Source organism: Ornithodoros turicata, chromosome 4, assembly GCF_037126465.1.
Source record: "Ornithodoros turicata isolate Travis chromosome 4, ASM3712646v1, whole genome shotgun sequence".
Classification (NCBI taxonomy): domain Eukaryota; kingdom Metazoa; phylum Arthropoda; class Arachnida; order Ixodida; family Argasidae; genus Ornithodoros; species Ornithodoros turicata.
The window spans coordinates 54,755,171-54,811,448 of record NC_088204.1 but is presented as its reverse complement, the minus strand read 5'-3'; the positions used below and the strand labels follow the sequence as shown (position 1 = coordinate 54,811,448).

The 56,278-nt window shown below is 43.6% G+C and overlaps 2 protein-coding genes across 2 annotated transcripts; both read right to left on the bottom strand.

The window, feature by feature from the left end:
• Positions 1-3,678: 3,678 nt before the first annotated feature.
• LOC135391570 (cytochrome c oxidase assembly protein COX11, mitochondrial-like) lies at positions 3,679-8,482 on the bottom strand. Its single transcript, XM_064621864.1, has 5 exons — positions 8,141-8,482; positions 5,460-5,615; positions 4,817-4,942; positions 4,711-4,752; positions 3,679-3,949 (listed from the first exon to the last, which is right to left on the bottom strand). The coding sequence occupies exons 1-5, from the start codon at positions 8,327-8,329 to the stop codon at positions 3,809-3,811; spliced, it is 654 nt and encodes a 217-aa protein (XP_064477934.1). The 5' UTR covers positions 8,330-8,482; the 3' UTR covers positions 3,679-3,808.
• Positions 8,483-9,785: 1,303 nt separating this feature from the next.
• LOC135391567 (DNA topoisomerase 3-alpha-like) lies at positions 9,786-50,748 on the bottom strand. The gene is made up of 19 exons (XM_064621862.1): positions 50,360-50,748; positions 50,231-50,306; positions 49,888-49,996; positions 49,691-49,834; positions 48,150-48,320; positions 43,310-43,416; positions 42,126-42,200; positions 41,885-42,065; positions 38,746-38,852; positions 38,580-38,690; positions 38,448-38,522; positions 34,092-34,142; positions 30,690-30,768; positions 30,451-30,634; positions 30,361-30,389; positions 27,928-27,986; positions 19,964-20,030; positions 15,524-15,646; positions 9,786-10,304 (listed from the first exon to the last, which is right to left on the bottom strand). Exons 1-19 carry the CDS (start codon positions 50,641-50,643, stop codon positions 10,264-10,266), a joined length of 2,073 nt encoding a protein of 690 aa, XP_064477932.1. The 5' UTR covers positions 50,644-50,748; the 3' UTR covers positions 9,786-10,263.
• Positions 50,749-56,278: the final 5,530 nt, after the last annotated feature.

Below are 56,278 nucleotides of genomic sequence, written 5' to 3'. Positions count from 1 at the left end.
GATGCTGCGCGTTCCACGGCATGGAGCCGTCCCGGTGAAAAACATAGTGCACGTTGCGAAGCGAACTGGCATCATTGTTCAAAGGACGTGAACATAAATGTTGTCAGTGGAACATTTGCGAGGACTGTTGTGGGCTACAATTAGTGAATTGGTATCAAAAAATGCAGCAGTGCGCATCATGCCACGCATATATGGAACACAACGATCGGACCTGTTCCAAATCGACACGCCCACGATAGCCATGCGCGCGCTTCTCCCGCTGTCTCATTGATCATGATTGTTGCATGGATGCCGCCAATGATTGCCTCCTGAGGATCTCATTTGTTGCCGCCAAACACTGCTCTGTTTTCATTACGTTTTTCTTCTACACGGTAGCGCCGTGTGAACTAATTTTGCTTGCATTATACTAATTAAAACATGGACTTGACAGCAAGTTATTTTTGCGTTTTAGTGCCCCTTTAAGGAGAAAACACACACACACATGGTGGAAGTGGCGTCGTGTGAATTGTGAATTTATTGTCACGTAGAAAATTAAGAATACAGGGGGAAACAACTGCCTGATAAAGGGTCCTCCTGTATTACCATGATGCTACACAGACATACCGCCAAGCAGCGTAGCCAGAAAAATATCCTGGGAGGGGTTCTACAGGAACTGTGCATGTGGGAGAGGATTTCACCTCATTTTCCCTCTCTCAAATGCACTACCAAAAGTATGATTTTGTCGGGATGGGGGGCATCCCTGAAACCCCCCTGGCCGTGCCACTGATGTCAGTGCATTTACGAAAGTATGCTAGCAGAAACTGAAAGAAAAACATTCAGTGACTCAATGTAACATGAGGCAACAATTTACTTAGACATTTCATTTATTATAGAGGAAACATCATCAATGGGGCCTAGGGAAAGAGATGAGTGGTACAAAAACCAGCTAGGTCCCCATGTATTTCGGAAAGTGGACCACGTTTGCTGTTGCATGCTGCAGGTTTCTCTTGTGTTTGCAACAACGGTCCATGAGTTCAGTGTTTGACCTTGTGGCATTCGTGGCTCTGTCTACGTCTCGTTTCTTCTCTTTAATCAGAGTACTGCATGTACGGCCTATTTCTCCTATGTACGTAACGTCACAGTCGTGGCAACCCAATCTGTACACGGCTTCACTTTCCTCAAAGTGGCGTTGTGTACAGATGGGTACGTACATGGGAAAGATGGGCCATAAATGTGGTACTCGAAGTAAATAGTAGTAAATGTAGCACAATCGAGACGTAGACAGAGCCGCGAATACCACAAGCTCAAACACGGAACTCACAGACCTTTGTTGGCAATGGACCACTTTTGACTATAATAATGCTGTGACCTTGGCTTGAAAGCGAAGGTGGGGACCATGGAAATACCTGGAATCTTGGCATATACAAAGGGAACCCACAGCAACCGTGGCCCACTTCCAGAAGGGACCTAACTGGTTTTTGTACCACTCATTCTCTCTCTAGAATCTCATCTCTTTGATGATATTTCTTGTATGGAAAACAAAACAACAAAGTAAATTGTTACCTTATGTTATGTTAAGTCAGTGAATGCTTTTCTTTCAATCATGGATCCCAGCTTTCAGAGCATTTTCGCTAGTAGAAATGAAGAGCAATTTACCACTGTTATACTAGTGAGAAGGAGAATCGTGGGAATAAGCCTTTTCACAGTTCATTTGGTGCATTTGTACAAACTTTTCTGGGACTATGTACCTCAGGTGAGTTTCACCAGAAAAAAATAAGTAAGTAAAAAAAAAAAAGTGAAATGCCTCAACCTTTCTGAATTGCATTCACAGTGGTATACAGCCTTTATGATTAAATGTTGCGCAGCAAAGTTCACTATAATCAAAGGATCTCTGTTATCACTGTGAGTGGAGTACTACCTGTACTGTGTAGCAGACTTTTTGCTAATGAAGTTTACAGCCAGCGCAACAAACTTTCCTATAGTTTAAGGTCCTGAATACCTCACTTTTCAAGTAAATCTCAGAAATGTTCAAAGAATTTGTAGCTGTGTGCGAAAGCCTCATCAAATCAATAATGCTCGCATGCGCATGAATAACAAAAAGGAGACGAGCCAGAGTTATAAATGCGGGGAGAGTGTTCTAATGCTATAATTTACACTTTTATACCACCCACTGTCCAGAGTAAGCCACTTCCTTGATCAATAAGGTAACTCTTCTACACACTCTGGGTGTGGGAAAATCAGGGCAAAAATGCCACACGCCTCCTTGACTGCCCCCCCCCCCCCCCGACTTCCCTGCATTTCAGTTAATTTCATAACATGCGTGCTCTCTGTAGTGCCAACAGTGAGAAACATGCACACACCAATGAACACCATTTTTGAAGGCTCACAATGATCTGCGCAACAAAAAAACATTACAAAAAACATTAACATTACAGTACTATTTGATAGGCAAAAATATATCAATGTTGTTGGAAGGTAACTTATTTAAAAAGCTGGGAAGTTGGTAGGTAATGGAAACCTGATCAACAAGATTGTACCGAAACTAAGGCACATAACATAATTTCATGCGCATAAGACGCGGGACCCATTTTTAGGAACGTTTTAGAAATTTTCGAGCAGATAAGCTGCAGGCAATACGATGCGACTGATTTGTGCGATAAATGAGTTCATAGAGAAGGCCATAAACTCTGAAGTCTGCATGGTGTACAACAAGGGAGGTCAGATCTAGTGTTGTACCAAGATCGGAATGTGCACTTGCTGTGTGTTTTTTATGTATAAACAGGTCAGTGACCTTCCAGAAGCACTGTCACCACTGTCGTTAAAGCTGCTTGGGGGAAGGCACCAGGAAGGTCAGTCTACTCGAATCTGGACGGCCCCCTCGGAACCGCAATCAGAATACAGACATTTATATGTTACCCAATGCTCCAATTTCAGTGAACTGTAATATTTGTATAACAGTTATCATGCTTTTATATTAGTGGATACCTTCCACACGGATAATGGCGGTTATTTGCGGGAAATACAGTGCTTTAATGCTGACACCTTCATGCCATGCAGTAATCTTCACAGTAAATAGCTCTTATGGCGTCTATTACAAATTGCCATCTTTTCCGTTTCATTTGCTCTTACAAGCAGAAGTCTTTACAACCGGTGTCGTCTCCTCCAACATTGCTATAGGCTCAAACTAAGCCAATGTGTCCTCCGTCTCTGCACTGCGTGAGCAGATGACAGGAAACAGCATTAGTGAGCGAGCAGTGTAGTGCTACAAAGTTGCTTTTAGCTGTTTAGTGGCCGCTCCAGATGTCCCAAAGTCCCGATTTGAGCGCTCCAAAAGAGAGGCACCTACTTAACACACCCAATGATGCAAATGCGAGGTAAGCACAGACTTTACCCGGGCTTACCTTAAAAACTCAAACGGAAATCTGCCTACAGTTGGGAGGAGACTTGGAGAACCAGGTTTATGCCAACAGAGAAGGGCACTACCAGTTCTCAAGGAGCAGGTCATCCTGGAGAACTGTTTACTTCTCAGCAGTTTTGAACTCTTGGTAGATTGCCGCAAATATGCAACATTTACATGCAGGTCCTAGTACACCAATGATGACCTGTATGACCAAGCAGCGACAGAAACTGAGCGTGTACCTTTTTGGCAGCAATTAGCGTTTTTTTATGGTGGTGCTGTGTAGTGGAAAGGGTCTGCAACAGCATTTGCAACATCTACATTTATTAAACCAAACGTATCAACTAGAAATTGTTGGGAAGCCTATCAGTGTGATGTGAAATCATAGCAGACAACATCGTACAAAGTCAAGATACCTAAGTGATAGAAGGGTCACCGAATAGTGGGCACAGGAAGCTTGAGTCCTTCTTTGGCTTCAAAAAAGGTGTATGAGAGTGTCAAATCATCAACTTGTTCCAATCTTGGATCCTCCGCATACTCTGGGTCAATGTAGAAGAAGACCGGCATGTCCACCTGCATTGCCAAAAATTGTATGTCATTGATCAACTATGTTCTCAGATGAGCAGTTTATTCATATTTTAAATTACGTGCAGGCTTTATGTTGTACGCTAAAAAAACAGAAAAATAATGATAATGTAAGCTTACACTGCTTCTCTGGGTGCACTACTGTTCTGTGCACCCGCCACTGAAAAAGACTGAATTTGTTGTTTTCGAGTTGAATATCTTCATGAGTGGCACTGCCTCTATGCACGTTTTCTATACTGCATAATGTGCACATTCATTTAATATCACTTTCTTGGAGCCCAAGCACTCCAATCAGGAGCCTCTCTGATGGCTCTCAGTTTCGTTTCTGTGGTGTGCACTGTTCTGCCATTATTCGGAACTCGGAAATGGCAGAAAACGTGTGCACATTTTCAGCTGAGTTCTCTGGAAGGCATTTGACTTTTTACATTAACTGAATCTAGCAGAAGAGTTATCCGCAGTGTGTGCCTTTCTGTTGCACGGGGAGGTCACTGTGACTTTGCTTGAGGGGGTATTGTGTTCTTGTATGAAACTAAAAATAATTTTTGTATTTTGTGTCAGCTTTTGTACCAGTGTTCTCTCTATCCCTCTCCTCTCTTATGTCCCGTTTGATATCTTCGGAACTAAGCTACACATACCAAAAAGTGGTTATACTATTCTGCTGTATGCCTACACGTACCAGTCACTCTCAACTGCTTGCATTGCACTAAGAAATCAAAAGTTATTTTTTAAATGCACATCGAAAGACTCACCTCTTCGTGGGGATTTAGCCGCTGCTCCTCGAAACAAAAGCACTATTGCAACAAGAATGTGCATGTCAGTCATGAAGCCTGCAGGTGTCAGTTATTTCATGCTCACTTGGATTTTGTTAAAGTATTTGCCAGCTTCAAAAGGAATGATGTTGTACGTAGCAATCCCATTTACTGGTTCATTGCTGGGGTTCTTGGCTGAGTAGAATGCCAGCACCGTTTCTCCTGGATAAACCTGCGTGGATAGCGCGTTGTCACGAGCATAAAGTCTGACATATCTTTTAGAAGCCACTGTTGTTGCACTTATTGTATTCTTAGCCTCTCGTTGCTATCTGATTACCTTAAAAAAAGAAAAATCAAATGTTACTGGTGCCGAAAAGGATATGTGCGTTCGTGTACCTAAACAATCGAGCAGGAGTATATAGCGGGATAGGATGCTTCTTATTGACCATACCAAAACAAAAAATATGGCCACTGCCTGTGTGACATCACCGTCATTTTTCTGGGTCCCCAGGGCATCCTCTTCTCATGAATTTCAAGTATTTTATGCACGCTGAGTGGGGGGTCTCCCATTTCTCACTAGGCATCTTCATGAATTCCAGCTATTGTTTTATTAGCACCTGCTGTAATACTCCTATCGAGGAGGTTAAGCTGTAAGTGGCTGTCAGTGCCATTGCATTGTAGAAAATGCACTACATAGTCCCGTCGATATCCTTGTATTTCAACAAAAGGACATGTTTCTGTGTGCCTACCGTGACATCTTGCTGCCTTGGTCTGAAGTTCCAACGCAGTCCGGAGGCAGTGTCTGCATTAAAGGTGACTCTGATCAACCTGTGTGATACTTTCTTCAGTCCAACCATCTTCTCGCCTAGGTCTTCAGCCACTGCTCTCCCACCCCGTCCTGTCGACTGGCCAAGAAAAAGCTTTCTACATATACAAACTAACACGATCTTGAGCCTCCACAGGTAGTTATTGCAACACTGATGGTACTCACTATTTCGATCACACAAGTTTTGGCAACAATGAATTGCGCTGCGATTTTCCACGAAGACAACAGACACTTTTAAAAACAAGCCTCATTTGTATATCCTCCTGTTACAGAAAAATTCTGCGCTGTAGTACTACATCACTGAACGTTATGTTCCAATGTGTGCATATGAGCCTGCGACACCACTGGTCCTGTCGTCTGCTACGGAATATCTTGTGACAAAGCTGCAGGAGGTCCGTGATGTCTTTCCGTGCTCTTCAAACCGCAGGGAATATCCTGCAGCAGAGTCACAAGATATTCCTTCGCAGACGACAGGATCACTCGTGTAGTCTGCTATGAGCATCATGCCTTTCGTGCTCTGCTAACCGTGCGGAATATCCTGCAGTTCAGTCAGAAGATATTCTGTAGCAGACGACAGTACCAGCAGTGTTGTCTGCTATGGGAGTCGTCTTTTCGTGCTCTTCTAACCGTGTGGAATATCCTGCAGCTCAGTCAGAAGATATTCTGTAGCAGACGACAGCACCAGTGGAATTGTTTGCTATACTCCCACTCCCAATATCTCCGCTTCGTGCGAATGTTCAACATTAGACACGGCACAACTACGGTTCCATCAGCAGTTTCTTTTACTTTTCCTTCCACTAGAATACTCTACGGGGATGTCCCTCGTGTGAATACACAGTTATAGTGCTTAAAAACACCATGGATTAATTCAGATGGCACTTGGACTAAAATGGATGAGAAAACTTGCAGAACAGCATGTTTGCTATATACTTATTTACTTTACTGCTATACTAGCTACTGACTATATACTATTTGCAGTCACGTCTCGCTTATCCGGAATTCAGGTATCCAGAACACTCCTGTTGATTACATTACAGGGAACGAACCTGCTACCATTAGCTTTTGACTCAGTTATCCGGAATTTATTACCCGTATCTGGAGAGAAAGCACGGGGACGAATGATCCAAAACCTGAATCATTCTAATTCACTTATCCAGAAATGTGCCAACGGCTTCTGTCCTTGGCACGTGCTGTGTTCGCATTATTCCGGAAATGCATCACATCACACTGGGCCTTCCTCAGAGGTCACTCCATCTTGACGTGTCTTGGGCACAGAGTACAGATGGTAGGCGAGAAGCGGGAGAGTATCAACCACAGGACAAGAAGTCCATATGTGAACGTTTAATTCCAGGCCGTGCTAAAGCATCTCCTGCAAGCAAACTTCTGCCGTACGTGTCAAAGATGTCTATTACTTTCAAGCAGCCCACTTTGCATTACTTTCTGGGGTAACAAATACCAGGGGCGATCTTTTCCTTGTTTCCATTCTTCTGGAGCAATAAAGATGTCTCTTAAAATCTTTGTGTTTCCTTGGAAGTTTGCTTGATTCGCTTATCTGGAAGTTTGTTATCCGGACAAAAAGGGATGACTCCCGTAGGGATAAACGAGACATGACCGTAGTATATTCATACTTGAAGAATGTGGCAAGGCACAAGGACGAACTACACGAAGACGGCATTCAACTTCAGTTTATTGCAGGCAGCCCAGCCCGAGGCTAACCTTGGAGGGACCTGTGAGGTTGATCTTGGGCTCGGCGACCCCTAATACACATCAGTTGAAGTTGAATGCTTCAGCACATGCGCCCTGTGTCTTGTTGCCATTCTTCTAATAATACACACATTCTTTTCTACAGCTTTTGCAATACCTCGGCAAAACTTGCTCATGAACGTGCCTACTCATGCGCACTCTATGCTCACTATGGTCAAAGCTCAGTATGAGCGACTCGCTTTCACCTGTGATCACCAAATGAGCAACCACATATGGGCATGCGTGAGCAAATGAGTGAAAGTGAGCATGCGAGCATGGATCATCGTGACTTGGGGCTGGACTTCATTTGTGAGTCAGCACCATCTTGCCGCTCGAAGAGATTACAAAGCTTAGAACAGGTTCACATCGAGCACCAGGCATGTGTTGTCTTTCTTCATCCTCACTTGGTCTCTACCACATCAGCTCAACTCTCCTCACATGTACTTTACGAGCCCTACAAACTTTGGCTCACTGAGATGAAGTGGCAAACAAGGATGTGAGCTAGAAGCAAGTACATATGAGCACCCAGGAAGCTGAGCCGCTGATGGGTGAGTAGACAGAAAAGCGACTGAGCATGAGGAAACTAACAGAGCCAAGCAGGGGTGACTGAGCATGAGTGAGTGGGAGTCACAAGTGCCAACCTCTAGCTTTTACAGATATGCTCTCACACATAAAAGCACCTTACCCCCCTCCCCCGTAAGCTCAGGAAGAGGTCAGCTTCTGGGGAAATGATTGCTTTTGCTATATGGTATAAGCACCAGAGTTCTCAGCTGCCCTTCCCTTCCAATTGCTGCCGCAAAGGTAACATACGGCGTGCCGTTGGTCAGCCAAAACTTGCGGTAGTTTGTCAAGAACACCAACCTGACAGAAGAGTCTATACAATGGCACAGCGGCATAGCTACAGCCGCCAACGAAGATGGTAAAGGCAGACACGTAAAGCAGAAGGCTCCTGTTTTTTTGTTCGCGGTAGCTACCAGAATACCTAACGAGTGCATAGTTTATTTTTGTAACTCTGAGGGGCGTTTTGCACCGCAGCAGGACAGACAGCATCGTTTGCAAGGTATGTTCGGTAAAAGTTCATCACATTCTGATTTGAGCAGAGCACAAGACAAACTTTCGTACAGACGGAACACACCACACTGCATGTGCGAGACAGCTGGAACGCTGGAAGAGCCGGCAGGGAGCAGGGCGAGCACGCAACACGTAAGAGCATGCGGCATATATATGTTGCCAGCTCGACCGCTCGACCCGCTCAATCTGCGTCGTCTGCGTTTTCCCCCCATTGCCGCTTGTACCCTGAGCAGCGCTTTACTCACCGGAAATTTGATTCATTTTTGTGCAGCTTATATCGCGAGTTTTTTTTTTTTTTGTCCGACTAGAGTCTAGGTCTGACCATACTCTAGCATCCTAGAATCCATCCCCCCAGCTTTTTTTAAACACCCCCTGAAGCTGCTGAGATTGGCCAATACTACAGCTCGGCTACCAATGCAATAGCAATGCTACAAAGCCCGCAAACATGCATCCGTCACACACCTCGCAGCTCAGTACTACCCCAGAGATCACTTTCTGGGGAAGCTATACTGAGATACAAGTGTATAATTCCAAAACTGCGTTCCCCGCAAGCGCATATGGTTGTCCTCTCAATGATTTATCAAGGGATTACTCCCTATACTCTCCTCCCTTTCTTTCCTGTGTACTCTCAACATGGGGGCTTCATTATTTCAACCACACAGCTAGACTTGTCAACAATGATACATTAGAACTTTGTAATTAATTACAATAATGACCCCAAACACACACACACTTGCTTACAATTCTGGAGAAGCAATCTGCTGCCTCTATGCATTGCCGTCATCGTCCACATACTACACCAGCGCTGCTATATTCAATAACACCACGACATCCCCATACAATGTTGTTTCAAATATTTAAAAGTCCATTGTCATTAAATTCCAGCTGCATTGCTCTGAGATCTGTTACATCAAGAATAGAACGCATGCCATTGGGAAAAGTACAACTCGCACAAAAATTTTTTTACCTCTTTTGTATTTGACAACACTGTAGGAATGGCATGCGTTATTGTATAGATATCTGTTGTTCACTGAAGTAAGCTTTCAAACTGCTCACCGAGCGCTCCATAGTAGGTACGCCATTAATGTGCACAACAGGCAATAATTATACAGTTCTGTTTGTACGCTTTTATAGGAAGGGCACACCAACGAAAAATGGTTCTCAAAAAAATATTTTTGAGGATCTGTCCCAAATATTTGCCATACGAGAGAGAAAAAAAAGAGTTGTGCATGTTTGTAGCAAACCTACTACACGAGCATCAGATCAGATCAGATGCTTTCTGGTCGACTCTGAAGGCATCGAAGGCATGCACCCGGAGCTTTCATTTTGCCACAGCACCGAAAATCGCGGTTACGGTGTAGGGCCTAGTCGTCCCTTCATTTGCTCTACATGTTCATGAATTGGTCATCCTCCAGCAGCAGAATAAATGACGATATCAACTTCAAAATGTCCATGTTTATTCTACAACCTCATATATACAGGTGATAGATGTCGTAGAACTTGCAAAAGTGGGTGAAAATACGTTACAACTTTGGTCCATTGTTGCCTACAGCATTCAAAAAATGGGGCTGTACAGAAGACAATATGCTGTAATGCTGCACCCTGTCTTTTTGTCTATTTCATAAGTCTCTGAGTTGTACTGCGGCATCCTGTCATAGCTCCTGCAGCGCTTCCCTTCTTGGTTACAGTACTACCAATGCTACATTTGTTAATGTTATAATAAAATAGAATAATGCACAGAGGGAAGTCACCAGAGCACCAATAACATATGCAATGATAACGCAGATAGTGTGACTGTTGTTCTACTATGTGGTGGCATCTTTGCTTAAAGCAATTGCCACATGTTTTGCATAGATGATGTCAGGATCAAAGGCACACTGGGTAGCTTTGCATTCTTCGGAAGTGCAGGTCTGTTAGCTTTGCTCGTTCTGTGGGCAATTTCTTCGATTATGACCTGTAACAACAATGCCTATTAAACGTGCAATCTTGTGCGACTCGTGGCTTTTGAGACTGAGCCTGCCAGTTACGAGGGAGTGTCTAGATGAAAGCTATTTTTGTAGTTCTCACGATAAATAATAAAATGTTACCACCTGTCACCAGCTCTGACAGCTTCTGCTATTGCAAAGCAAAAAGAAAGAAAAAGCACTTTGTCCCCATTACAGTCTCACCCTGCCCATTTCCTCCACTTCCTGGGTCACTCAGCATCCTTGCCACATTTGGTTCCTCCTTTTTGGAACTACTCTCAAAGCAGGCATATAAAAGAAATGTTGTTCCAGTAGCGAATTATAACCAGATTTTGTGAAAATCATACGTCACCAGGGTAACTTGTTGACAGCCCTGAACCGAAGATTATTTCTTCACATCATGCACATGTGTTCTCAATACACGTAATGCTCAATGCCAAACAGGTACACACATTTTACATTCATCCTTCACAGATTCACCTTTACAGGATGAATGCATGGAAAAAGCAATATACTAGTACATGTATAAGCCATACATCTCCTCATATAATGAAGGACAGAAGGAAAACAAGATAGCATTTTACAACTTTTTACACACTAACCGCATTGCGTTCTCTGCTGTGTTATTACAATTTTCAGAGGCTCTCGTGGGACAAAAATAATGCTGAAGGTAAAGGTAAATTACTTGCATATGCATGGGTTATGAATGATTTAGCTTGTTATAATTCCACCCACAAACACGTTTTGCAGTTGCCAGTCCAGACTGGGTCGGGATTAGCCTCTCCATATTTTTCTTTCATATCCAATCCAATCCTGCTTGTTATAAGCATTCTATGGGACTGCTTTACATGCTACGAGGTCCCTTAAAAAGGAGCAATCATGCAAACAGTTTTGTTCAACTATGTTTTATCAGTGCCCAATTCAATTTACAAAAATGCCTAGAAAAATCAGCACTGCGTGGAGCAGGTTGACCTGGGAGCCTGATATGCTGTCGTGACGTAGGGATTCCAGCGTAACGTAATGAACAACCGTGGTTAAAGGTGTATACGGGTGTGGTTATAGCCGCAGGTCAGTGCGGATACTGTGCAACATAAATGTTTTGAAAGCCGCAACAGATAAAATGCTGATAGAACCGCACATCTCTGCAGTGCGCAGTGCCTCTGTACCTTATGGGGAGCCATAGTAGAGACCACACAGTGAATCCTAAATGGTGTCAAAGTGTACCATCACATGTACGTTGCTGCACCTTAAACTTCTATTACAGGACAGCTATGGATGACATAGCATTCCCGAGAAACTTTGTACACGCTCAGTAGTAAAAAGTTTGCAACGCAACATTTTTGTAATGCAGATTTTTTCCTACAAATGCAGCGACCGCAGATGTGCGGGTATACAGGGTGTTTCAAAAAACGTGTCATTCGGGCTTTATAAAAAAAAAACGGGGCGACGGAAAAATACGGGGTAAACGGCATTTGTGTGGCAACTGAATTTGCCATCTTGCAAAAATATCTTCATTCGATTTTAATTAAAAGAAATTGAATTTCTTTAATTGAACTCCAAAATTTCCCAAGTCAACCTAACCTTTTTCTTACAGAATTAGACAGCCCGTAGCGGACTTAGTCAGATCCACCAAGAAATCCGCTCGATATTGCAAATGGAACTGCCCAAAAAAAGTCCCAAAACTGAGGCTTCAAAGTTTCGGGTATTCAACGCCGCACCAAATCAGTCGCAAAGATGCGTGGAGAGGGAGACATGCTCCTGCCCCCATGAAAGATAGAAGGTAAAAAAAAAAAAAAAAAAAGAGGCCGGGAAAAAAGAGGCGGAATCATTTTTTTGCCGCTTATCAACGTATGGTGGAATGTCACCCGCCTTGTTATCGGCGCGTCTCGTGCTGTACACCGGTCCGGCGATAAATTGTTCTAGCTTCATGGGGGCAGGAGCATGTCTTCCTCTCCGCGCATCTTTCGGACTGGTTTGGTGCACCGGTGAACACCCGAAACTTTGAAGCCTCAATTTCGGGACTTTTTTTTGGCAGTTCCATTTGCAATGCTGAGCAGATTTCTTGGTGGATCTGACTAAGTTTGCTACGGGCTCTCTAATTCTGTAAAAAAAAAAAAAACGTTAGGTTGACTTGGGAAATTTTGGAGTTCAATTAAAAAATTCAATTTCTTTGAATTAAAATCAAATGAAAATATTTTTGCAAGATGGCAAATTCAGTCGGCCGTATTTTTCCGTCGCCCCGTTTTTTTATGAAGTCCAAGTTACACGTTTTTTGAAACACCCTGTAGACGCTTTGTGCAAAGCATACTCCGCGCCACGGAAAATCCTAGCGACAGCCACAGGAACTAGTTGCGCGAGTCCGTTCAGTTTTCTAGGGCTATTTGTACGCTATTTGTTCTCAATTCAGACACGAATTTCCAACTAGCTTGACTTTGTCGCTTTGTCCGACTCAGATGAGACTTCTGCATCCCTTTGTTGGAGATGGAACCTTTACAAGGCTGCCGTAAAAAGGATAAAAGAAAACACACACAAGCACGGTGCGCACGACAAAATGCTAAAAGAATTGTAATAATGCTGACATCCCTGCTTCTGCACATAGTCTTCTGCCTTATTCTGCTTCTGCTGAGGACCAAACGTCGTTCGGAGTTTACAGCGGTTGAAATCCGCAAAGTTCCACAACCGAAACCGATTCACACATTTTCAATTTTCATGAAGCCTGCCACATGCACTTTTGACTGGTTTCGATATCTGACGACTCACACAAAAAGTTCGCTTTTCCACCGCTACCTGGTCACGCAAAGCGCCACCTTTAGTCTCTGCACGAGGCGTATAGGTGCTCAACATCTGTGCGGATGCAGATGCTATTAACTCGTGTGCTTGGGAATGCGGTTGCAGATCTCACATGCTCGGATAATGTGCAGATGCGGATATTGACAATCTTGACAAAGCACGACATTACACTGCCTGCTGATTTCTCATCATATGAACCGAAGCGTGGCATCAAAAACCACTTCACAGTATAAGACATGCCATGATCTTTGGCATCTTGCTGTTCACTTTCTTCAAGTTTTGTGTTAGCACACCAAAGCATCTATGGCTATGAGCAATGTATAGATGAGGAACAACAGCAGCCGGAAGGTGCTATTGTGCATGCTTGGCAGACTTCACGGGGAACAACTGACATTTGTCTACTGAATCAAAAGAGTACCTTATACAGCACAGTTCGAGGTGGAATTTGACCTCAAGCAACCTCAGAGTTTTAAAGGAGCATGGAAGGTATTTCGGACATAATAGTATTTTACTGTGTGATATGAATGAGCTGCCTTCAAGAAATTAACGATGAAAGATTAAAGTCACTGAAAAGGTTAGCCAGCTGTAGGACTCGAACCCATATCTTCTGGATTACCAGTCCAGGGCTCTACCAATTGAGCTAAGCTTACACGCCTTCTCAAGACCTTTTCAGTGACTTTCATCTTTCATCGTTAATTTCTTAGGCAACTTGAGGCCTTGTATGTGATTGTCCCTTCTATGGTGTTCCAGCCTCAGAATATCAGTTTCTCTCATCTTCAAGAAATGCCACGCAAGGTACCTTTACCTTTGGGAAGCGCACATTCCCTGCAAAAATTAGTTTACAAGAATGCACGCAGTGGCGGCGAACTCTCACAGCTCGTTCTGGCATGTTGTGATGTCAGATTGTCCAAGTACTTTTATTGGCTGCCGAGAATCGTCTGCTAGGAGCAGGGGAGCAAGGCGACCAACCAACTACTTTGTGTTTGACGCAGGATATTTGGTGCCAAATACAACCGCAAATGGAAAGAAAGAAAAAGAAGACACATATCAACAGCACAGACCGCCAGCCAAGGGAAAGGGCTCTTCTGAGCAGCAGGATTGAAAGTTCTCTTGTGCGATAGGATTGCACACACTGTAATCTCAATGTCTACTCCCTCTGACACATATTTTTTAGCCCTTGCATGCTCCTTTAATGTAATCCTGAAGTAACTTTTGCATAGTTTTATCTGCACTCTGTAGCATACGTTAATGCAATCCTTCATGTGGCATCTGAACTGGGAGCGCAAGATACATGGACAAAGAACGGAGAAACGTTCTTTGTCCGTGTATCTTGCGCTCCCAGTTCAAATGTCTCATTACTAACTAGCCCAATATGCCCCGTGCAGCGCCTATAGGGGCACCGCAAGCGAATCCCCTAGCGGGAGGAGCGCGCACTTTTTCCGGGGCTCGCAGCCTAAGATATCTGTACTATACATCGTGGAGCCTTCTTCAATTTCACGAAGCAATTTCCTTTCCAAGGAAAATTATTTGGTAAAAAACTATAAGATGCTTTAAATCCCGATTAGCACCAGTGATTAAAATCGCGATTAAAATCAAGATGCTATAAATCCCGCAATCCTGATGGTACATCAAATGAAGAAGAGCATGCTTATGTTGGGAATGTAAGACAGGTTGTGTCAATTTCTGACATCTCAGCCACGCGGCATTTTGTTCTTAGTGAGTAAGTGTAGAGTGAGAATGGTTGTTCTTAATTATTGGCTTTTGCAAGGAGCTTGGGCTCGAAGGAGCAGGCTTCCCTAGTAAAGGGGAAGGAAAAATACACTGAACATACGAAGTACTTCCTGGATCAATTGACATAGCGCCTTCTTCAATATGGTGATTACATATGATGGTGGGCATCCACGGCGAGCTATCTTTACTAAAAGAAACAACGAACGAAGTTCGCTTAGCTTCCCGACAGTGGTTAACATCTCTCAAAGCGAACATGTTTCACTGCAGCGATCCACTTCCATCTTCTCTCCTTTTCGTGAGGCTTTCCAGGAAACGAATAAAATTTTGTTCCAGGCGGTTCACTTCTATAAGTGAATGCAGATTTCACCACGCAACAATTGTTCTTCGACTTCTTCGGTGCCATACAACGTACAACAAACACACAACAACAACAGGCTGGCTGGACGCTGCGCGCTACGGAGCCCCGGAAAAACTTTCCGCGCTTGACGCAGGGCGGAGCGAGAAGCGCTCTGCACAAGGCGTATACTCAACCCTTCTCACCTTCATGTGGACTTCAAGAGGTCTTAGAGCAGTGTTGATGTAATGCACAAAACACTGAACATAATTTTGATAAATGTGTCAAAAATGTAAATGGATCCTGTGGGAGTGTTCTGGAGAATATAGGGTGACATGACTCCAAGACATTTACCTTGTTCTCCGCACACACCACAGCGTCTGCGCCTCGTTCCCTCTGGAGCTCCTGTACCCTGCTCCCGGCGGCCTGCTCCCTGTACTCCGGTTCTTCCCGGTTGCATTCCTGTTTGTGGCCGTCCTGTAATAGAAAAGAGGCGGCAGGGGTGCTCTTAGTGCATATTGCTGATACATATCGTTATGTGCATGTTTCACATAGGTGAGAAGCTGGTACACTGTAACAGTAGAAATTCTCCGAGCATGCATACCTAAAAAAATCTTACAAGCCCCCAAAACAACAAATTTTATTTTCAGATGATAAATGAGGGGTCTCTATACCCGACTGCTGGTGGTGATGTGGGGAATGAAATAATGAGCCCCTTCGCAATATGGACCAAAGTCCTATCGTGTGCAAAAAGGCCGAAGAGCTTTGAGGGCAGAACGTTGGTGGGCTGGATTTGGTCATCGACCAAACAATTTTGGTAGAGAGAGGGGGTGAGAGTCCAGCTGATTAAGAGACCCAGAGAGTGTGGCTTGGAAAGGTTGGTAATGTGGCCAATGATGAAGAATGTGCTCCAGATCCTCTAGCAAAAAAAAAGAAAGTGAAAGAGAAAAGATAGAAAAAGTTTGTAATATGAATACGTTTTATATGATTACATTTTGCAGTACCCAGTTGATATGGCCGGGCTCAAACCCAGCCAAGGACAGTGGCAACTTGGTTGAAGGGTACAAGTTGCTCAGACACGTTGTCTTCCGCGAGGGAAGTTGAGTGTGGTGTGCCGTGTGTCGAGATTTCGGCACATGTTGAAGAACCCCCAGGTGGGCAAAATTAATCCCCAAACCCGATCACGGTGGCATCACTCATGATTGCAGTTGTCTCACGACGTAAAGCCCCGAATTATAAGATGATATGAGTGTCACACACATCCTACACAATACCCCTATAACATCACAATCCTGGGAAAATCCCTGTGGTACACGACACGAAGAACCACAAACTTCACGTGAACAAGCATAGTATTGCACAGCAGCCATGTCTCTTTTTTTTTTATCTACTCTGATGCAAGGGGTATTAACACTCATATTTTGTATTGTAATGCTAACCAAAATGCTTCCCAGCAATCGGCATCATCATACTAATACATACTATTATTTTGCTGTGTCACCATGCTTTTTCACAAATTTTTGTCACAGAATGGCAGTGACAAAAATGAAATCGGGTTACTTGACAATCAGTTGGAAATATATGGGTGCTACAGTTAGGATAGCTTATACAATACTTAGCTTCATTATAATAATAGTTATGAGATAACTGACATTAGGTACTCAAATGAAAGATATCTTCAATTTTTCATATGCCATGTGACAGTTCCTGGTGTCCCCCACATCCAAAATATAAAAATAAAAGAAGAAAACAGCAGGGATTAAAAGTAACAATGTAGATTTGCTTTTAGTAGATATCAAATAATTTCCAAAGAATTATGTCATTAGAATTACTTCAAGTGGTTGCTTAATTGTATCATGCACTATTGTACAAGGAATACAACAAATTATTATCGGACTTGTAGCTAAAGGAGCAGCGAAAAGACATTTAGGATCGCTCAAGTAATCAAGAAGTATATCAGGAGCATTTAAAAGTGATAAAACCCCAGCGATGGGTAAAAAAGGACAAAGGTCAGAACAAGTAAAAGACACACAACAGGTTTTATCGCATTTAAATGGATTACCAACCTGCCCAGATTTTAATGTTGCTCAATATCAGGAGCAACTATGCAAAATATTTTCCTGGACAGTGTCATATAATTGCACAATCCAGTTTACAAAAATGCTAATAGAATCAAGCATGTGCGAAGCACCATGCCTCCATGGCGTTGAAGGCACAGTCCAACCTGCTGCCATGAATCTCGAGAGTAGGAAATGTAGCACAGCGAGCCAGAGTGAGCTCATATTTCCTACTAAAGCATTGTCTGTCCCCTCTCTTACAGGACACCTGAGGAAGTCGGAGCAGCTCTAGAGGGTGTGCAGATCAAACATTTCTGCGTTGCATGCTACAGGTAAGTTGTGATAATTGTTCCTGACGTAGAATTTACCTCTTCCCGATCATTTATGTGGCTGATGTGTTGACGTATCGATTCCAGCATCCCAGCATTCCTTGCAACAACAGTACAATAGACTCACTGAAGCATGGTACAAAGAAGACTTCCTCTGGAACCAGTTAATTGATATTGGGAAACCACCGAGGATTGAGAAAGATCAAAATGATGGAAGTAGATATATATCAACCATTCTTTCATGGCTTATCGCATTCCATGAGAAAGCAAGCCAGCAATGAAGGAAGGTGGGTAGCAGACAGAGTAAACACTACATTCTTTGACCCCCTTTCAGGGCAAAGCGAACCATGAAAGATGTGAGATCAAAATAGAAGCCAATACATAGTTTGCAAGAAGAACGAGGCATACAAAATCCCACCATGTTGCAGGGCCCGTTACATAGGCCAAACTAGAAGGTGTGTGGTGGAAAGACAGGGTATCTACCGAACTGCAGTGTTTCAAATGCTCAGACTTTTCCAGGCTTTCACTTACTATTGCAAGCGAATTCCCTGACCAAAACAACGTTCTGATACAGATCACTCATAAAACAGATAATTGAGTATCAGTAAGGTTGCCCTACTATTCTGCCTCTGAGCTCGACATATTGGCCAAGTGCTACTCGCGGTAACGTTGCGGCGGCATGGCTGCTCAACCACAGATCAGCACTCGCAACTCCCTGCGCATCGTCACGGCACTTGTCTGCGATTTTCCCTGACCTCCGCTGCTTTCGTTGCACATTCCCTGATAATTTCCTGACTGTTCTAGTCTAAACAAAATTCCCTGACAATTCCCGGTTTTCCAGGTTCGTAGACACCCTGAAAGATTACGAGAACATTCCAGATATATCAAAAACAAGGATCCAAATTCAGAGATAGCAAAGCACGTAGCGACTTATCCGGATTGTCAACCTCTTAAGGCTTAAGACCCCTTAAGATTGTATGAATTATATAAATGGTACAAAACAACGTGTGATTCAGGAGGCAGCCTTGTTTGCGAGTACCACCCGGTGCATCAGTAATGCATCTATCGACCTCAGTCTCCTCTGCTCAACCTTCTTTCCCTATGATTGTTCATTAAATAGTTCTTGCTAATCTGAGTTTCTGTTCTCGTATGATCCCCAAACTCAGATAAATATGTTCACAGTCCTACTAGCTTGCATACTACTTCTTTCTTCTATACAGACTTACTATGCTACCCAATGCTCCTATTTCTGGAAACTAAGTGTTATCATGCTTTTCTATTAGTGGACAACTTTCACGCAGATATCGGCGGTTATTCGCGGGGGATGCGGTACTTTAATGTAGACATCTTCACGCCATGCAGTCATCTTCACAGTAACCAACTCCTATGGCGTCTGTTACAAATTCATATAATTTCCATTTCGTTTGCTGTTGCAAGAAAAAGTCTCCACAACAGCCGTCATCACTTCCAACATTGCCATAGGTTCAAACTAAGCCAATGTGCCCTCCGTCTGTGCACTGCATGAGCAGACAACAGGAAGCGGCATTAGCGAGTGACCAGTGTAGCGCTCGAAAGTTGCTCTTTGCTGTTTAGTGGCAAGAATGGCCAGTAAACATTTAGTGTCTCATACTCCCAATTTGAGTGCACCAAAAGAGAGGCGCCTGCTTAACGCACCCAATAAGAGTGCGCCAATCACAGCCATGCTTTCAGCAGCCATAGCCACTGAGACAAGCCACCATCAGCAGCCATATGGGCCAGTGGACTTTTGTGCTCAAAATCATCTGTGGTGATTGGCTGAAGTGGACAACGTCAAGACTACACATGTCCTCGTAGTGTGGAAAGACAAGGAGGCACTGAGGAGTCCTTCTTGAGTCTAGTAGGCAAGCACACTGAGGTGCCATGAGGCTGCCATGATGTTACACCGCTACCAGAGTTACCACTCATGGACACAGCTTTCCTACGTGTCCATTACTCAGATTGTCTTGAATTCTGGATTACAAGTTCACATTAATGCAAATGAGCAAGCTGTCACCAAGCCCTCAGACTCAGAGAACTGTTCTATTGGTTCACAGTATTGTTATGTAGTTGCTATTGTTAACGACAGGTTGCTCCCCAAGTCAAGTGCGTGAATTGCATCACGGTTGCACTGCGTGATGCAACCGTGTCTCCCTCGCGCGGGCCAGTCGGCTCCCAGTCTTTGACTCATGTAACCATGTAGAAAGTGCTGCCCGCACACATTAAAAGTTGTTGTTTGCATTAACCCAACTCGTCCGATACACAGGTGCGACGGCAGCAGGACGACCTGTTGTCGTCTCTCTCGTTACACCTTTTTCGTGCACAATAGTTATCTTGACATTCCGATGTGCATGCCAGGCGGCGCAACCGCAACAAAGCATCTGACAACTTACCTGGAGGATTTTGCGGGACTTGCCCATTTCTCAAATATTTTCTCAGAGCTTCAGATAACTTTCTCATCTGTAAATATATTTTGTAATAATGCTGTTATAAACTCGTTATTACATAAGAGTCCAAAGTGCAAAAAGCAAAAAATGAATGAAAAAGTAAGGAAGAAAGGGAATAAAGTAGCTCTTGCTTTGAAGACAGGGGTTCCAGATGTCATGCTAGCTGTCGGGTGTTTATTTACTGCTTATTGGGATGCATATTTCTAGTATTGCTGACAGGAAAAGTATTACAAGTCCCACAACAGCTTCAGTTTAGAACACTAGTTAGGTGGATGTAAGACAACAAAGTGCCACTGCCCGAACCTACATGCATGAATGGCGCTTTTTACTACATCATGCACAACTGCACGTCAACCAGTGAGGACATGCAGGACTAACATACCGTGAAACTACTTCTGGCCATTTTCAAAGCAGTATTAAGCTCAGGTTGCAATTCATTAATTTTTTATGGTATCAAGGTACTTTGACTACACTGGTAAGCTGATGATAAAACATGAACACGTATCTGAGAATTGAATGACTGAAACTGTCTACGGACAACCAGGCTTCTTTGTGTGTATCTTTTAAGGTTGTCCAAGTTGGGGGCATGAGGGATTGCCTTGATAACGACACTTGCACCCACTTGAGATAAATGGCACATGTGCGCAATTGAAAGAAAGATAAAGCAATGCAACAAAAGACTCGAGGCACAAGCAAGGCAGATTAATGGAAGCAGTGGTAGAATAATCCTATTGCGTGCCAATAATCCATAATGTGTGCTTGGAATAAAGATAAGGGGTGCAACACATGGCTAAAAACAGTGCAAGCTGGCACTAGGAGGTATTTCCTTCCGTGGGTTTGAGGCATGAGTAAGGCAGTTCGATGGGAGCAATGGCGGAACAAACGTGGCAAGCTAGAGTTGCTGTTTCCTTTAACTGTATAAGTGGTTAAATTCATGGGCTCAATAATTTGCAAATTTGTGAGAAGCCAGGATCAGGCAATTATTCGCAGAACCTTAAATTCGCGGTGCGTAGACCCTGCATCTTAGGGGCCCTCCACCTTGAACTTACTGGAAGAAGCTAATAAAAAGTAACACCACTAGGTAACTTGTTCAATTTGTCTTCCTTTTGAGCACTTCTGATTGAAAGGACTGCGATTAGGGGGTCCTACTCTGTTCTCTCGGTTGTATCTGTGTCAATGCTGAATTGCCCTGTCTTCCGTCATTCTTGTCATCGCATCGAGAAAGTGCTCGATAGTGATGCGGCAACTTTTACAAAAGCCTATCCGTGTGGCAGAGTGCATACACGCTTGCTGGATGATCTAGGCTTATAAGGAACTGGAATGACGCCTACATCCATGAGGGATTCGTACGTAAAGGCTGGACTACTGTCTCGAGTTGCAGCAGCGAACTGAACACTTTGCAAGGCAATGCAGTGTAATAGTGTAAGAAACCCCGTGTACATAAGTTGCCTCAGCGTTCTGGGTCAAATTTCTTACATATTTCGTTCACATATTTTTCTGTCATTGGTTCGAATATTTCGAGGGACCTTAAATTCGCGAACAATAGGTCCTTACGAAAATGACTACTTATACAGTATTAGGTGATGCAGGTGGGTCGGGCACAGAGCCTAGTGGGATAAGAATGAAATCCTGCAAATTTGAAAGAGAAGAGAGCCCTGTGGATTTGTGAAATATAATAAATGATAAATAATGATATAAGAACAAATATAATAAGAAATAATAATCTGTTACCCATCTCGTCACCCAAACAGGTGCAAAACAACGTCTCATACTCAACCAATGCAACAAGCACTTCCACGACCTTTGAACATAGCTACTCAGGATTTGTTCAATTCCTCCAAGCGTAACATAAAAAAAATATTTTTGCATGTAAAATGGTGAAAAAGGTAGAAATAACATAATTTTGCTTACATATATAGTTACCACATTTTGTATTTTCTTATATGACCTTTGTGTGTTCAAATGTGCATGAATGTGTATCATCATGTTGCCACAGTAAGGGGCCAGTGGCCCAGTCAAGCTGTGAATAGTGGCTTTTGTCACCAGTTACCTGTCACTCAGTGACAAAATAAATGAATAAAATAAATCAATAAAAATAATTGTTACATTTAAAACTTTCTACGGCAGCACTGCCGCCATTACTGACACTTTATCACATCTGGCTGTCCTAGGGGGAAATTAACTGCAGGATTCATTTTTAAAGCACTGGGAGGGTTGTGAGTAAGCAGAGTTCAAGTCAAGTTTCTACATGCCTAATGCATTCTTCCGTGAGGCCATGGAAGCTCTCGCATGACAGCCCAGGCAAGAGAGCAAAATGGTTCAGGTGAGAGCATGAAATGTTGTCATAGTACAGGTCCCAACAAAAGTTTACGGAACACGTGAGCGGTGTATTTTCTCCTCAGTGCGACACCCTACCGGTGTGCGGAAATGGGCTCGTTCACTCGTTCAGAGAGATGAGCGAGTGCGCTGGTAGCGACAGATCACGGTAGTTACGGTATGGCTTGAACGTGCTCGAAAGGTGGTTGGAATTTGTCGCTGCCAGCGCACTCCACCGCCCCTCTGAACCAGTGAACCATCCTGCTTCCGTTTGCCGCTAGGATGTCGCACAGAGGAGAAAATATACCGCTCGTGTTTTCCCTAAACTTTTGTCGGGACCTGTACTTACAAATATGCCTCATGGTTCCTGAATCTGCAGCAGATAAAAGGCTAAATTTGAGTAGCCAACAGATGTCATGGCACTCCTCAAATATTCACATTCACACTCTTGATGCATATCAAGTTTGCCAAGATCAGGACAAAAGGAGGTGTTCACCTGGTCATCCTTTTAACGATAGATTTGCAGATAAAAATGGCTGGGGCAAGAGGATGCACTATCCCCCTCCTCGTCCGAGGAATGTTTAAGCCCACCAAGGAATGTTTAAGCCCACTAAGTTTAAGGATCTTGAACAATGGCAATCCATCAGAATATCGTGCTATACCATCCATGAAGACTCCAAAGTTCAGGCAACAACACTGTCAGAGACGATGTTTAATGATTACATAGTTACAAAGGCATGTCCGAGTATATCGACATATCGAGTACATCTGATCATTGATCTGGAGTCTGGCTTCGGCTCCTTCTTTGGCTTGGAGATGCCGATGGCGATAGGTGCGCCTACTATCTACTATGCGCTGACATCCCCCTTTTTCTCTTTTTAGAGGTTGAGTCTCACGACAGGCTTGACAGAGCGACCAGACCTGGTCAGAGTTCTGTCGTCTTCTGTGTCGTCGTCAAAAGTTGAATGGGTGACTTGCTGGGGCACACAGTGCTCGGCACTTCTTGTCTGAGTGTCTGTCCTCTGCTGTTCTGCTTTTGTTGGACGGACGAAAGATGTATTGCAGCGATGTAGACCTTTCTGTGTTTTAACAATTACCGAACGGGGTTCGTCCAAGTGTCGTATGACCGTACCAGGGATCCAGCGTCTGTGTCCTTCCCACACTTTGACTGATTGGCCTACAGCCATTTTCGGTGCTTGCCTTGTGTGCTGATCACCATACCTCTTCTGCTGGTCACGTTCTGTATTCAATTTGTGTTTCACACCTTGTATTACCTTTGGCTGTAGTAGTTTGCTGTGCATTGGAATGGTAGTCTTTGTTCTTCGGCTGTACAGTCTCTGTGCTGGTGATCCCAGCCCTTCATTCCTTGGTGTGTTTCTTAGGTTGAGGAGGGCCATTTGTATGTCACTTCCATCTAAGGCACATTTTCGAAGTACACTCTTGGCTGTCTGCACTGCTCGTTCAGCGAGGCCGTTAGATTGTGGGTATCTCGGACTTGAGGTGATATGATGGAATTCCCAGTCTTTGGTGAAGTTCTTGAACTCCTTCGCTGTGTAGCAGGGGCCGTTGTCGGTTTCAAGGACCTTTGGTATACCGTGAGTGGCTAACCATTCCTTCATGACATTGACAACTTCCTGTGCAGACTCTCCACGTAGTTTTCTGAAATCCAGGTAACCCGAATAGCTGTCTACTATGACAATATATGATTGTCCTTCAAAACTGAATAGGTCTGACGCCACTCTTTCCCAGGGTAGATCGGGTATCTCTTTCATGTGGAGTGGTTCCTTTGCTGGTTTTCTTTCTGTGGCTTGGCATGTTTTACATCTTTCTACATAATTTCTGACGTCTGTTGTTAGGCCAGGCCAGTATACTGTTTCTCGTGCCCTTTTCAGGCAACTGTTGCTGCCAAGGTGTCCTGCATGTATCTGTGATAGTATTCTTTTCCTCCACGCTTTGGGGATGACAATTCTGTCATTCCTGAAAAGTATGTCCTCGTAAACTGCAAGTTCATCTCTAAAGGACCAGTATAGTTTTAGTGTTTCACTGAGCCTTTTTGTGTCACTTGGCCAGCCGTTTTTTGTGGTTTCCATGATCTCTTGAATGTCTTTGTCTTCTGCAAGATCCTTTTTGAGTTCGTTCATCGTTTCTGGCGACATAGGTGCTATTGCCAAGACTTGTAGGTCTTGTGTGCAAATGTCGGCGGACTCGTTATCGACACAGTCTCTGCTAAGCAAGTCTGCAATGACAAGCTCTTTTCCTTTCTTGTAGACTATTGTTGGTGCGTACTGTTGTACATCCAGCAGAAACCTTTGTAATCGGGGAGGTGCTCTACTCAATGGCTTTCTTGCGATGTTCTCTATTGGTTTGTGATCAGTCTCAATGGTCAGTGGTCTTCCATATATATATTGATGGAATTTCTTGCACCCATATCTGATTGCCAGTGCCTCTTTCTCGATTTGTGGATAATTCTGCTGAGCTTCTGTCATTGCTGCAGATGCATATGCGACAGGATTTCCTTCTTGTAACAGCACTGCTCCCAAGGCTTTGGAGCTGGCATCGACCGATATGGTTACTGCGCCATTGACGTTGTAATACTGCAGCGTCGGGGCAGTCTTTAGTGCCTGTTTTATGTCTGCTAGCGCTTGCATCTGTTCTGACGTCCAAAGGAAGTCTGAATCCTTTGTAATGAGCTTTCTGAGTGGTACCGTCTTGTCTGCAAGGTTTGACACGAACTTTTGCAAGTACTGTATCATACCTAGTAGCCTTTGTAGTTCAGTCTTGTTCTTTGGCTCCCTGACTTGATCAATTGCGGCTACTTTGTCTTGGTCAATCTTGAGTCCATCTGCAGTTACCGTATGACCAAGAAACTTGACCGAATTGCTGTCAAACACACACTTGTCTCTGTTAAGCTTTGCACCGGCTTCTTTCAGTGCTTCCATGACTTTGTGTGTATATTCTTGTAGCTTCTCGCTTGTTTCAGCATACACCAGGATGTCATCCATGGAGTTGACTGTGTTTGGCATACCTTCTAGGATTCTGCTGACAACCTGTTGGAAAACCTCTGGTGCTGTAGCTATGCCAAATGGGACTCTCTTGAAGCAGTACCTGCCCCAGGGTGTGCTGAAGGCCAGATACTTCTTTGTGCGTTCTGACACTTTCATTTGCCAGAAACCTTTCTTTAGATCTAAGAGAGTGAACCGCTTGGCACCTCTGAGGTGAGCAACAATCTCTTCCAGAGTCTTGAGTGGGTAGTTACGTCTGATTAGAACCTTATTGAGTTCTACTGGGTCGAGGCAGATCCTTATTTTTCCTTTCTGTTTCACCAGGACCATCTCGCTGCAAAATGGTGTTGGTTCCACGACTTTTTCAACTATTCCTTTCTGTTCCATGCTGAGGAGTTCCTGCTTGACTTCCTCCATAATCGCATATGGAACTTTTCTTGGTGGCCTGTTCACCAAAGTCTTAGTTGCTTCCTCTTTTATGTCAGCATCATACACAAAGTCTTTTATGCATCCCATACCTTGAAATATTTTGTCGTCCTCTTGTACTGTTTGGACAGTGTGCACTCTTCTTACCAAGTTGAGGGTCTCGCACGTGCTATGACCTAAAACTGGTGTTACATCTGAGTCCACAACGAGGAATCTCAGCTCTGCTGTCTGTCCATGTACAATGCATGTAGCTCTTACTTCTCCAATCACAGGAATTTTGTGATTGCTGTAGGACGAGATCCTCTTGACAGATGTCTCAAACACCTGTAGTCCCATTTCTTGGACTACTTTGTATGGGAGGACATTGCACTGGGCTCCAGTGTCTAACTTCATAGTGACTTTGGTTCCATGTCTGAATTGGATTTCTTCATGCCACGCTGTCTTGTTTTCCTCAGTCTTCAACTCGGACACGTACATCTCTTCTGTGTCATGTTGTTCATCAATCGTGTGGACGTTGTGTTGTGCTAAGTTTCTGCTCGTTCGGCACACAGCTGCAAAGTGTCCCATCTTATGGCATTTGTTACAAGTTTTGCCATATGCGGGGCATTCTCTAGGTTTGTGGAACCTTCCACAAAACGTACACGCTTTTCTTGGTCCTGTCTTTTTTTGTGTTTGCTCTTTCATCTCTGTGTCCATCTTTTGTGTACTCTTCGTTTTCTTCTTCGTAATAGAGTCCACTACCTTTGTATCTTTGTTCGCTATCTCTTTGAGCTGTTGAGATGCCTGTTCACTTGCCCCACACGTGTTGACCGTTTTCTGCAGATCGATCGTCGGATCGCTCAGTAATTTTTCTCTGACGTCGTCGTTCCTGATACCGACGATAATACGGTCTCTAAGTAGCTCGTCTGTCAGCTCGCCAAACTGACATTTCTTCGCTTGGAGTCGTGCGGCGGTAAGGAACTCGTTGAACGTCTCGCCTTCTTTCTGCTTCATTTCGTTAAACTTGTATCTTTCATAGGCGTGATTAGCTTTTGGCGTGAAGTGTTCCTTGAATCTCTGTTTCACGACTTCCAATTGCTTCTTTTCTTCATCGCTGAGGGAAAGCGTTCTGTACACATTCTGCGCGTCCGGACCGATAACTGTCATGAAGTTGGCGACTTGGACTTCTGGGGGTTTCTTGTGCAGTTGTATGGCTGTAGCATACCATTCATAGCTCTGTAGCCAATCGTCCCATGTGTTCGGCGACTGCGATGACACATCGAGAGGCTTGGGCGTTTTCAGACCACAGTCTGCCATAGTTTCGGAATACCTACTAGCGTATTTTCTTGCCTGTCTTTTCCGGCGCCGTCTTCTATCCGTTCTTTTGCGCTACATTGTTTCTTCTTGAGGTCTTCTGTCTGCTGTTTCTAATCCCACTTCTGACACCATGTCAGAGACGATGTTTAATGATTACATAGTTACAAAGGCATGTCCGAGTATATCGACATATCGAGTACATCTGATCATTGATCTGGAGTCTGGCTTCGGCTCCTTCTTTGGCTTGGAGATGCCGATGGCGATAGGTGCGCCTACTATCATGACAAACACAATACGGATGCTGGATAGCTGATTGCACATGACACCACTGAGACAAGGAATACACATACACAGGACAACAAATTTGTTGCCCGGTGTACATCTATTCCTTGTACGGGGTTCCCTTCCATCATAAAGTAGGATTTTGTTATGGAAAGCCCAAAGTTTAGACAAACCATTTAATGACAAGAGGAAAAACCAGAGACACGGAGGCAAAAAGGGATGAATCCGTGTCTCTGGTTTTTCTTCCTGTCATCGTGTACCAGCTAGTCTGCACTCTCTCTCTTCTATCAACCATTTAGTGTTTCATATTTCTACATTACTGGGATGCTACATAGTGTCCAGTTTTTGTACAAATGGAGCAAAGTTTCAGCGCAGTGTTTGCTGTCATAAAGAGTGTGAAATACTCCTTAATCGGCACACAGTTAATGCACAGTTATGCTTTGCTTATTTCAATAATCAGCTACGTTCAACATTATGGAAGTGGTTTCATTGTGCATCACACAATTCAGTGAAAAGTTTTTGGAATACCTGACTGAGGCTTTTTTTTTTTCTATTACTATCTGGTATTTCCTGTTACTTATTACTCACCTGCGTCTCTGACTGGATAAACACATCTTTGTACTGCTCCACTTGATGACGCAGAACATCTGTAAAAACAAAACTTTGTAAGACTTCCTGAAACCACATAAGAACCTCCAAAATATTATGCCAATTAGGTTCTGGTGGAGCATCAACACGGCATTGAGCAAACCATAACATATGAAAGCAGAACATTATGCATGGCTAAGGTGTGCTACCTGACAACCAACCAAAAGTCCATTGTGGTTGTTTGTTTGTTTGTAAGGAAAAAAAAAAAGAGGTAAAATTTGGTTGTTTGTGGCACTCTGCAGCTACAGGGTTCCTCATTTATTTGTGCAGAGATCCTTCTGATTGGTCACAGACCATCACTCATTCATTTTTTGGTTATCTTGAAGGACTTGAAGGCAGTGGCGTAGCCAGACCTCCAAGGTAGGGGGGGCTCGATACGAAAACTCGCCCCCCCGCCCCCTGCTGATCCTGTGTGCGACAACACACACATACTTGTGCACACTGCAAACTGAGGATGAAATAAAAGGAACGAAAATAGTTGATTTGGATGTTCACAATACGATTATATGTATAGGCTGTCATGACCAACGAGGTGGTGTCACAAGATTGGAAGTATTTTGGAAAGCTCATACTTTGAAAACCATTCAAGAGTGCTTCTTAGATAGACGCCACGAACTGCAAGAACTTTCGTGATAGTCACACTGGTCCCCCCCATATATTATGTTCTCCTCGGATTTGCACGATTTGTGTGGGTTGGTCCGTGGCAGGTAGGGGGGGCTCAAGCCCCCCCTAGCCCCCCCCCCCCCCCCCCCCCCCCCCAAGGGAAGTGACAACACCATTCATGAATGTGTGAAAAATGTTATAGACAACAGACATATAATGACGATTCCTCAGGTTCTTACGGAACTGGGTATTAGTACTGGGTACGTGGAAAGCATCATGCATGAAAGCTTTCGAATGTCAAAAGTCTCTTCTTGCTAGGTACTGCAAAACACTGACAGGAAATGTCACCTAGGATGAATACTGATGAGCGTTCTTTTTAAAGGCATTAGGATATGGGGATGGGGGATGAAACGCATGTTTAGCACTGGTATCCTGCGAGCAAGCAAAAAAGCAATGCATGGAAGCATGACGATTCAACACCACACCGAACTCCATGATACCAATTTTTTAGACAAAGATGATGTGCTGCATACTGATTACCTTCCACTCAAAACTGTAATAGCAGGAGCACATTACAGCAAAGTGCTCATTTGATTGCGGCAGATCATTAAAAAAGTGCCGGGGTAATCTCGGCAAAAATAAAATCTCCAGTTCCATGCAGCATCCCAGCATGTGCATTTTATCTTGTAAAAGCAAGGCTAAGGGGACATGGTTTTGAAGTTGCTAATCACCCTCCCTATTCTCGAGACCTTGCACCCAATGACTTCTTCCTGTCCCATCATTTGAAAAGTGCCCGCAAGTCCAGTAGAACCTCTGCATAGTGAACCTTCCCTGCGGTCCTAAGGTTTGAAACCCCTACCACAAAGTACTGATACTGTGAAGTTTTTTAAAGGTCGGACGAATTTTGCTACCGGCTTGCGTCGCGTAGCAGTTAGGATAATCGCCTTCCACACTGAGACTGGGAGGTGACGCAGGTTCGAATCCTGGCACCGGCACAGTTCCCCTTAAAGTCGGCCCAGCATGCATACTAACCCCCGCCCCCACTCCTTCCTGCTTTCTCTCTCCACCTGTTCACGTTTGTACGCCGCTCATAGCAACAGTTGCTTCGTGGCACAGAATTTGTGGCGCAGAAAAAACAACAAAAAACTTTGCTATAAGGAGGTTCTACTGATTCTACACTGATTTCACGACAAACTGAACAAAGCCATTGAACATTATGTTCAAGGCTGTGACAAGACCTTCTTCCTTCATGAATGAGGGAGGAGATAAGTGAACTGATGTTCATGGGGATCTAGATGAAAAATAAAGTTATGTACTCAATAACGAACCCTGAGACTGGGGTAGAAACACACAAACTTGAGTCTCAATGGCGCTCTTCTAGCCGCTCTTAAAGTTATGTTCTTGTATCTATATGATTGTTACTCCTCCATTAGGCTTAGAAGTTATCACTCCTCATAGATCTATAAAAGCAAAAAATCTTTTGTTTATGCGTTAATATCCGGAAGTGGATGCATAAATTGAACAGTTTGCACAATGGCCTGGCCCTGTTTGTATTCAGCACTCAAATGACTACGGGCAGAGAGAGGTGTACAAGCCATGCGCTACCATCGGTCCTGATGGCCCCTTAGGAGCAGATTGGAGGGCAGATTAACATTAAGAATGTGTAGGTTGCGTAGTGAGTGGCATGACTCTTGTTTTGCTCCGTATTTTGGTGCACCACAAGTAACGAGGCTACATCACTGCTAACAATGATGAAGTGCAGTAACGTACCTCTTGGTTGAGCAGTCCCTTGGCATATCCTACACAAAGAAATTGAGTGAGTTTGCATTTCAACCAAGGCACACCTGCTTTTTCACTTGCCTCTGAAGGTCTGCTTCCAATGCTGCCCTGAGACGAGGCTTGGACATTTCCAGGCCCATAGAGTCATAGCCTTCGACCAGGGCCATGCCTAATTCACCAGGCAGCAAGTATCCCTCCTCCGTGGATGCTATATATGCCCTTTTCTTTACTGTTTCAATGTGCTCAGCATGCGTTGCATCAGTCCCTGCATGGTGCAGTTTAGCCCAGTTTGCATGCAAAGGCTACCACTTTTATCTTACCAATGCCATGTTTCTCCATGAGTGTAATGAGATCTGCTTCTTTCAGCAATGGCGGTGGAGTTGTCTCACCATCTAGTAACTGCAAGCATAGAATGAGAGATAGCAAGGAATGTTTTCTATTGTGGAAAGGCATAAAAGAAAAAGCCCCATAAAGCATTAAGGTTTTCACTGCTGAGAAGGTGCGAGAAAAATTTCTTCAGGTCCACAATACTGCAAGAATTCGTCTTCTGCCACAAGACCCTCCTCCCTTCCCTTCATTTATTGGTAGGCATCAAGGAAAAGTAGGGTTCTTCGTTTTCGGGTAAATCCGATTTTTCATGATAACAAGTTTTCAAGAATTTGGGTAAAACCTGATATCTACCCGAAATCCTTGTGGTCCTTCAACTTGTCGTTCTGGGTAAACCATCGGAAAAGTGAACCATAATATCAGCAAAGAGCTATTTGTGACAACCTATTTGTCCTCCTATTATAATCCCCTCCTTCAGGAGAAAAAAGATGAGCTTTGTGGAGCTCGGACCAGTGTTTGAAATTTGCGGTCATTCACTGCCTCAGTTCCGAGGGGAAATATAATGACTCTTGTTTCTCAGCCCAGTGTCACAGTTTTGGCTTGTTTCATATGCCTTTCGTTTCACCCGAAAATTCCTCGATGACATATCAAACAGAGATCGTAGTGCCTGATTTCTCCCCTAATTCTTGTATGTAAATAGCACTCGATTTTTACCTTCCGAATTTGAAAAATCATAAAACCCGAAAACGACGAACCCTAAGAAAAAGGCAGAAGCGTGTCCCACAGCATTTACATACTGGGTCTCTGGGTAAGTATTGTCGTTTGTAACAAATGAACATCCACTGTAGAAAAAAACCTGAGATTGGGCAAGAGCACGACAGAAAGGCCGACACGACAGAAAGGCCGACACGACACAAACAGAGCTGCTTGTGTCATGTTGTGTCATCCTTTCTGGCGTTCTCTTGCCCAAGCTTATGCTTTTTCGACAATGGATTTAATCCACCAGCTTGCCTGCATTTATGCTATTTTATTAACTTTATGAACCAGCTAGCATTATGAACATTATTGTGCCGCTATTTTTGTCCCTTTCATTCTCACTATGCCTATATCTTGGATATAGTTCCTGTTGTTATCCACTACTGGATCCCACCTTCAAGGCATGCCGTCCATGCCATGCCATCTCTGAAAAAGTTCTTGTCCATAGAAAGAAAACAATCATTGAGAGCTTCGGAGATGTCCTTGCGAGAAGCGAAGCAACTGTCTTTCAAATAATTTTGCACGGATCAAAACAAATAGTTGTCTGAAGGGCCAAGGCCTGGAGGGTACAGGAGGTACCTCCCAACTGAGGCTTTCCTTTTCTTTTCTTTTCTTTCTTTTATGGGTGATCATTCCGGCATGCGGCCATGCTGTAAGGCAGACAATGCGTCCTCTTGGTGAAAGATGGAAGTCACTGAAAAGGTTAGCCAGCTGTAGGACTCGAACCCACATCTTCTGGATTACCGACCAATTGTCTCATGCTTTCTCTGTTTGCCAGTATTAGCTGCTGTTCTTTTATCGCATAAAAGAACAGCATTCACAAGATCAGCACTTATATCACTTAACCATGGTTTGATAGTAGGCTACATATAATGCATAGAGCCCATCCTATCAACATTGCCGTCCTCTGATGAGGTTCTGGATTTGGGACAGCTGGGATGGGTAAGCCACGCATGCTGTGCACGTTTTTAAGCATCGAGTTGCTGTAGAGAATGAAATAATCAACTTTTTATCCCCAGTAATACTGCGGCCCAAAAATAGGTCAACATCGTTGCGCATCAAGAGAGATGAGCGCACCTGCATGTGTCCCGCAAAGATTTTTCTGTCAGTTGCATGTATTGCAGTGCCCACATGCAGTAGTACTTTGAAACAAATTCGAGACACTGAATGTGCTCGAGAACAGATGAATTGTCCACACCAAGATGCGCTCCAACTGCAACTGAATTTAGTAATGGATCCCTTTTCGGTATGCATTTCAAAAGCGTGTTTTCCACTTTTGAGGGACATCCTAAACGTCACTCAACCTGCAAACTGAAGTCGTCAGTCTTAAGCCGTGAAAACCATTGCCAGCACGTGCGAGACATTACCCTCGCTCTTCAAAGACAGTGGACAGGGTTTCACATGCATCAGTTACACACTCGAAAATAAAACAGTGGTGTAGACGCCCCTTGCTCATTGTCATTTTTTTACACAGTGTTCCTTGAGTAACTAAAAAGATAAATTCAAAAAGGGCATCCCACCTGATTTCATACCATCCTTGTTCACAGGGAAGTAAGTTACACATTTGTATCCCACTGCACGTTCATGCGAGAGAGAAATGATACGTAGCACTTTCCCACTGACCCAATAGAAGTACTACACTGTTTTGCTCCAATCAGGAAGACAGTGTATCAAACACTTGCCAACACATTAGCTAGCTTGCCTAATACAAAGTACACAAGTAGTACAAGTAGTACACTACTACTTGAGAATGCGTGACTTGGGCCTGCAATCATCTTACAAGCCTTGCTGAGAAACTAGAAATCCGAGGAAGTCATCTGGTATCAATGATTATGTACTCCGTGAAAGCTTTTGAAACAAATATTGCCATAACAAGTTTATCAGACATACTGTGAAGGTCACAGACCTCATCAGCAAAGTATCTATGTGGGGCACTCAAGAGATGCATTCTCTTTGTGCTTGTGCAGTTCTGCCGGAATAGTATTGTTGGTCGAAGGCATGCCTTTGTTTGCTTTACTTGTGCCAATTATGCCAAAGCCAGAGGCTATTTTCCACTATGAGCTTCGATTCCCATTGGAAATTTTTGCAATGCAAGGAATTACGTTTCGTTTAAGTTGACTTGTGCGAGAAATGGCTGAACACAAACAGTGTGACTGCCTTTGAAGAGTCTAATATTCCGAACCTTTTCCAAAAATGATTAATAACCACATTCTTGAGAAGTGAAGACCGGAGAGTTGAAGCGATGACTTCTAGGACCTAAAAATTTAGTATTAAAAAAATCATTAAAGTTTAGTTGTAAGTAGTGCCCATCCTATGTATTTCTTCTCTGTTTACGGCCCAGTGTTCCCACATTCTAGAAACTATGTTCATAAGATATGTCAAATGTTGAATAATAATAATAATAATAATAATAATAATAATAATAATAATAATAATAATAATAAGGTTACATGCACATATTACACTGAATTATGGTAATTGTCCAGTTCAATATGGCAGTTAATATTTCCACATATTACATGGTTGATCTTAAGAAACAATAATTCTCAAAAGCTTTACCTCTCTTGAAAGAGATATCACTTTTGGTGTTCCTCAAAATTATTTTGTCATTAATGTGGTATAAGGCTTGTTCAGCTTACCAATATGGATGTCGGCACAAAAATTTCACCAAGCTCATAGTTAGGGATGACCTGCAAAGAAACTCCTGCTTAGCAACCAGCAGCCACATTCACGCTAAAACTGTGCTAGGTGTCCACAGAAAAAAAAAAAAAAAGAAAAAAAAAAGGAAAGGAAAGATAATATAATAATAATTATAGCACTTTGCTTTATGCACAAAGATGAAGGCACTTAACAATGTTACAAATATCTGAGGCACGTGGAAAGTTTCACGGTTACCACAGAAGCCGTATGCATGTATGTCTTGTACTGTTGTGACCACTTTTAAACCAAACTCCCGTTTCTATGGCCTCACTCCGATAAGCGCTCAACTACCAGAGAACAGTGGAAGTAACAATGGATAGGTCGACTATAACTTTGGGAGCGGTCGGTTGGAGGCACGGTATCGTTTATTGACAACACCTGTAAGAACAACGGCCCAAGCGCAATGAAAGAAGCCTCAGGAAATCATTCACGCAAGTCTCAGATAAGCAGTCTTCTTTCATTGCACTTCAGCTGTTCGTTTTCTTTTTTTTTCACGTGTTCACAACCAGTGATACTATGCCAGCACCCAGCCATCCCCAAACAACAATCGACTAGTCTAATTCTGTTGTCGCTGTTCCCCCGATAGTCAAGCATGTATTGGAGTGAGGCCACGGAAATGGGAGATTTGATAACAGTGGCCACGACAGTACAAGGGTAACCATATTCAGCTCATGGTGAGCAGCGAAGAGGTGTACTGGCCGTAACCAGTCTACTGTTTCCAAGGAACATGCGAAGTACGGGAAGACTAGACCTAACAACCAAGACCTGAGAGGCCAAGGAGGACTTTGCCATATCAAGATCATGCCTTCCGGTGCATTAACCTAGACAACTGTCAGTTGGAACCTTTGAATTTACTCACTGAATAGTCGGGAAAAGCAAACATGTTGGCTTCAAGTGTGTGGGGAGAGCCACTGCTGACAAAGAGGAAGTGTAAATTTTGAACCTCCGGAACAGTGGCACAAAGTCATTTCTGCATTTTACCGCAGTATTCTATTTTACTGCAAATCAACATAGTATGAATATTTATTCATGGAGAACTCCACCCCAACGTCTAAGCATGGCTGTGAAGCATTCAGCAAAGATTGTGGCCTGCGGATGCACCTTAGCCACTGGCATTGGATGTCTCCAAATTGTAGAACAAATGATGAAAGCAGTGAACACTAGAAACAGGAATGCTTCTCTTCACAAAAGAAAGCCTTCTGGACAAACATTTCCCATATCAAGATGTTAACGCACAATGCCCGCTAAAGTTGTAAACATTTGGCGTCATATCCGAATAAAAAAATTATGGCAGAAGGATTAGCATCAATTAGGAACTGCCTGCCATAAAGGGGCACTAAAATGCCAAGACAAGTTCATTTCAAATTACGTGACACGCTATGTTAATTTCGTACTTGTTATCATAATTCAAAACTTTGATTCTGTTACAAAGCTACAATCAAAATTACACCAGACTCTTTCTTGCTTTGGTGCTAAGCAGTGAGCGTTGCTTAAGCTCGTCAGTGTTTTTAGTCCACACTGCGCGTGCTACAGCCACGCAGCGTTCCGGGCAAAAAACATAGTGCGCATTGCGAAGCGGACTGCTCTGGCTGTCCGAAGGACGTAAAGACAAATGTTGTCAGTGGAACATTCGCAGGAACTGTTGTGGGTTACAATTCAGTGAATCGGTATCGAAAAACTGCTGCAGTACGCATCATGCCCCGCATATATGGAACACTACGATCGGACCCGTTCCAAATCCACACATCCACGATAGGTATGCGCGTGCTCCTCCTGCTGTCTCACTGGATGGCGCCAATCTTTGCCTCCTGGGGATCCTATTCGTTGCCGCCAAAGACGGCTCCTGTTTTCATTGCGTTTTTCTTATAAACGGTAGCGTTGTGTAAAGTAATTTTGTTTGAATTGTACGAATTGAAACAAGGACTTCTTCATTTGAGAGCAAGTCGTTTTTGCATTTTAGTGCTCCTTTAACTGTTAAATCTCATATGGTAAATTGTTACACTACCTCCTATTATGTGTTAGAAGCTGGGAAAATAACTGCCTTTCATTTATGTGTTTGTGCTTTATGTTTAGCCCAATTGATCACCGTCTAGTGAAAGGTTGTTTATGTAGTTTGTGAAATTGTGCTTTGTTCTAGAGCAGGAGAGCCAATGTTCTTCCAAATGGCACCTGATTAGTTCATCATGCACATGAACCTAAAAACTTGAGACCATGAGGGTCACTGGCTACCCAAGAGAGTGATGGGCAGAGGCCATCTATGTTAGCTCTTTTTCATTTTGGTCAACCCCCAGCAGCGGCAGCCGTGTTCTGGGCACCAACTCAAGAGGATGGAAAAAGTGTATAATGTGCTCTAATTACTGTCTTCACATACACTGTCATGAGTATGCACTATACCTGCAGGAAGATGCGAGATGCTTTAATTTTGTTCTAAATTTTTAATGGCAGTTTATTGTGCATGGCCATTTCTAGCTCGTCAAGGTTGCAGATCACATTTAATTATTTTCCACGTGATGTCTGGCTCCTTTCCCCCCTACCTACTTTTAGGAGACCTGTTTTCATACATTCCGCATGACATTCCATACCTTGGTTCTGCCGACAGTTGTTAAGCAACTGCAACATTATTGTATTTGTATTTGTACTTCAGAAAAATAACTATCATAACTGTAGACACATGTGAAGCATACAAGTTGCCACATAGATAACTGTAAGTAAAAGTTTTGCCATAAATAAAAATTAAGATGGTGTTGCATATGCACTGGAAGAACTATCATTAAGGACCCGCGTTTTCCACGATTCCATGAAATATCGTGGAATCCCACAATTTTAGGGACACGCGGATATTCGAGTGCTCAAATTCAAATCAAATATCAATCACTTGAAGTATTTCATTCGAGAGTCGAATATCCAAAATTCGGATTTTCGAATATCCCACAATTTGCCGAATACGAACGACACCTCCCGAAAGTGGGCTTCGCCTGAAGCTTCCCTTCATGAGGTGAAGCCTGCTTTATGAATCTGCCCATGCTGCAGGACCAGCACAGATTGTACTTTAGCTTAAGATAACGTTAGCCCAAGTTTATTGTGCATACTTCGCATGAGGAAGGTACGGCGTCCCTCCCGTGTGCAGTTGTGGGGAACTTTGATTTGGTGTGTCAGAGTTTGCCTGTAGAGAGTTTGCCTGTCTGAGAGTTTGGCTGTAGGCATTATTTCAGAGTCTTTAAGACTCTGAAATAATGCCTACAGCCGAGAAACAAAAAGGTGTCCTGTAACTTCCACAGAGCATGTGTTGTAAGCTCCTCCCTGTAATCTTCCTATAAAGTTTCCATAAACTCTGTAGATGCTGAAAGATCTTTCAGCAGGTATAAAATGATTGCAGATGACAGACCTTCGTCTTTGTCAGAGGGGAACACAAGATATCACGTATGTAATGCTGAGCCACGACAGTGGTCTCAATCTGTAATTTTATCAAATATTTTTGTTCCCACATTATCCAAGAAAATAAAGTGTTTCCGACTGTCCGAAGCAGCTGTTAACTGCCTGTCGCGGAAAATCGCGGAATTTACGAGTTGGTTCCGCAGAATTTTGAATTTGCCGCCGCCGAAAACCAGCGGCCTTAACTATCATCATCATGGTTATTGTGAAAAAGTGGTATACTAAGTCATTCCACACCACGAGACACTGTAGAATAACCGCCACTGTGCAACTGACCATCCCTCTCTCAACTAATCTTATCTCTGCGGCATACATGAGACAGCAGGACCTGTGTTGCATGTGTGCTGTGGCCCCCACATAGACGTTATAGTCACTACTTATTTTAGTTTTGTCTCGACACTGCATCAGTGGAAGTCCGACACCATGGCACACCTACGTAGTCACACGTGCGTCAGTTTTCCTTTTATCAATATAAAATTACGTAATTACAGAACAACTGAATCTGTGCCATGTGCAGGTCGCGACAAAAGCTTACGGAACACTGGAGTTGTCTATATAGTCATCTGAGCGACACGGTTGCTGCAAACTGGAGCAGATAGACTACAATCTACAGACTACAATCTAATAGATATCTACAAACAGGTGACTGGGTACTCGACGCACCTTTCAGTAAGTGTGTCCACTCCCGTTCGCCACTAGGGTGTCGCTGAGACCCAGAAATACGTCGCTCTGGTGTTCCGTAAACTTTTGTCGGGATCTGTGCTACGGGCCAGCGTAAGCAATGCCTTGCCCAAAAATGTCAGTTGAGAGAAAATCTCTGTCTCCATGATCCTCTAAAATTGCTCGTTAGGAAGGCGACCTACCTTTGCACTCCATTTATCGTACGGATAAACTTCTAGATAATTGCGAGCAAGGATGATGAGACCTGTTGCTACAAACTGAAAGAGACAGATCTTGTAAGTGGTGTATCCTGTAGGTCATAGAAATAAACCAACCTTTTCTCCATTGATATCAATCTCTACTGTGGTCTCTTTGCCCTCAGCATCTTTGGAGAGGCAAGCCAGAAAATGGCGCACAACAAGCTCATACACCCTCTTCGCGTCACCCTGAGAAATGCTTCACCTTTTAAGAACATCAACGCAAAAGTCTCACTGTCAATACCTGAAGTGTATCAGTGTATTTGATTGGGTGGATGGGAGGGTGAGCCTGGTCACTCTTCGTGCCCTGCCTCGGAGTGATGCCTTCACGCAGGAGATTGCTGGCAAATTCTAGAGGGCAATAAATCGATCTCACCATCTCTAATGTTTCTTAATACGCCTCAAGCACTTCAAAGTTAAGCATCAAACAAAGGTTCTACAGGCTAAATAAAAATAAATGAGAATGCCCCCACCAAAAATGAACAGATGTGCATACTTATATCTCCGTTTGACTTTGCTCCCCTTACGAGGGAACTGTTTGCTTTAGCAAGGTCGCAAAACTTGGGTGAAGTTGCAAAACAGATTGTGGGTGAAGTTAACTTCGCATTTCAACGCCGTTCTGTCTGCGTTCATATTTCTCTGTGTTTGACAGCAGTGTCGACAAATGCTATTATCACAACTACTTTCACACTCCCTATCTCCGAACATTCCCGAAACTACAAAAGTTCCTAACCATGCAAGTGATATCCAGACAGGTGGCAGCCTTACATGAGCTGCCTGTAGTAACTAATGCTGTTCACACTGTGAAACAACTGATGAAGGCCTGAGATGTGGTGAGGAACATATTTTGGAGCGTGATTATTTGGACCAAACATCGACATGCACATTATAAAAAGATTATAATGATGGCATTAAATCAGTGTAGGGCTTCCTGGTTCTAGAAAAAATGGGTTTCTATGTGGGCTTTGAGGACAGAGCAAGCGTGCCGATGTTAAATCGATGAACAATGTAGGATGAGGCAAGCTAGCTTGTGTACATGTGAAAAAAGGCCTCATTCCCCTGAGTTTGAGGCATAAAGCGGGTAGCAGAATGTCCCCAAGTTCTTGGTAGATTGAACGCATCCTTCCAAATATAGTGTCTGGTGTGTCAAAGTTAAGCTCACTTTGGGAAAGTTTTTTAGAGCATTACATGTACAGGGTTACACAAGGTGAAGTACGGTACAGCTCCCGTCAAAGTCAACCATAACTCGGGCTCCGGGTTTTCGGAGTTTTCATTTTGGAATATTCAGAGGGTGTTTATCGGAGTTTTCAACTTTTCCGAAATTCTGAGTTTCTCGGAGGATTAAAGAGTCTGAAAAATGAACAGCGCCGATTTGGGAGTATTTCGGAGCAGTCATCGCAGAGACAATGCGAGGAAAGATGTGCAAAAGTGACTGAGGCCATACGATGTAGCGCACGTACGGATGTTTTAATACGCAGAGCTATTGAAGTACAAACGAGCGTATTTGCAGAAATTGTGAACGGTGACAAGGCTCAAAATGAGTAGCAGCTGTGACGTACACAGAACTGCTCTGTTCCAAGATAGCCCAGTACCCAGTGTCAAGTAGAGTCACTAGGATCGAGGATGCATAGAACAGATGGGACAAATGTGTGTACTATTCTCCTTTTGGGCCATTCATGCGTCCAGCGACCCTGAAGGAGGCTACCACTTGTGACTCATTTTTTTGGTTGTAGATCAGTTTGAAGTCGAAAAGTAGGCATGGAAGAAGGGGGGCAAACGAAGAAGGAAGCAGGAAAAACCTTAATGCCGCCACGTTGACGTTGGAAAAATCGGAGTTCATCGGATAAATTCTCTAAGCCTCTCTAAAGTCTCTAAGCTTTACGATAGGGCAGGGCTTGCGTTGCTTAGTTCCCGCAGGAAAATGCAGCGGCAAATATCGGCAGCACCTCCTTTACCAAATGATTCACAACAAGTTTAAAATCGACAGCGCACTTTACCTGCAGCCTTTCTCTGGCCGAGAAACCAGGCAGTCACGCAGTTTACGTTTCAAACCCTTCAGCGCGAAAAGTGATTGTTTTAAATTTTCTTTCTTCCCGCGGACTGTCCTGGAATGGAATGAGCTACCACAGGCGATAATGAATAGTCCTACGTTTGAGAATTTTTGTAAACTGATAGCGACAGTTCTGAATTAATGTCTTCTGTTAGCACTTTTTGTTTACCTTGTGTGTTTACCTTAAGTGTTATGTATCCCACCCTACTTAGGCTTACTTGTAAGCCAGTAGTATGAATAAATAAAATAAAAATAAAATTCGATTTTTTGCAAAAAAACATCAGAGGGAGTTTATCGGAGTTTATCGGATAAATCCAAAAAGTCGGAAGCCTAATCATAACACTGGAAACAATACATAATGTAAAACCCCCGAGACTAGGGAACACGAAAGGGCAGACACAATGTGTCTGTCCTTTCATGTTCCCTAGTCTCGGGGTTTTACATTATGCATTATCTTCACCAGCTCGCTTGCTTCCTAGCCATTTTTTCACTGGAAAAAATGTGCTCTTTCCCGAGCACGATTACAGCAACCCTTGGGGCCATGAGGAAATCTTAATTGGACAGAATTATTTTGTTAGTTTAACGCGAGGATTTTATTCGCTTAACATTCCCCCAGTGCCCCAAGGGTGGCTGTTATGAGCGCTGGGAAGTGAGACTAAATTTTTTCCAGTGTCATTATTAAGGTTGACCGGCATTGTACTCCTTCCACTTCATAGAGGTGACTGCAGGAACAGCAGATGTTGACATTTTTGTCAACAATGCATGGAGAGCTTAAAAATCATGTCAAGAACTTTTGGCATCCAGATTTGTTTCTGCAAATTATGAAAACTTGAAAGCTATTCTTTCCTGTACATTGTAAATGACCCTATTTCGCATCCATGATACATTACAATTTATTCTAGAAGGCATATTTGCTAGGAGTGCAACAACGTAAGCGCGTGCTATGCTTGGAAATTTAATAACTGCCCCAAAATAAATAGCGTAACAAAGTTTTTATTGCTAAGACGCTACACGAAGCTGTGTACACACGAGGCTTTGCAGGCTTATCCATGATTTATACACAAAGAACTGGACAAAGTGGCAAATTTCCTGTGTGTAATTTTTGTGCACAGTTTGCCATCCAACATATGCAAGTTTGGGTCCCAAACACTTTTCTTATTCATTTTATCTTCATTACAGGCTCCCGTACTTTATTATTGGGTAACTGCACACAACAGTATCCCTGTACATTATTATACATTAGAGAATAAAAGCAATCTACAGACAAACAGAAAATGGTTTACCGCGTCTCGTCTTAATACACAACCCAAATACGAAACAAATGTGTCCTTACCGCCCCAGGCAGGATGCCTGGCTTGTTGCTCAACAAGGGGCTCAAGCTTTAGATCGGCCGGAAAAATGGTGGTCTCTGTACGTGGGTAGCTGATGAACCCATCCGTGTACAGTTTCTCAGCAACTTGCATCACAGCCTTAGCTGTCATGCGCAGCTTACGTGAGGCCAGTTTTTCCAGTTCCTTGAAGATTATTTCTTTTGTACGGCGGCTACATTACAGTACAAAGTCGAGGAGACGTACCACCGTGTCCATAGGTTGCGGCCTCCACTTGCTCTTAGGTCTGCTCCTCACATCTATAACTTTGGCTTCAGGCTCCTGGAATGCATGAAAAAAAATCTGCACAAATTCTGCAAAGCTTTACAGCATATTCCACTGGGCGTCATTTCTATGAAGAAGAATGGGTTAACGTGTTGAGCAAAGGCAGCTAGAGAATTCTCTCTTGCACAAAAACAACATCAAATACTGGAAAGCCACTAACTTAGCCATACTGAGACATCTGCTTTTCTCACGTGAAAGATCCAAAATGGATTTCTTCTCTTAGCTCCTATGTTGGAATTATTTATTTTTCGAGTGACGACTCCAAAAGCTAGAAAGTAATTGAAACCAGGAAAACAGAAAGCCAAAGGACATGGCACAAATATCATTGCAGGACATCAAACGGCAATTATTTGTGAGCATAAGTTGCTTTTGCAGTTTACTGGTACAGTGTTGTTTGCTTCCTTTCACAAACATCTAACTAGATGGCATCATCTTCTGTACAGTTACCTAGCACTTATCTAGAAGCTGGCGCAAACATACCTGTTGCTCCATATAGAGCTATCCCAAAGGTTATAAGACGTCTTTTTCTTTAAGTGAGCACTATAAGAAGCCTTGTAAAGATCGTGAACTTTCTCATCCTACAGTATGGTTAACAACTCAGGTAAGTTTTAAGAAATATATCTGCAGCAGTCTTATGCTTCTTAATCCTGGGAAGCATTCTAATCTTAGATAGAATGACGCAGATGCAGGCTAGCCAGTGGATAAACTCCATGATAGGCCATCCTGTTGTGTTGGTGACGTGTCTTGCCCATCACTCAGGCTTGCCTATCATGAAGCATTCTAATCCCAGCATGAACAAAACGCGCTTTCCAAATGCCACTCGAGACAAATTGACACACTGGGAGGGCAACATGACAGGTGAGGCCTCGTGTGCCTACAGAATGTACAGTGCAGAGCGACAGTACAGCGAATGTGTGTGTGTGGAAGGGGGGGGGGGGGGGGGGGGGGGTGCCCACACCAAGCTGACAACATGCTGACTGCAGCGCCACCGCTACAGTGTGATGTCAAGCGCAAAACCTGGTCTGTAGGTGGTTTAGACTGGGGATTATGAGTCACTTTGTGCCCCCACAGATGGTAGGATACGGGTGAATGAAAAGTGCCTGTACCTCTGACTCGAGACATCTTTCGTAAAGGAGGAAGCAGGTGGGGTAGTCAAAAAGGCGATGGCGCTTCCATACAAATCGTGCCGTGATGTCTTCCTTGATGTGTTCCACTAGTATGATTATAAGAAAGAGGAGTCAGTTTGCACATTACATCTGCATTCCAAACATTATTTGAGCCTTCCTTGTAGTTATTGGTACATGGAACTTTTCAAGCTTGTACTTACAACATTGGCTGCTAATGAAAGAGGTATGTACACATTATCTACTTGTAAGGCAAATTGATCAAAGGCTCCCTTTGCTCCCTTCGGTTTACTTTTTTGTTATATTCTCGCACAACATGGATCCCTTTAAGAGGGGTAATGAAAAATCTGTCTTTGCAACATTTTGCCCCAGATTCTTCCAGATAGAACATTCTTCGCTGCGACACATGAAAAAATCTTAGCTATATTATATAGATGCATAAAAAAAAGCAACAACTTTTATTTTAATAATGATGGTTGAGGCAATACTCTGCCCCACTGCTAGCGGTCATGTGGTGAAATAAAAGAAGAATCCTCGCTGTTTTTTTAACTGCATCAAAGTGTGAAAGTGACTCCTCAAAAGAGCACTAACCAGAAGGTGCACTTTTTTTCTTACTGCACCGTTATATGCTACGATGGTGAATGTTTTCAAAACATTATTGGCACTAAACACTGTTCAAATTGTACCAAAAAGCTGCATTGTTTCATTTCACATGCGCACCATATTTTTAGCACTGCATTACTCTGCAAACATTATCCGGCAGTGCCATTTCCATAGCATTGCATGTGTTCTGAGGAGGTCACTGTGGTGCTACAAGAACCAATACGGTGTCACAACGGGTACCCGTTATTGGTAAGGTACTGCATAACATCGGACTTTGAGTGCCTGGAATGCGGCGACGTGATACTATGTGGGATCTTTGTGACGTAGCTGAGTGATGGAGAGAAGGAGAGAATGGCGCAGACAATGCTTTTTGAATCGCATTGTCTCTTGTTAAACATGCTCGCTAGAGCTAAAGGAATTGGCATAGCATATGGATATCATGAGCTTCGTTCTTTTATGAAGCATAACTGAAAAATGCTTGAAAACTGTTTAAAGCCTCTTTAAAGGAGCATGGAAGGACTTCGAAAGAAATCCGTCAGCAGGAGTAAAAAAAACAAACCCTGGGATACATATTAGCACACAGAAGTACCAGTGCAGTGCACAATCCTGGCGCATGAGAGAGCTTTCATCCTTGCAGGCCACGAAAGCTTCAGCTGTCAGACTGAGACGTTGTATCTTGTGCCCGATAGTGAAGCACGTGCCTTCTTTTTTCTTTCCTTCTTTTTTGCAGTTGTATTTTGCCATCCCACATCACAGTTATGTATTCAGGTATCCTGCATATTGACCAGTCGTCCTCACTAGCAGCCAATTCTCAGCAGCCAAGACATAGCTCACCCTGACATCGCCATATGCCTTGAGTAGCTGGGGGAAATCGCTGCCTCTGCATGCAGTTTTGTAAACTAATTTTTTCAGTTCATATCCCACTGTAAAATATGTACCGTAATTTCACACCTATAAGCCGCAAATTATCTGCTGAAAAAAAAAAAAAAAAAACGTGCAGGAGGTGGGGTGCGGCTTATCCCAAAGAACACACGAGGTCCTCAGGACGTCCCCACAGTGTCAATGTGTCCTCGTCCTTTGAGGTTATCCTCAGGACGTTCTGAGGATAACACTCTCGGACTGTCCATGAGGAGTCATTCAGGTACGTCCTGTGCCCATACCTGTGGGACGAGAAATATTTCTGTGTTTAGTTTACCTGTTCAGACTTTCTAAACACATCTGTTTTCTTTTTGGGCCGATCCTGGGACCTGATTGCCATTTTTCTGAAATAAAGGGTGGTCCAGGGTAAAATTCTCTGCATCTAAAAAGGATGACTGTCTATGATAAATGGAGCCCATTACTCGTGGAATGGAGAGAAACGCGTGAATCTGTCCCACTGCTTTTGACTTTCAAAGCTCCTACCTGAACGTCTCAAACCAAAAGGAGTAAGAAACATAGACGTTTCATTGATGTGGACCTAATAGTACTTCAATCAATTCCTCACTTTGAGTATTCTTTCTTTGCGTAATCGAAAGAAAAATTGATAGCTCACCCTTCGTTTTGTGTCACAGGCGAGCAGGGCTCTCGAATGTACGGAGGATCGCGTTATAAGCAATAAACTGTATCTGTTTTTGCTTCGGAAGATAATTCTAGTACCTTTCAGAGTGGGTTTCTCGGACTTCGTGCCCCTGACAAGATTTTTTTTTCGTCTTTTATATTTCTCTCTGCTTTCTCTTTAAACGGCTGTGCTCGTTGTCCATTATGAATTGTACTAGAAACAAACAGCGAGATTGTATTGCGGAAGTTAATCAAGATGTATGGAAAAAGAGAAGTTATCAGGACTGCGTCTGGTTTCGTATAAATTATACGCAGAAAAATAAGGTGCAGGTGAAGTCGTCCTCACAAGGTCCTGCGAGTGTTCCAGGTTGGCACTCTGAGGATGTGCAGGTGATATGACCGGGAGTCCCACTTTAACACGGAGGTAACACTGGGAGGACCAGTTGATAACTTCCTGAGAATGTCATCGTCGTCCGCGGTTGACATCCTGGGGACGATCGCAGGATATTTCTGTGTTGTTGGGGATCTGACTTAATACTGTCCGGGACAGTGGAGAAAATTGCGGCCGCTGACGGTAATCCACGTGCTTTTTTAGGCAACTGACCTTCTTTCCTCCACGTGACTTCTTGGGAACAGTCTGTTTTCCCCAGGATGACTCAGTCGTTATACAGTATACATAATATACCATATATATTATATATACAGTATACGTTATACTGTAATACCGGGCCTTTGCCATTCTCAATGGCATGACCTCGTTGCTATGAACCGGTCACATACAATAGGCCACAGACTCAAGTCTGCCATTGGGTGGAATCTGCGTGGAAGAACATCTCTATGGATGTGATTCAAGCTGCTTTCCGAAAGTGTTTGAGTGATCCAGTCTGCGAGGGAGACATTGAGGAACTGTTGTTTTCAGAAAGAAGTGGTGATGAGTTGATGGCATAATTTTCAATATTGTTGTGTGTGCAGCAAAATATATGAACGTAAAATTTTGTGTGGGCCTTTCGACATTGATCAGTTTATATTTATGGGCAGATCCGATAGAATAGCCGCCTCTTATCTGACGGTGCGGTTTATGTGCCGGATATTTTTTCGTAACAGAACAAAATTTTGTAACAAAATTGGACACTGCGGCTTATCTGCGGTGCGGCTTATCTGCGGTGCGGCTTATAGGTGTGAAATTATGAATGTTCGAAGTGAGTTCCATGCTCCTTTAACTACTCGAGTTTCAAAACATTGGGATGAACAAAATGGTGGTGTTGCTGGTGAAGGACGTTGTGATGTCATTATTGCCAAGATGTTTGTCAGTCTTATGTGGCAACATGTTGCTCAGGAGGATCGTGCATCTTGGGACAGCTTCATAGGGAATTGCACTAGCAGCTGTTTTAGTCCCGTCTGCAGAAAACCCAGGAAAAACACCCTGACAGCAGATGCAGTGTCGGGACTCAAACATGGTGCACCTCAAAGTCTCGAGTGTTTGAGGCCCTTAAGGGACACACATGGAAAGTTTCTTAGCTGATGAAACCCACCAAAGCAGAGAAAAGGATTTCAAGATCAACCTGACAAAGACATATTACCAGATACCTTACCAATAGATTAGCAAATTGATTCGATGTAGAGGACGGTCGTCTTTGATGGAAATACTGTTTAGTTTTCTGTAATCCATTGCACCCTTTTGAGTTACTTTCTTAGTGCAGATTCCTTTTGGGTCAAGAAATGCTGCCACATCCTTTCAGCAGCACCGCACTGTATTATGTTGATTTTAAATTAAAATAAAAATAAAAATAAAAACTTGACGATGTTTTGGAGACAGGAAAACATTACGATTCATCCCCCAAGGCCATGCTAATATCACCTCCTTCTGTCACTGACATCTCAACAGATGGTGCTTGGTTCTGACCATGGACTGAGATACTGTCTTGTGTATGTCATCACAAAAACCAGTTCTACATGGAGGTATGTAAAAGAACCGTGATTAGATTTCACACTGTGGTTCCTTTAAAGGGACGGTCTCGTACCCCCTGCCACTCTCATAAAGTGTACCATTCGATTGCCCTTTGTTGAAAGTGAAATACTGCAAATTTTCGTGACAAAGCACTTCACGCTTATTAAATAACCGAATTAAATTGATAAAGATGGCGGAGCATACCGCGATCTGTGTTGGCAACAATAAAAAAGGGTACGTCGCCCTGCGGGAAAGTCATGATTGGATACTGAAATCGTCTGCTTTTGCGCGCGCTAATGCACCTGCGTGCGCAGACGACTTTCAGAAGTGACTGGGACAGCGGCAACTCTCGTACATTTTCTTTCAGTTCTCATGCGAAAATCGCTCATTCTAAGAAGTGGCCCACATAGTGGTTTAGAACAGCTATGTTGGTCCTCAGATACAAGATAAAAGTCGCTGTACAACCCCAGACCCATCACAAATCTGAAGTTGCCAGCCATCGGCACGCGCGTTCGCATTACAGCTTTGACCAAAAATATATTACGTGCACTTCTATTACACTCCCCATTGCACACTGATCATCTCTGGAAATGAAGTGTCGCTGACGACGTACACGGAGAAGGAGTTGGTGCTTATTTAAATACCGCATTAAATACTCGCAGAAAGAAAACACGTGCCTTAGCTTCCACGTGTACGATTGTACAATCAATGCACGGGCTACATTGCTGACGTTACCTTCAATTTTCCAGAAGGACTCTGCCACAAAGTTTAGTATCTCCCTGTATCGTTCAACCACGAAACCCAGGGTGGGAAACTGGCAGCTCCCATAGCTCACAAGATGATCTCTGAGGATATCAGGAAACTCCCGCGTCAACTTGAGCGTCTGCAGTCTCGTGAATGCTGCCCCTGCATGGATTGATAGAATTGGCATTAAGGGTTGGGAAACAGTTGCCCCACTTGTTGAAGAATCGGGTTAATAATGTGGGATTTGCTTCCTGAATATACGAGGGTCGTTCGAGGCAGCTGTCATTATTGTCTGTGATCGTTTGTCCGCAATTCAAGTGTTATTGCAGCTGTATTGCTTTTTTTTTTTTGCTTTTTCAATATTTCACACTCTAAAGGAGTGGGTGAACGGCACATGTTGTACTTTCCAAATGGTATTTTATCTGAGTCATGCTATAGCTAAATATTAGGAGGCGCCTCTACAGCAGGCACAATGACATTTTTTTTGTCTGAACACAGAATAACTATGTTGGACAGGTACAGTCAACCCTCGACTGAACAACGGTTAGTGTTCCATTTGTAGCCCGCATGAGGCTAGAAGCACCAGATAATAAATAGTCAGTGTTTGAGGCTTCCATCAGGTCATACACCTTCCGAAACATTATTGAGTCGAGAACACAATGACACACTGAAAGAAGGAAGTCACTGAAAAGGTGACACATAGCGACACACTTTCCTCCACAAATATTAATACCAGGACCGGCGTTTGCTTTTCGCCCCTAGGGGAACAAGTGGGAAATTTGTGCACCCCCCCCCCCCCTCATGTATTTTTGCTTCCCAAACTGTGTTATTTTAGCACACCATTAGGCAGGACCAGGGGGGGCAATAGCCCCCCTGCCCCAGCTGTTGACGCCTGGCTTGAGTAACATGTTTTCACTCGTGACATTACCATCACCGTCTTAACATGGTCCTGAACGCATTTATTTCTGTTAATCTAATGGAAGTGCCTACAGGTCCGTCGGACGGACACGATTGTTTATACATTGGAGTCCGTTGGCTCAACATTATGTCGTGTTAGATCAAGTTAGTTTAGTGTTAGGTTACTTTATTCTGGTCAGGTTAGTGCAAGTTAGCTTCGTGCAGCTCTAGGTTAGGTTAGGTTAGGTTAGTTTAGGAAATAGTCTAGTTTCTCATGACACGGATGACCCGACGGACCCCACTGCATAAAGAATGGGGTCCATCGGTCCCAATTGTTTATACATCGGAATCCGTCGGGGCACTCCGCTTTCAACATTATGTCGTGTTACATCAAGTTATTTAAGGTTAGGTTAGTGTTAGGTTAGTTTATTCTAGTCAGGTTTGTGCAAGTTAGCTTTGTGCAGCTGTAAGTTAGGTTGGTTAGGTTAGGAAACGGAGTCTAGTTCCTCATACCACGGACCATCTGACGGACCCCGCTGCATAAAGAATCGGGTCCGTCAGACACAGCCTAATCTAATATTCCCTGGTTTACAGGTTTCTCGAACAGCTGAATACGACTCAAATGACTCGCTCACCTATCCTAAGATCCAGCTCGCGTCGCACCTCCACAGCAGCATTTACTTTGGGATCCGGTGCAACCAGATTGTGGCAGGCACGCGACACAGCCTGCGGAGTGATTTCTGAGAAACGTGCCCGGTAGACACGAAGAGTGGGCTTCACTGCGAGAAAGACAAAGTTGGGAATGGAGTCACATTGGGATAGCAGAACCCACCTTTGCGGCAGACTTCAATTATTTCAAAACCAATATTCTCCCCTTCTCGATCACAATCGGTCCAGATGATCAACATGTCAGAGAATCTTGCTTCACGCTCCAGCGTCTTCTGCAAGAAATTATTTGTGTGTGTTATGAAACTAGAGAAATTGCAATAAAGGGCTGGATGACTGTTTGTTGAGTGCAGCGTTGACGGCACTGACTAACGGAATTGTCACGCATGCTATTCTTCCTGATGTTATCAGTTATTGTTATACTTGTCAAATTTTGCAAGCAAAGATATCCCAAAGGTTCTTAGATTAAGTACACCCTTCGCCACCAACCAAGAAAGGAAGAGACTTGCTTTTATAGGGTCATAATCCGGAGGGCATTCACGTGCAACTGGAGCATCAAACAGTTCCACCGGAGAACAGGAATGCCTGCGTTAATAACAACGGGATCAAACAGCCACTGATCTAATCGGGGAACCAACCATTTTCGGTGCGTTCCCGTGAAGTCCAGGTTCAGTAAATGCCCGGAGACAGAAGTCATGCTCATTTTGCAATTGGAGCCTAACAACCTATAATCAAATTCGTATATTTTATTGAACCTAGACAAACCATCGCGCCTTCTAAACCGTCCATGGGACATGAGATCCGATATGTTCTTCGCAGCGTCGTTTTTTTCTGCCACATTTAGAACCTTCATTACGGGTTCAGACGATGAGGAGAGGCATCGGAGCGACACACCGAAAAATATTCGAGTCAACACTATCATGTAGCAAGATATGCGCGGCGTGTACGTCGACTTCGCGCTTCAACATGTGCGTCCGTCTACCCGCAAGTGGATCAATCCTTCCACCAAGCCTTCCACGCTAGCCTAGGGCCTAGCCAGGCCTAGCCCTCTACCTGAAACATGACCTGAAATGTGTACCCTCTCAGCAAAGATATGCTATTAATTATTTGTTTAGGGACAAACACTTGCATCAGATCGATTATCACATTGCCAATATTGCTACACTGAGTAATTTATTGGCATTGGTGCACATTTCTAGCGTGCTTTGGGCGCTTTGGGTTGGCTGGTTTTCAACGCTGTGCATAACGGTGCATAACGGCGGTGCGTAGTAACGTGTAGTATAATTCTATTGTTGGGAAAAACTCACGTGACCTCAAGCGTTGGGCCAATCATTGGACGTCGGTTGAGTAGCTTTTTGCTTTGCTTTTTTTTGTCTCCCTGGGTAACCTGTGACGCTGGCGAGGCTTTCCCTTTCCCATCTGTTCTCTCCCTCTCCCCCGCTTTGGCGGTTCTGGGCAGTTCTGGGTGGTTGTGGATCTCCGTTCGCGTCGAGTGAAATAAATAACAAAATGTGGAAGCGTTGGCTGTTTCTGTTACACAAAGTGCTTTATTTTCTGGGATTGGTATTTCGAAAGCACAAATATGAAGTCTGCTGTAGCTGTGCACAACACGAACATGATATGAACATTGTTTCTGAAGCTCGAATGAAATGCCGAAGCAACTTTGCATTCACTGACAGCTGATGTCTCACGTGGAAGTTTCACAGTAGAACAACAGTATATTGGCTGCACAGGCACACACATTCAGAGGTCCGGCATGACGGAGAACATGTCCATATTGCTGCTTGTGTAGGCGCCTGGTTGATCCGTCACAAAGGAAATTGTGAAGCTGCTATGCCGAAAGATGATGATCCAACCACTCTGATTGTCGTATCCATTCTACTGTATCCATGCAGATGCTATTCTGAAGCAGATATGAGTTGAGTGCTTATACCTGCACAAGAAAGGTAAGGATCAGAAGCGTGAAAACCAAAAATTCTACCTGCCAAAATGCTGCGTAGATGCCACAGGTGCGGCGCTATGTTACGTTAAGCGGCAAAATGGAATAGGAACTGACTTACCTGTCATCGAGTGAGTAGCGGAAAAACACAGTATTCGTCCTTCTTGAATCGTTGTCGCACCAAGCAAGCGAAGCAGACCTGCCTTCCACTTATCTACCACTCAATTGACTTGCAGAAGTATCCATGAGGCACCGAGTTTTTCAGAGTCGGTATCGACAACATGTTAGGGAAGGACACTAAAAACCATCCAAAGCGGTACCGGCATAGATGCTTTGCTTGCGTCCCTGCTGCACCCAACACATTTCGAAACTTTGCGGCGAGTTGCTGAAGTTGCTCCGGCACCGCCGACACAGTCGCCGGCTTGAGCGCGCCAAGGAAAGTTCATAATTTCAAACCAACCAATGAGCGCTCGCATACCGGGGGAGCGGCCTCAGGAGCCAATGGGCTCGTGACGGTTGAGAACTCGCGCTTCGACGTAAAAATTCTGACGTTTCATGACGTTTGATGACGCGAAAAGCTCGCAGCGCCTCACTTTAGTCCGCAAGTGAACTCGCGAGTTTCATCCCCTAGTAGCCGTAGCCGTAGCCGTGGCCGTAGCGCGTCTGGCTTCCATGCTGGTTTCGGTCACGATGATTTTGATGCACGGACCTTGATACTATATTGATACTTTGGTGAACTGTTTTGACAGCGAAATGGTTCACCTGCTGGTCCGCTATATGTCCTTCGCTCAACGGCTGAGATATTTTAAGCCCACGCAAAGGTGAATTGTGTGTTCATATGTCAGTCATAATTAAGTGTCTGGTTCTTTTCCCGGTGCCGCATCCCCTTTCACATTTGCAAAGGTTTCTTCCGTGATTAAGTCAGTCCCGCTCAGATATGTCGGGGTTACCAAGCTGCAGTATGGAGAAGACGGGTTTTTTTTTACTCGCACCCGTCCTTTAATTTACCCGACCCTCCTCACACCATCCCGAAGGCCCCAACAGAGTGGCTCTTGTTCTTTGAGCTTTGGACGAATGTCAGTAATGATACACCGAGAACGTAACTGAATGATATGACCCCCTTCCCGAATTCCCCCCCCCCTCCTCGCGCTTTGCTTTAGATTCCACTGCCCCATCAACTGCGCATGCTGTATGAAACCGGCCTCTAACCACTCCCTGCCTCAGGCGGGGTTAGTTTCTTACAGCCCAGTGATTCTTCAGTCAGACATTCTATAGTTACCTACATGTACACGGTGCCCACTGGTCTTGGAACTTTTGAATATCCTGGAATTCGAAAATGAAGTTTTCAAGGTCGGGGAAAACCCTGGACGTTTCCACAGTCCTGGAAGACCCTTGATTTTGCGTCTTTTTCATATTAACACAGTACTGCCGTACAACACTGCAGTAGAAATTCTGCTTATCCAGAGACGGTGCTATGTACAGGGTCTTTGCTCTAACGTGTCCAGAAATTTTATTTAAAGTGAGCGATAAAAGAGAAACGAGCGCTACTTTTCAGCTACTTGAGTAAGGAACAGGTGCTACTGGTGAAGCAGTACCTGTTTCTTACTCAAGTAGCAGAAAAGTACCACTTGCTTTTCTTTTATCGCTCACTTCAAATATAATTTCTGGACACGTTAGAGCAAACACCCTGTATATATATATATATATAGTCTTGAAACCACAACAGTTAGCGCTCATTGCAATACACATCAGTATCCGAACCGAATCTGAACCCCTAGAACCACCTCTCTGGTTACTCCAGTGGCTGCATGTTCTCTCAACCTAACATTTACGAACCGTCCTGTTTTCCCTATGTATGATTTTGTACATATTAGCAGGATGTCATAGATCACATTAGTTTTGCATGTGACAAACTTTACAAGATGTTTTATGCTGCACAGGCCGGTGGTCTCATTGCCATTGGTGATCTTGAAGAGTTTTCTCAATTTTTCTGATGCAGAGAACACAATCTGGACATGAAACAACCTATATGCACACATTGTCTCGCAATCTTAAGAAAATGGCTGGCAGGTACAATGTCCCCATTGTGTTCTCTGCACCAGAAAAATCTTGGAAAAAACTGGAAGGTCACCAGCACCAATGAGACCACCTGCCAGTGCAGCATAAAACATCTTGCAAAGTTGAGCTGGCTGGTTTGTCTAATGGGGGAGATGTTATTTTTGCAGTTGAGCTCTATGGCAAGGCAGACATCCTCTGGAAGAAAGTATGTAACTACAAGATGACTAGTTACCAGCAATTCATTAATTAACTCTTTAATTACAGAATTTTTGGGGAAAGCAAGAAAACAGATTTAGGGACTATCCTCGTTGAACGCCATTTCACGTTTAAAGAATCCTGAAAGACCCACGTGCGTTTAACCGTCCCCAAATTTTGATATGCAAATGAGCCGAAAAAGCATGTCCGAGAAGCGTGTCACTCTTGCCGACGGAAGCTTATCTAGGCCGAAAAGAGGTTTATCTAGCCAGCTGAGCAGCACCTACTTTAATCATCTCCATCGCTCCAAATCACGTGTCCCTCTGACGTGAAATCAGCGCCGCGGCATCCCAGCAGCCGTTTCGGCTTATTTGCGTATCAAAATGTGGGGATGTATATTTTAACGCGCGTGCGTGTTTCAGGATTTGTTTAATGTGAAACGGTTTGCAACAATGATAGTCTCTCAATCTCACTTTGGCCAGAAATCCCATAATTAAAATGTTAATTAACAAAATTTGCTAATTAGTCATCTTGTAGTTGCGCACTTTCTTCGAGAGGATGTCCACCTGGTCATGAAACTCAACTGCAAAAACGATATCTATGCTGCTCTCGTAACTTTTTTATTAAAATTCTGTAAATCTTAAAAATATATCCTATATAATAAGGAGATTTTATTCCTGGAAAAGCGACATAAAGGGGAATGTTATTTCGACGGGTTCCTGTTAAATGACATGTGAAAGATGGTTACGGTGGTTTGTCCTGTTAATAAATCTTTTGTTGGAAGTCTACCACAGTGTTTATTTTTTTCACTGTCCTTCCTCGTGCTGCAGTGCTAGTCGATCATGTTTTACTCGTACCAACTTACCCGGTTCACTGCCGCTTGACAGTGCCTGCTTCTGTCCTTTGGAATCTGAAATTTCAGCCGTTCAATCACAATATAGATCCCGCGTGGGCTCACGAGTACTGCACATGCAAATTATGACAAGCTGGTGTAAACTAGTAGGACTTGATTATGCACCACAGATACGATAGGGTGAAGCAGTGAGAGAGACCTGACACGCACACCTCATTAACCTGCCCAGGTTTTAACGCTATTCAAATAAACCAACATGCGCAGTTTTCAACCATGAAAGGATTTTGTTGCAACCTGAGTGAGTTCTCACGGAGATACAGCCGGGAAATGCAGTGACCGATGTTTTCAGACTGATATTGCTTATAGAGGAATAACAGTCGTAAGGTTGTTGTTGTTACTGCTCGTAAAAACGAAACCGCTCAAATCAACGCTGCCCTTGCTGAAGTACATGAGTTTCAAACTAGGTTATTCTTGTTGTACTGTAAAGCCAACTCCGCTGACTGAGATGGGTAAGCTGATGGAGGTCGACTATACTGGTGCACATATGGTAAAACCAGCTCGTCTCTCTCTCCCTTTTCTTTTTGCCTACATGCAGTAAATCAAGGTGATGTCAGGGGGATCATCACCAAGATTTGTTTTCTCGCTTGAATACCTCATCCTAAGCACTTCCACAATGTTTTAGCGTGCTTCAAATGCTGTGGCTCTGTCGCTGTCACTGAGTGGGGCGAATGCTTATAGCAAATTTTTCCCTCGCCCCATTGACTTTTGTTATAACGAGGCTTTACTTTCTGCTTAGTTTGATCGGCGCAGTATATGTAAAGTGTGCAAAACAACAGGGCAGTAGTGAAATGTTGTGCACAAACAATGGTATTTTTACCAAAGTTTATAGTATTCCAATCGTATGACCTTCATGACCTTCAGTTAGCACGTAGAACACGTAGAACACGTAGAAAATCCAGCGAGCTAGTAAAGAAATGTAGAACGAGAGCTATCGATATCTCGAACAGAGACTGTCCCAGACTGCCCAGAAGAAGAACAGATTCTGTTCAAAAGTATCCGCGTCTCTAGCACTTGAGGTAACACGTTCAGTTATCTTATTCCCACTCCTATACAGTTTACATATGGTACGCGTTTCAGTAAAAACCGAAAAAACGAGGGACCTTACTGATAACTCACATTGGATAACAACATGCCCAGGACAGTCATGAGGGATCGTTCTTGGCTGCGACACTTTTGTTGCAAAAAGCAAACTGCGGTGCCTTTTGCAACTTTGCCGTGGTTGACCAAAAGGTTGTTTACTCAGCTCACATAATCAAAGGTCGACACAGAAAACAAAGTGGTAGAAATCGGCTGCCATATTGATTTTAGCCAGGCAGACACCCATCTGTTTGTGAATTTTCTTTGTATGTGTGCGTGCGTGTCTGTCTGTTTCCTTCTCCCTTCATCCACTGTCTGTCATGCAGATGTCTGTAAGTGTTGAGCCCACTCGAAATTTGACTCGAAAGTTTCTTT

What these genes read in the sequence shown, in the direction of transcription:
- LOC135391567 (XM_064621862.1), bottom strand. Translation starts at nt 50,643, where the DNA reads ATGATAGTGTTGACTCGAATATTTTTCGGTGTGTCGCTCCGATGCCTC. An exon ending in CGCAACCTATGGACACGGTG is followed by an intron (nt 42,066 to 42,125) that starts GTACGTCTCCTC and finishes ATAATCTTCAAG; the next exon opens with GAACTGGAAAAACTGGCCTC. An exon ending in TTGATATCAATGGAGAAAAG is followed by an intron (nt 38,523 to 38,579) that starts GTTGGTTTATTT and finishes TGTCTCTTTCAG; the next exon opens with TTTGTAGCAACAGGTCTCAT.
- LOC135391570 (XM_064621864.1), bottom strand. Translation starts at nt 8,329, where the DNA reads ATGCTGTCTGTCCTGCTGCGGTGCAAAACGCCCCTCAGAGTTACAAAA. An exon ending in CAAGGCAGCAAGATGTCACG is followed by an intron (nt 4,943 to 5,459) that starts GTAGGCACACAG and finishes CTATCCACGCAG; the next exon opens with GTTTATCCAGGAGAAACGGT. An exon ending in AATACTTTAACAAAATCCAA is followed by an intron (nt 4,753 to 4,816) that starts GTGAGCATGAAA and finishes TTGTTGCAATAG; the next exon opens with TGCTTTTGTTTCGAGGAGCA.